This window comes from Triturus cristatus, chromosome 11 (assembly GCF_964204655.1).
Source record: "Triturus cristatus chromosome 11, aTriCri1.1, whole genome shotgun sequence".
Lineage (NCBI taxonomy): Eukaryota > Metazoa > Chordata > Amphibia > Caudata > Salamandridae > Triturus > Triturus cristatus.
Window position 1 is genome coordinate 956478752 of NC_140594.1, and position 60948 is coordinate 956539699.

Genomic DNA, 60948 nt, shown 5'->3' on the forward strand with positions numbered 1-60948 from the left:
TCTGAATCTTGTCCTACAACGAATCTGAAGAGCACACACACAGGTAAGCCCTTAAGTACTCAAAGGAAAGGGATGGGACAATTCAGGGGTCACTCCCCGAGGAGGGGCTGGAAAGAGCAGAGGATACTCCCATGTCCTTTGCTCAGTTTCCAGCCAGAGTGGGATCTAACTGCTCCCTAAACTGGTTCTAACTGGAGTATGCAAGAAGGGCATCAAATGTGCCCTTCAAAATAGTTTTGTGGCACTGGCAAGTGCCCCTAACCCAATTCAATACACTAAGTCCTGTCTGGGAGGTGGTCACACCTCCCTGTTACTGAAAACCTATTGTTCTGCCTTCCCCTGCTCGAGCCAGGCTCAGCAGCAGGAGGGAAGAATTCTGTCTTTGTTCGGCAGCAGCACTAGCTTGCTGTTAGACCCTGAAAGGCTGGTACCAGGAACACGGGGGGTCCCTACGTGAGCACCCCTATATATGGGATCCTACATCCAACATTGGAATCAGTGTTGGGGTAGGATTCCAACATATTTGATACCAAACATGACCGGTTTTGGTGCATCCACTATATAGTTAGACATCTTGTAATTGACTTGATGTCCACTATATATTTTAAATGGCTGACATCTCTTACAAAGCTGGGAGAATCGACTTCTAGGTTTGTAGGGGGTGTCCTGCTCATGCAGGGCACCCTCACACTTATAACCAAGCACCCTGCCTTCAGGATTGAAAGGCTTAGCTTAGGGATGACATTCTTTTTTAGTGCAGTGAACTCAGATATAAGGAAATGTATATCTGTTGTGAGTGGTGCTAGCACCAGCTCATAGAGGCTGCAATGGCAGGCCTGTAGTCACAGCTTGAGTAGTCTCTTATGGGTGAGATAAAACATGCTGCAGCCCATGGGAGACCCCTGGTGTACCTATACCCTAGGTACCTTAGTACCATGCACTTGGGACTTACAAGGGTACACCAATAGCCAATTAGGAAGGTACCACAGTACTTGCCATAGTCCAATTTAAAGAGAGAGCACAGTGACTCGTGTTCTGATTAGCAGGATCACAGACAGACTAGTCAGAAAACAAAATTACAGCAGCAAAAAGTGGGGGCGACCATGACAGCATATCCTACTTTCCTATGCCCGTATAGGCATTCTTCAGTGCAGCCTGTTTCAGGCCTAAGAAGGAGGCCTCTACTTGGTTTAATTCACAGTGGGGTGCACCCGACCCCCTAAGGTAGTTTGTTTGCAATGACCGTGTTCCACTGTTTTTAAAGCATCCCATTCCACTAGACAGAGAGTGACAGTGTTACTATTTTCAGCAAGGTAATGAATGATGGTTTCACAGGTTATTTTGCAGGACATGGGGTCCTTGACTGCTGTAGGCTGCACAGGCCAGGTGGGCCCAGGTGGGGCGTGCCAATCTCATTTAAGTCATATAATAAGTGGGTTATGATTTGACAAAGTCTTTATTAGGTACTTGGTGTCCTTTATTATGTGTAGTGTGGTGGTGTGCAGAGGATGCAGTCTGGTCTTGGATGCCGGTCATTTGTTGGTGAGGGACAAGTAAAAAGAGTTTTCTCATGTGGCTAAATGTATAGCTCACCAGCTGTCAGTGAAGGATCACTGGGTAAGCCAGTGTGATAGATATGTTTTGAGGCCCTCTCTGGGGAAGTATGGGAGAGGGGAATGCGATCTGTCCAGTAAAGGGTCAAAGACACATTTACAATTTTCCCCCTTAAAATCCAAGGGCGATGGGACCACCTAGTCAGGAGCGCTGATATGTTCAGTAGGAATTGTGTTTGTGCCATATTTGGTTACATATACACTCCCCAACAGCATGGCCATCACATCCAACTTTCCTAATACAACTACATAATGCGCCTCTGGGTCAATTTGAACAGTAGTACTACACAGGTGAGCTGTAGGCAGATCCAAATGAGTGCCCCCCCCCTGTGTAGCCCGAGTAATTGGTACTGAAGAATTTGTCCCTCCATCGTTTCAGAGTCCTAGATTTTTCCCCATGGCAAGATGAGTTTCTTGCAAAAAAGTCACATAGGTACCCTAGCAGTTGATGTACTGGCATATTAAGTGGTGATTTTTTTCAGTGCTTATGCTGCAGATGTTCCAAGTTATAAGTGTCAATATATTGAAGGGAGTAATCTGGGCAATGGAGTATCCGCAGGGGTACAAGTGTAGTCAAATGAGGAGGCAGATGTGTCGGTGATCTACAGGCATGCCACGTTATGTATTGGGATTTAGGCTCAATAAAGAAAACACTACAAATAACCCAAATCCCAGTCACATGCCTGCAGAGCAGCATCTGGCTGTCCAAACAGTTAGCATGTTTACGAGTCGGTACAGGTGTCCCAGCTTAGAGCGCTGGTGGCTTCACGAACCTCAGTGTGAACCTCAGTGTGAAGGAGAGAGGGGACAGCGGTGGGGTTTGATCTTGCTTTGAATTTACTGAAATGGGTTCCCTGTGGGAAACCATAGCTCAAAATATATACCAGATGACAGGCTCACCCTTCAGAGGCTCATGTCCCAGAGGAATCTTTATATGTAGTTCAGCATTGTGGCCCGGTTCGGGACAGGTCCTCCCAAGTACTGCGGGCATCCGCAGCACGGCCCAGGCACATGTCCCCAGCCAAAGAGGCATTCGATGACACGGCCTTGCTGGTGGTCTTTGCAGGCTATCTATTGTAGTTTTCTAAAGAGCTTGATGGTTTCTACACAGTTAAACAATGTCATCCAGCTGTCTGCCATGTAATGATGATAAGTAATATTGATGCCAAGCAAGCTGCAAGGAGAAGTTTCTGAACTCTGTTCAGAAGGGCCCCCCACTGGGTTGTCCGCTGCTTGTGCCTCACATTGTTCTTGAATAATTGGCAGCCAAGCCCAGGATCCAATTCAGTCTAATTTGCGCCAGCAGCAGTGCAGTGGCAGTAGATCTCGTCCCTCTCCAGGAACCGCATTTCGTGCATCTGATTTGGGTGTTCCTAAGACTCGGTGTGGGGTAGTTGATTCTAATTCCAGTTGATCGTAGAAGTGTTGTTGATTTTGTTAAGAAGTAGGTCGGAGTGATTTTAAGTTTTGCCGAGATCAGCACGGCACAGGTGAGGTTGGAATCCTGCAGTTTTCTAAAGTGCGACTTCTCACCTAGGGGTCTCCAGGTGCTGGGGATCTGTCAGCCTCTAAATGGTCTGGAAGTAATTCAGGAGCTGTTTGGTGGGTCTGATGCAGAGTGTGTTGCCTCTGTTGGAAATGAGGACCTGGAAAACTGTCTTCTTGGGTGTGACAGTGATCCATTGGAAGATCTTGTGGTGCATGCGGAGGGTGTGGAAGCAGACAGAGGAGACCACGTTGATCAGTTGCTTTATGGTCAGTTGGCTGTCCATGATGATTCCAAGATTGCATTAGTGGTCAATGTGGGTGAGTGAGGGGCCTTTTGCGGTGGACCACTGTATGTTGTCCAGGTGTGGCCTGGAGGATTGGTTCATTTCCCTGAAGTTCAGGAGTTTGGCCACTACTGGGCTCTGGGTGGAGGCCGCTGTACAGGCCCCCCATGGCCCTGTTCCACTGTGAACGTGATAGACCTGTGGGTGCTATGTGAATAGACAGCCAAGCCTCAAACATAGTTAAGGAGTGTACATTCTGTGCACTTTTTGAATGGCATTTATTCATAGGTTGTTGCGGCGGGACAGACCTTCAGCATCTTTGATTCTGCTTTCCAGGAAGTGGATCTTATGAGATAGCTCTGCGACCTAGCTGATGAGGAGTCTAGTTTGAGTCTTGAGAACTTGTATGATCAATTTGGTCAGCACAACTCTATCCAAGAGTTTACTTTGGTTGTCCAACAGCAGGCCCAGCTCAGCTGCCACTGCATCCACCTTGCTCCGAAGTATTGTCTGGTGGTCATAATGGCTGCCAGGAAGATGTCTAGTATTGTTGCTCTGGAGTCTGGTGAGTCCAAAGTTATTGCCATATGTACCATTAGAGTGGGGGGTATATCCGTAGAAGCGCCAACAGGTCACAAGGGTAAGGACACAATGTTGTGCCTGAGAGTTCTGTGACGTCCCATTGGTGAAGTTTACTAAGTTGAGCTACATTGGCTTGTTGAGATGCGCACGCTGGGGAAGAGTGGTAGTGGTGCCCATGGTGGCACTGTGGGGGTGACTTTCCATCCCCTTGGGCAAGTAGGTAGTGATATTCAGCTCAGGAAGGCACTTACAGTCCCTGTAGTCAACCTGGATTTCTGCGTGGATGATTTAGTACAATCATCAGGGTGACAATGTGCACAGGGATGGGTGTTTTTTGCCGCAGCATTCCACAACAGGAGACTGGCCTTATCCCCCTATGGATACGTTGAGGGTAGTCTGGTTAGAGGAGGTGTGAGCAGTGTCTGGCATGGTCGGCATTCCCATTCAGGAGGTGCAACTGGGGGGTGGTCAGCAACAGCATTTAGTGGTACAGGCCCCATGTAATTCTGAGAGAGTGGTGGTCTCTGCCTACCCTCATCCAAGGCGAATAATGTTAGTTTACCCTAGGGTACCCAGGTGGTCCAGACAGAACTTATGGTGGAAGGGGGAAAATGACGTCATCTTCACCATGTGCATCTAACTGCTCAAATTGTGGGTGAAGAGAGACACAATAGGTTTCCAACGCATACAGCTGCAGGCACTAACACTCATTGGCCAAAGCCAGCAAAACAACTTGTAGCTTACAGCCTGGCCTCATAGGCTGTGGTCGCACCCATTGCAATAGCCTGAGGCTCTGCAATCTCTGGGATGCCACTGTGAGCTCCCCTCTGTAGCGGCCTCAAGTAGTCTTATTGAATGGTGCCTACACCAGCCGCAGGTTGGTTGCTGTCAGCAGGTGGAGGAGGATCCATCCCAAGCGGGCTGTGTGTGACCACCAGCAGTACCAATAGCCTCCTCTGTGTGCCATCCTGGGCCGGGCTCAGAGGAAGCAATGTGACTGATTGCCTGCGCTCTCCACTCAGGCGGCTGATTGTTGCCCACTGTGCTTGCCCAGACAGCCACCAATCAGAGCTATCACATGCTCAAGCAGAGAGGTTCTGGACATCTCCGCTGCATCGCAGAGCATGTTGGATACCCGGGTCAGCTGCGCAACAGGATTTAACAGACGTCTACCATTTAGGGGCTTCAAGCAATGCCCCCATTCCCTAAGTAAATCATAATGACATCATTTAGACAGGTAATAGACTAAAATCTCCCGAATACTGGTCAGTAGCATCTACGAAAAACATTAGACCGCTAAATTCAGCATTGATGGGACCATCCTGTCCAGAATTCAAATACTGTGCCACTAGAGCATTTTTAATGTGCTTTTCTGTGGGTCATAGTTGCATTGGTTAGTGTATAGTTAATCCACCAGTCCTTTTTTCCCTAAACCTTTTCTGTTTTTTTTACTTTCTCTTTCCCCTTTGTAAGTTGTACTCTTTTCCAGTGCCTTTTTGGCCATTTGATCCTTGTATGTTGTTTGTTTGCCACCTGGATGCTGTTTCTCACACAGTTTCCTAGTCTATTTCATTCTGGGGATCAGCATCCGCGATCAATCTCAGGTACTCAACCCAATTTTTTGACATGTTCCACTATGCAAAATATTACTATGCATTGCATATTCCATGACTTTTTCATTCTTAGGTTCTCTCTCTCCAATACTCACTTCACCTCCTGGCTGAAAATCACGGAGTCTACTACTTTGCTAAGAAAGAAGAAAGGATACTGCATATTCCCAATGTTCCACAACACATCAAATGCTACAGTTTTTTATCTTTCCCTTCCCTCAACTGCTTGATACCTTCAGATATCCTTAGGAATCCTACTCCAATTTGGGGAACTGCTGAAGAAACTCCTTTTGATATTACACTACATCATAACAAAAATGTACTCCCCTTTTTTCAGAACCAATATCCCTTCATTTGTTGACAATATTTTTGCCTTTGATTTTACACTCTGCACGGCTGCCTTTAGGCAACATTGGAGCTACATAATTACTGTATGCATACATACACACAAGAGCAACAAAAATCACTGAATAGTACTAAATAAATAATATATTTATTAATTATCACTTATAACACATGCACACTCACTATTTCTTGAATCTGCTGCACAAAGCAAAATAAATATATTTACTGTAACATATACAAAATCACACATAGCAGTGTCTGTTGGAAAAAGCTAAATATATAATCTCTTCTTAAATACAAAGTTAAACATTGTGGTATCAAAAGTACAAAGGAATATACATACATAAATAATTGTTATAGCATATTGAAATTCACACTGGTTTACTTTATATAAACAAATATATATATTTCTTATTTTTTACAATATGTTCAACTTGACATATTCTGGTGTCTATAGTATAATGCAAAATAAATACTGCCATTTTCTTATAACATGTATACAATCACATATTCTGTTGTCTGTTAGTCAAAACTAAACATATTTAATATTTGCTTGTTAGAAAGCATTCTGGGCTTTGTTATAACATCTGTAACACAGGAAAGTTAAATTCTTTTCATCGACTGGCACTTGATGTTTATCAATACAGGCCAAGTAGAACTTAAGTTTGCAAACATCACAAGCAATCTGAAACGAAAAAAAACAAATTGGAATGAAACATTCATTTCTTTCACTGATGCATGCTTACATTTTAATAGTGTCCACAGACGTTTAAAATGGTAATTCAAGAAATGAAGCACACACACTATCTCTCTCTCTGTGCTAGGAATTTCCCACATATGAATAACTACATTGAAAAATAATGCTACTTATACTCAAAATCTTAATTGGCTTGAAAAATAATTTCCAAAGGCCACAAGATATGCTAGCAGTCTTTCAATGCCAACTGGTGATGTCACCACAAGAGGATATTGTGATGTAGCATCCCTCATTGGCAAAATTACTTTTTACGTCTGTTTTAAGTATTAATCATGGCATACGGACATCAGGTTGTTAATAAAATTTAGTCTATGTGTTAAGAGAATGAATGCTACAGGTGAGTACTACTCTCGGGTCCCCAAGCGATAGCTTGCCTTCAGACTAGGCTATGTAAGACTCGGGAGCAGAGCAATGCTTCAAATCAGCTGCAATGGATAATTAAAAAGGCTTCATTACATTAGATTCTGAAATAGACTTCAATCAACTCTTCAGAAGTATTTATATCTAAACTAGAGCTAATCTTATTTGCAGAAAGCCTGGCGAATAACCTATACAGATACTCAATAAAGCTATGTAAACCAAATGTGGTTTTCTAAACCAAATATATTGATTTACCTCTCATAATGAGAAAAGGCTTTCTGCAAAACTAATAGAAGCAAATAATACAAGATAAACTGGAGCAACTATCTGTGAGCCTGTTAGATAGGTACATCTAATTATGTCTTCAAAAGGTTTACAGATAGTTATGTGAAAATGCTAATAATTCCTGTACCAAAGTTAAAATATTGATTTTGAAGAGCTCTGTTCTGCCTCAGATACATCAAACTGGAGGAGACTGGCTAAAGGTTATACCCCTTTTTCAAGTCTACTCAAGCTGTCTGTAAATAGATTGACCTGAGGAACAAATAGAGGTGTGATACTGGGTACTACTGACTGAACAAGAGACAATAACCACACTGCATCAGGAAGGAACTATATTGGTATGTGTCATAGATTGATACCCCTACGGTTCTTCTCTAGTCCTCCACAGTTCATTAGTGTCCCATTTATTTTTTTAACATTTATATCATGATTCGGTCTTGATAATATTTTTATCTATTTTGATTAGTATGTCACTTGAAAAACCCAGGGAGTGAATCCAAGTGCAGCCTTGAAGCACCACACTTATTCTGACTACCCTACCAAACAATTGGTGGTGTCCATGGCCAAGCAGATGACTATTTTTTCTGCTTTCTAGCCACCATTTATAAATCACAGTAGGTTTGTTCAAAGATCACATGGTACTGCTGGCAGAATTTGATCAAACATTCCCCACAAAGCATGTGAATATCTTCCTAGGAGTCAACTGGAGATAACGGACCTGTGAGCCAGGCTGGGCTGAGGAGAATATATGCCTGGCAATCGTCTCCATACATTTAGATTCCTTCGACCCCGTAGTGGGAAACAGGTTTCGATTAAATCCACCAGTGGAGGCCTGAACAACCAGGCTCTCCAGTGTCTGATGCTGTAGGAGAAGAGTGGGTTTCCTGGAGCAGTCCTTTGTCTCCCAGCTATCTGCCTAGTGGCTGATGGGCAAGATCCTGGTTTCACCCAGGTAAAAAGTAGTGTTTCAGTTAGGGCCACTTTAAATGGAAGACAGTTTCTTGCGAGGTCCGGCCTGGTTGCAGGAACTCAGTTAGGACATCTGTTGTGACCTTAGTGGAAAGTAGTTGGAGGTTGAGAACTTCTGCTGCTTTACGGACAACAATGGCAAAGGAGTTAGACTTCTATGTGGATAGGCCAGGTGTGGGAGAGTGGAGGTTAATATATGGAGAAGTGTGAAGACTACTGGCCTCTTGTAGGCCTAAGAACAGGTTTGTTGTCATAGACATGACAATCATTATTATTGTTTCTTGTAGTCCAGAGTTTTTAGAAAGTGTTTCTGAATCTGAGTAAGTAAGGGAACAATATTGGTTCAACTTCGGTGGATCCTGTGGAATAATCTATTCTGAGTCCAAAAGTACTATCAGCTCACCCTTCGGCATCAGTGGTGTTGCTGGTGGCGTCAACGCTCGGGCCCACTGTTGGCTGTGGTGCCGTATGGGGTATAGAAATAGGGAATAAAGCTGGGATTGTTCCTAGACAGAAACTTATACATACCTTTGGGGTCAAGTGACTCCTCGTGATTGCAAGGAGAAGAAGCCGTTCCTCCATTTCTTATAGCTTTTTCTAAAACTTGTCTGATGACTTTCATCTGGAAAAGCGCTTATGGAATTGGCTTCGGGAAAGACAGTGCATTCACATCCTCCTCTTTGAGGGGGATTAGGCCTTAAGTGCATTTCGGTGTCACTCAATGACATACAGCTTGGATTCACGGTCCTGCATGCCCTTCAGATTAATACAAGCTTATTTGTCACCCAACACTAAGAGCCTAATTACGATGTTGGTCCGAAAGGCTCCGAACGGCATTTGAAATCTCCAAAAGCGTTTCAGAACCTATGTTTCTGACCGACTCGGAAACATCTCCGACTGACTGATTATGATGGAAAGGTAAAAGTTAGGTTAGTCCAACTCGGTTCTGAATGGCATTTGGAGACTCCGAGTCAGTCGAAGCCGAATCGTACAGCTCCATGGACTGCGTTTCAGACTGACGTATTACCATGTCGGATTCGGACAGCCTTTCAGAAACGGGTTGTATGACACAAAACAGCTGTTGGAATCTGACTTTGGGGGTCCGTAGAAGGCCCCCTTCACCCTGAGGCCTCCGGTTGGGGCCTGTGGGGGTACCCACGGGACCCTCCTTTACAACCATGCACAGTGTGGCAGGCAGAATGGGTCAATAGACTTTCTGTAGAAAAGTAGAATCTGCTTCTATGGTTACCCCCACGTTATGCCTGGTGCTATGCTGTTATTGACTAGTCTGACTGGAATCCTGCTACTCAGGACCCCAGTCTATCAACTTTTTCCCTAAATGGTTATGTTCAGTACTTAGGTACATCCCAGATTGGATACTGGGGTACCCTTATAAGTCCCTAGTACATGGTACTAAGGTACCCAGAGGACCCCCATGAGCTCAAGCCAACCATGGGAGACCATTCAAAACGGAACTACTGGCCTGCCATCGCAGCCTGTGTAGGTTGGTGTTAGCACCACTTACTTTAGCTATAGGTTTCCGATACATAGGGTCACAGCCTTCAGAGTACAATCTCCCAGGTTGTCAGGGATGCAGACATGTACCATATATAGAGGCACTGTGTAATTACGCAATGACCATCTCGAAACTGGCTGCAACTAATACGATCATGTTTTGTATCAAACATGTTGGAATCATACCACCACACCGGGAGGTATCATTACGAAGCACTGGAAGATCCCTCCAGGTGCCAACCTTCTAGACCCAGGCAGCACAATGGTTGCTGCCAACCAGAGACACATTTCTGCTCTCCTGCTGCTGAGCCAAGCCCTTCTAGTCTGCCGCATTGTCTGTGCCTGTGCACCATACAGGAACCTTCCAAGGCCTGTGGGAATCAAAGATATCTGAGGGAATCTACCTTGAAGTGAAAAAGTCACATCCCTGCAATCACAGGCCCCGCAACTACGTTGACCGGTCTGCTGAACTTGAGCTCCTCTGGACTCTAAAAGGTTCTGAAACACAGGTGGTGGTTTTCCTAAGCTCCCGAGGCCTGTACTGCCCTCTTACCTGCTGGACACCGACCCCTCAGCACTCGACATCCTTTATGAGACAGCTCATGCACAGCTCCTGGTCTTCCTCAGTATCGCCTGGTCCTCACAGCTGCAGAGCCAAGGTCATCGTAATTTTTCTGCAACATCCGACATGGGAGGGCATTCGTCTTCCAAGTCTCCTGGTCACTCCTGAGTGACATAGACTCTGTCCCCTCTGCTTGCAGGTACCTCTCAACTAGAATCCAATTTTGGATTCCACCGGACACTTTCTCTTCCTTCAGCAGTGGCACTTTCCTGAAGTCCTCCATTGGGTTTCGACTGCTGTTTCTGACACCACTTCACACGTATGCACCCGGCTTCCCTGGTGTAGGTAACGTGGGTACTAGGGTATCCACCGGTGCAGTGGCTCTTCAAACTTCTGTCTTCCACAGGGTTTCTTCAGGGTTCACTGGGATGGGTCCTTAATCTTTAAAAATCCAATTGTGACTTACACGTAGACTTGTACGGAGAACACAGTCATGTTTCCACACTGTACACGACCTCCATTGGGCTCCTAGTCTCTCACCTTGGGTGGTCCCTTGTGTCCCCAGCCCTTGTACGTCATCTTGACATGGTCCTGACTTGAGTCGTGGTTCTTATACCACTTTCTTAGTATATGGTTTGGTCCCCCCTGGGGCCCGCTATGTATTCTGTGCCATTTACTGTGTTTCTTTGCAAAGTATTATCCATCATAATAGATGGTGCTAGGTGTACCTTATATAAAGTTTTCACAATTTTCCTAAAATTACATTGTTTTGTTGTTCAGTAAGGCTTATTTTTTTCTTGGAACACGTATATGGTAGACTCATACCAGTCCCAAGGTATTTCAGAGGGTGTAATGGCTGTGTTGGCCTGTATTAAGTGAGGGATTTTTCCCCAACAAGAACAATACTTGATGGCATGTGGCATGGACTCATCCTAGTTGATTCTCCTCCTAAAGTATGCCTCACACACCAAACCTTTCAGCAAATTTAAATTTGGTAAGAGATGTTGCCAACAGTGCCTTTTCGATATATGTACTATTATGCCACTACAGATACATTTCAATTTAGAAAATGAAACATCTCCAGTGATTCAACTTAATCATTTACTGGTCATTTTCTGAATTTGAAGTGAAAACATAGGAACCTCACAGCGCCCTTGAGTACTAATTGAATATAGTGCTTGATTAAAGTGGTTGATCTCCCAGCATTTACTTTGGACTTACCTCTATGACACAATCCATGAATATTAATGAAAACTAAAAATTCCACCAGCGACAACATAAAAACACTTTTGCAAATCTTTATTCTTTGCTAAGAAACCTCTTGTATAGCTCATTCATTTGCTATGGCACATAAACCATGTACTGACCCAGCAAAGTATGACTATTTGGCCAAGGTCTCACAACTGTTTGACCAACCAAAACCTAAGTATCGACCCTAATCTCTTATTTTTAGCACCACAGATGATCAATTATTACCTTCAGAAATGAAGTGAAATTGTCTCACAAGCAAATGACTGGACCAAAGCAGGGGAAGCTTCCACCTCTTGAAATTTTAGTGGCAATGTATAATCATTCATTAGTCAAAAGAGTGTGTTACCCCTTAAATTAAACTACAAAATGTAATTAGTAGGAACATTGGATTTGCCATGTAGAGCTTCTGAGGAGGTAGAGAAATATATTTTTAGAGGAATTACAGCACATTCTTCAAGTATAGCCAAACGGAAAAGTCTTGATTCCTGAAATGATTGATGAAATGAAGAAGACTGCTATTTTAGAATTTGTATGTAAAAGATAACTTATGCAGTAAGATCATTTTAAGCAATCTGGGGTGAGTTTTATTGCAATAATATCAAGTGATCTGATTTGTGATGAACTGGTTAATTGATTGCATTTATATAATGTCCACTATCAATTGTATTAGTTTAAGGACATTCGTTTGAGGATATTGCATGTATTTATGAAATCAAAGAGCTTAATATATCCCTCAGCCACAATTTGTAATGTTTTATAATGTTGTGTACCCTTTCTATATTAATAAAGTAAAACTAAACAAGTTGTTAAAAGCGAAAGAGAAATTATGTTAGAAATTCTATTAAGGATTAATAAACCTGAACTACAAAATCTATTTCCCATTTTTCAACAGCATCTTTTTTTTCCTTTTTCGAACTCTTTTACGCACAAACATGACACAGAGCACTTAAGCCATCTGTAAAAAGAAAAATATTAAAACAATGAAATATTTAAATTCTGGACATTGCAAAAATTACTCACTTTGAGCACTTAAACAGTGCACTTTCGTAACAAACATTATACAGTATACATGATGTATGTACAATAGATATCCCAACATTTAAATGTTTTATCTATAAGTTATGTAACATAATGGACTGTAGTAAATGCAACATAATTCTATTTTTTAAAAACGTTATTTAGCATTTATAAGAACGTCTGTTAAACAGAACTATTAATGATTTTCAGGAATGTCCTGTCGGGCTACGTGAACAACCTTTTTTTTAATAATAAACACCCTGCTTCTTTATCTACTTTCCAGTGGCTAACAGTTTGCACACCCTGGACAAACCCCGTTCTGTAAGGTTTCTACGTTCTACTGCACACTTTATGATACAAATCCAGTGGGAAGGCTTGTTCATGGGTGAAATCTCAGATAGGTTCCTATTCACAGAATTGCATTCAAAGAGTGTTTTCACTACAATTATAGGTTCATTTTAGTTTTCAGCCCCATTTAATCCACTTTCTTTAAACCAGTGCTGCTTGCAAACCTATACCTCCAGAGCCTCACTTACACCACCAGCGCTACATAAGGCATTCCAAGAGGCTGGCATATTTGTAATCACCCTTTCAAATGGTACAAGCAGTCTGTGATAGTAACACCAAGCAATACAGTTATCTAGGTCAGCTAATTTACTGCTTGAATTAATTAAGCATTCAGAGATATTCTAATATTGCATGGTAGGTTTAGTAATATACAGCAGGAGTTACACTTATTACATATTGGCAAATGAAGTTGATTAATATTCTCTGCCGCAAGATTAACTCCACCACTAGAGCACTCTCTAGAAATTCTAGTTATGCAATATTATCCATGGGGGAGGGAACTTCAGATAGCTATTGACGGATCACTGACATAATATCGATAAGCAAAATATCGACTACATAAAATATCGTTGCCAAATTATCGACTACAATATTATCGACTCACTATACTTAAAGAAAATACTAAAATATCGAGTACACAATATCGTCTTTACAAAATATCGTATATCATCGAAATTATAAATATCGTTAACGAAAATATCGTCTAACCTTTAATAACTTTCAAAATGACAAAATTATCGATTCCCGAAATATAGACTACCAAAATATAGAATATGTCACAATATCGACTATCTAAAAAACAATGAATAAAATATACTTTTAGCACAATAGAAACATTAGCATTGTAATACATAATATAACACTTAAATAACATAAAACATTTTTGTTCAAACACATACATTTAAAAATAAACATTCCATAAGCAATATTAATACATTTCACAACATAAATAATTTTATAATTATTATACATGCAATAAACCACATTACAAAATATATTTACAGCATTGCTAATTAGCGTTTCCCTTGCATGGAAACAAACAGCCAAAAAATAAAAAAACATCAAGGTGGTCCAATGAAATGGTCACATTTCAAATTCAACCAATGAAATGAAGCAACTAATTAATTTCACAGTATAAAAACACTACATTTCAACATCTTTTTCACACTACAAACTGAAAAGAACAAATAAGGTGAAACTCTACTCAACTGTTTCCTGAAAGAAGATTTACAGTCCAAAAGAAAATTTTACAACTACAGAAAGTAAGTTAAACTCTATTTAAAATACAACAATACTAGAATGCTACAGCTTAAACTATTTCTATAAATGAATTTACTACACTTTATTTAATTACATTCATATCTCCTCTACAGATACCTTGTAAACATACAGAAAAATTATCGACATCACCACAACTCTAATATGAATCAATGTAAGTATATTTAAAAAATTTCCAACCCACCTAGAACTATTAATTAAAAAAAAAATTGTAAAACATATTTTATGACTGATTTCTCTCCTCTACAGAAAACCACAAAACCATCCAAAACTACCTTCTACACAATCACCTACTGGACCTAAGAAATAAGTAAGTATATAAATCTCAATCATAAACAGCCTAAAATACGCAGCCAAAATTTTACTTTCCCCTTAAAACAGTATCACATTCCAAAAAATGTATCCAACTATTAACTACTTTTTTTCTCTTACCAACAGAAAATCTATCTCCAAGATTAAACTGAAAGCTTGAAATCAGCTAATGAACATCTTTCAACACATCAAACTAAACAAGTATATTCACTAAAATGTAAATATATTTAAAATATCTGTAACATTTTTATATTTATAATATATTTTTTCATCTCCCCTAGCATAATACAGAACAACATGAGTGAAGGTGCAGAATTTATAACATCTCAAAAAAATAAAATGTTGTTATGTTATATGGGTTATGTATATACACAAGAAAAGCAAAGTAGTCTGAAAATGTTTTGGAAATGTAGCAAATACTACTCAAACAAATGCTATGGGAGAGCTATTACAAAAGAAACCACTGTTCATTCTGTAAAATAACATAATCACCCCCAATATAACAGAGATAGAAGTTTAAATGCTCTTGAAAACATTAAGGAAGCAAGTACTAGCACTGGTAAACCCACCACCCAAATACTCAAAGAACAGTTATTAAAAATACCACACCATGCATCAGCACAATTACCCTCAATTGATTGTTTAAAAAGAACTATTGCTAGACAAAAAAAACAAACTACCCAAACTCTACCTACCCCTAAAACATTTGAAACAGTAATCATTCCCCCAGAATTAAGCATAACTCACACTAATGAACCATTTATTTTTTTTGATAACAAATCTCCTGAAAAAAGAATAATTATGCAAACAATTTAGTGAAATTACAACAATGTAACACTTGGATGATGGATGGAACTTTTAAAATTTGTCCAAAACCATTCTACCAGCTGTACACAGTGCATGGATTGTACCAACATTCTAACATTCCATTCATCTATGCCCTCTTACCAAATAAACAGAAAATGACATACGTAGAAATGTTAACCAAAATAAAAGAAGAAACCAATAATTATTTCCCACAAAAAATAATTATTGATTCCGAATTAGCCATGATCAATTCAATACTTATCCACACACAGCAATCCAAGGTTGCTATTATCATTTTAACCAGAGTCTATGGAGACATCTGCAAAAATCCACCCTACGTGTACAATACGCTACAGATAGTACTTTTGCCTACCAGGTTAAAAAACTAATAGCACTAGCATACATACCTGTAACAGATGTAGCAGAACACTATAATATTCTAATAGAAAGTCCCTATTACAAAAAGAACGAAGACAAATTAAGCCAACTCCTAGACTACTTTGAGGACACCTGGGTGGGAAGATTACACCGATCAGGACATAGAAGACAACCAAAGTTCCACATTCCATGGTGGAATGTATACCTAAGTACCTTAAATAAACAATCCCAAACAAACAATAGTGTTGAAGGATGGCATAATGCCTTCCAAGCAACTACAAGCAGAGTGAAACCTACCCTACAAAAACTCCTGGAATCTCTAAAAAAAGAACAAAGCTACCAAGAATTACGGATGCAACAATCTGTTTCTCAAATAGGTCCTAAATTAACTAAACAAACCAAACAAATGTTTGATCTACTACAAAGTCAAGTAACCCTATACCCATCAACAATTGGCCTAGACTACCCATCACTAATAGCCAAAAGCATTTTATAATGAACATACCCACAGCTAACAAACGAAAATGTCAATACAATAAACAATTGCAATTATATATTAATACTATATTTTCCTAAATAATATATAATTGTCATATACATTTCTTTTTCATATAGGAAATATATATGTACAATTAAATATTATTTATCTAAATATAATATATATAACAATAAACTATAATAACATTTCCCACCCAAATTATAAAAAAATTTAACTTACCATTGATGTAGCCATAGAAGATGAATTCCACCCAGTAATACTCCTTCCATTTGTATGTCAATCCATAGTAATAATACAAATTCAGCCCCCCAAAAAATTCAAAAATTCAACACATCCAATGTAAATCCATCCTCGACAAATCCAAAAACGTGAAACCCTCCAAAACCCGAAAAATAGAGCAAAATAGTAACAAACGCTCCTGGAAATCCCGGAAAAAAAAGTGTGATAACTTTATTAGTTTAATGAACTAAAACACACTTTTGTTAATAAAACAAAAACATCTCTCTTTACAGCATAATATCCAAACCCTAAAAAACCCGAAAATATGTGAAAAATCAAAATAAACGCTCCATGAAATCCCGTAAAAAGTTTAAAAGTGTGTTAACAATATGACTTAAATCAAGTAACACACACTTTAAAAAAACAAAACGCGTCTTCGACAAAACATCGATCAAAATTTACCTGTAAAAAGAACAAAACATACCCACCCACACAATCATACCCAAATAAATGAATTAAATACAATTACATCATTTGCAAACAATACATATTTAATCACAATATTTACTTCAAAAACTACGTCACAACCAGTAAACAACCACACGTAACTAACACCGCCAAAACACCCAAAACAATATAAATTATCAATAAATACACTCTAAACATCCAAACTACCCTAAACATAAGTATTGAATAACATATAATACTTAAAACACCACTTACCTTGCTCAACGCGACGCAGCTTCCAACCGCGAGTCCAAAATGACCCAAAATAACATAAAGCGGTTACAAAATAAACCCATTAAAATGAAAATACCTACTTAAATCAGTGTAAACACATGAAAACAATAAAAGACATCATTATAATCATATATAAATATAACATTATTTATCTTCATTTATTAAAAGGAATTTGTAATAAACAAACCCTTTAAAACTTATATTCATATTTATTTTAAATACATTATTATTATGATTATAATAAAATAATGTATTTTCACAACTGTAAAAACTATTAAAACTTTTTTTTTATATATTTTTTTTTTTACCAAACCTACAAGTTGAAAAATATTTTTTTTCATATAATTATAAAAGAGAAAAATTAATAATATTAATATATCCTAGAATAATATTATTAATCAACATTAAAAATACATACCATAAAAATATAATTTTTGTCATGTACTAATTATGTACAACAACAACATAAAAATAACAATATTCTCCAAAAATTAAATATGCAATGATTTTTTTATGTATATATCCAACAAAACATTATTATATCAATACTGTAAGAATATGTTTATTTGAAAACAATGTAAAAAAGTTATAAATGTAATGTATGTTTTTTTAATTATCAATACTTCTGTTATAAAATGTGATGATATCAACAAATTTTATTTTGCTTAAAACCTTGCAAAAATACATAAATGTATGGATATTTTCTGTATCTCTACTAATGTATACTCCATTCTGTAAATAAAAAAAGCAAAAATCTCTCTACTTTCTTCCACAAAAATAAAGCTTATTTAAAAATATAAAATGTGTCATTTAATTTCATAATTTATTACTATCAAATGTATAATTTTGCTAATTTATTTGTTTAGAAATGTTAATAATCACATTTTTTCCAACATTACATAAAAAACATACTTCATTAACACAATACATATACATTCTACACACTAACCCTATACAATTTACTATTCCCATTTAACCTACATTAAAGTCTGGGAATGTGCTGGACACTAACCCTATACAATTTACTATTGCCACATCAGTTAACATGAAGTCAGGGAAGATGCTGGACACTAACCCTATATAATTTACTATTCCCACTCCAGTTAACATAAACTCAGAGAAGGTAGTGGACACTAACCCTATATAATTTACTATTCCCACTCCAGTTAACATAAAGTCAAGGAAGGTGCTGGACAGTAACCCTATATAATTTACTATTCCCACTCCACTTAACATAAAGTCAGGGAAGCTGCTGGACAGTAACCCTATATAATTTACTATTCCCACTCAAGTTAACATAAAGTCAGGGAAGATGCTGGACAGTAACCCTATATAATTTACTATTCCCACTCCAGTTAACATAAACTCAGAGAAGGTGCTGGACACTAACCCTATATAACTTACTATTCCCACTCCAGTTAACATAAATTTAAGGAAGGTGGTGGACACTAAACCTATATAATTTACTATTCCCACTCCAGTTAACATAAAGTCAGAGAAGGTGCTGGACACTAACCCTATATAATTTACTCTTCCCACTCCACTTAACATAAAGTCAAGGAAGGTGCTGGACAGTAACCCTATATAATTTACTATTCCCACTCCAGTTAACATCAAGTCAGGGAAGGTGCTGGACAGTAACCCTATATAATTTACTATTCCCACTCCAATTACCATAAAGTCAGAGAAGGTGCTGGACACTAACCCTATATAATTTACTATTCCCAATACAGCCACATTAAATTCAGGAAATGTGCTGAACACTAACCCTATATAATTTACTATTCCCACTCCAGTTGACATAAAGTCAGGGAAGATGCTGGACAGTAACCCTATATAATTTACTATTCCCACTCCAGTTAACATAAAGTCAGGGAAGGTGCTGGACAGTAACCCTATATAATTTACTATTCCCACTCCAATTAACATAAAGTCAGAGAAGCTGCTGGACACTAACCCTATATAATTTACTATTCCCAATACAGCCACATTAAATTCAGGAAATGTGCTGAACACTAACCCTATATAATTTACTATTCCCACTCCAGTTAACATAAAGTCAGGGAAGATGCTGGACACTAACCCTATATAATTTACTATTCCCACTCCAGTTAACATAAACTCAGAGAAGGTAGTGGACACTAACCCTATATAACTTACTATTCCCACTCCAGTTAACATAAATTCAAGGAAGATGCTGGACACTAACCCTTACTATTCCCACTCCACTTAACATAAAGTCAAGGACGGTGCTGGACAGTAACCCTATATAATTTACTATTCCCAATACATCTACATTAAACTCAGGAAATATGCTGGACACTAACCCTATATAATTGACTATTCCCACTCCAATTAGGTTAAAGTCAGGGAAGGTGCTGCACACTAACCCTATACTATTTAGTATTCCCAATTCAGCTACATTAAAGTCAAAGAATCTGCTGGACACTAACCCTATATAATTTTATATTCCCACTCCAGTTCACATAAAGTCAGTAAAGGTGGTGGACACTAACCCTATATAATTTACTATTCCCACTCCAGTTAACATAAAATCAGGGAAGGTGCTGGACACTAACCCTACATAATTTAATATTCCCACTCCATTTCACATAAAGTCAGGGAAGGTGCTGAACACTAACCCTATAACATTTCATATTCCCACTCCAGAAAGATCAAAGTCAGAGAAGGTGCTTGTTATAACATCACTTAAAATATTAAATATATAAATTTATTAACTATGAAATATATTTTTAACAAAATTGATTTTAACAATAATATCTTTAAAACACTACCCACCCCTATCCCATATTAATCCTAATTCCATATACAATATTTTTCCCTAAAACTTGCAAATATACAATAATTTAATTATAATAGTTCTTTACAATTTTTAAATTCACAATATTTACTAATCCATTTAATTTTTTTAATATCTATTTTTATACTATTATTTTTAAAAATGACTCCCCTCCCTTCTCCCCTAATATCCCCACATCCCACCCATAAATTCAAAATTAAAATTAAAATTACAATTTCAAATAAAAAGTATATAATTAGGATTTTACATTACATTTTCACAAATTTAAATTATTTCCTATAAAAAATTTAGTAATTAATCTCTAATTTTTTAAAAAATAATTTAAATACACTCCACACGCTTACACCCTAATACCCCAACATCCCAACCATGAAACTAAATTATAATTTCTAAATTAATTGTAATTTTTTTTTCCTAAATAACATTCAAATGTATACATTTCTAATTATTTAATATTTAATTGTATAAATTTATTACCTGAATTTATATTAATATTTTAAATACACTCCCCACCCTTATACACTAGTAATAAACCTACATCCCACCCATAAACCTACAAAAAACCTTTCATTATAAATTTCTAATTTTAAAATATATAATTTAGAAATTTCTAAATCTTCAATATTAAATATTTTTACATTCTTATCTGATTTTACACTAATATTTTTAAAACACTCCCCACCCTTATCCCCTAATAACCCAACCTCCCGCTGCTAAAACAAAAATATATTTTCTACATTATTTTCAAAATTACAAATATATAATATCGAAATTACATTAAAATTTAGAAATTTTAATTTATTTAAAATTTAAAAATGTTACATTATCTGATTTTACACTAACATTATTAAAACACCCCCCACCCTTATCCCCTAATAACCCAACATCCCGCTCCTAAAATATAAATATAATTTCTAAATTATTTTCTAAATTAAAAATATTTTATTTCGAAATTTCATTACAATTTAAAAATCATAATTATTTAATATTTTTTTTTAATTATTATCTGATTTTACACTAATATTTTTAAAACACTCCCCACCCTTATCCCCTAATAACCCAACATCCCGCTCCTAAAACATATCATACAATAAATTACTTATCAATATTAATTATATTTTAAAAAATAATAAAGTAATTTTACATATAATTAAACAATTTACTCAATCAATATACACTAAATAGACATTTTAAACATTATATATATTATATTTCGATATTTATAACAAAACCAATAAATCGATATTATCTACAAACGATATTACTACATCGATATTTCATACTTCGATATTTTACTAAACAAAAAAAATACGATATTACTTACATCGATATTCTACACTTCGATATTAATGTTGTCGCGATATTTTTACTTCGATATTATTGTTATTCGATATTAAAATTTCGATATTATGTCTATTTACCAGCTATTGACCCAGGGTGTAGTCAGAGTTCATACGGCAAAGCTACCTGGGTGTGCTATTCTCTACTTATTATAAAATATTGCTGTTCTAAATCACATCCTTAAAATTAAGGGTGAAATTGATAACATTTCTAAATAGATGGTTTATTGTTCATGGCACTTCCCTGGATGAAGGTTAGATGAATTTTGAAGCATATGTGTGTGTTCTGGGGTTGACAGGGCTTTGACATTTTGCACTACTGAAATGCATTCTAATAAATGTCTAGTTTTCACAAAAATGAGCATATATTACTTCCACTATAAATAATTTTATCATGCTGTCAAATAAATTTGGAGATGTGGATTCACATGCTCTGCAAACTCCACCCAATTATGTTATCCTCTAACAAAGCACGATTGTTTATTAGAAGAAGTTGATTTGAGTAAAAAGGTACCCTTTGACATCTCCTTTAGCTGGAAATGTGCATGGGCACCACTGATATGTTAGATTGTTTTTGGCATTGTTGGTGAGTGTAAGTACAGAGTGGTGGTTTTGTAGAATTCGGTGACCATGAGAATAGTGTACAACAGTAGTAAATGTGAGTATTACAGAGGTGTGGTACTAGACACTGACACTGAGGAGGAGGGTGGGTGCATGTGCATCTACAGCAATACAAACTATGAACAGATGCGTCAGGGCCAGTAACATTTTATATTTATAGCATGTGATATTATAGATATATATGCTCTTAATAGACAAAGCAGTACTGACCAATCCACTGGCTAGTTACTGTATGATATAATGTCTCAAACAATGTTCTCAATACTCTTTGACCAACTTTAGCCTGTTGATCAGTGAGAGTACCCACACAGTAATGCTTAGTAGTGAGAACCTAGATGTCCCTTATATGCCTTAGTGAGGCTATAGCTGTGGGGAAGCTACTCTCCATGCGAGAAACTTCAAAGCACAGGAATGTAGTGGCTCGAATGGGAGGTGAAAAAATAGAACTCTGGGTGGGATAACCCTTTTAAGGCTTTCCATTAAGGCTTGCAGGACTGGATTTCTAAAAGGTGAGGAATGTTCCCTACTGTATGTATATGGCAATATCCCCAATTTGTGGGCTTCTGGAAGCATGTGCTAATTATGATTTTTTGAAAAAGCAAAGGAAATAACCAAAATAGTTTCAGGCCTCTGTTTTAAGGGGGTCCAATTAATCAGAATTATTGTGGTGGCCAAACCTTTTCACCTTTCTACACAGCAGTCTATTGTAGTAGGGCGGAGGGGTTGGCACTGCACCGTAAGGACCTACTTGGCATGCGTACATTTCCTCTGGCGACTCATTGCGACGCTATGGTGTCGAACCTCAAGGGCATGGCCACTACCACTGGGGAACCTCAAAACGGCGAACAAGACTAGTACCCAGCGCTTAGCGCTTGTAAGTACACATGCATAGATTAGGCCCCATTCACATTAACATATGAGCCTACTTCATGGAGCTACTGCCCTTAGGCTCTTACAGGGCTGCCCCTTTCCAACACACATGGCAACAGGTCCCAGGCGACTACCCTACCCCTCTTTTGGTTATGTTGTCCTAATTATGTTGTACACCATGTCCACAGTCTGTTTATGTAATGCACCATGTCTAGAATGCCTAATGAGTGTCATACCGTAAGGTCTATTTCACATTGCCACGGGTAGTGTAATGGCAATACTCCAATTATTATTACAGTAATATGCTCGCTAGCTTACCTGGTAATGTAATGGTTTGTAACACGAACTGCATTACTTTGAAGTTGTCAAGCATGGTGTCACTACACTGTTCATGTTTTATAAAAATAAGAAAATGCCAAGAAAAAGATTTAAACAAACAAAAATAGCAGCCTCTTGCAGTGGGTCTGCAAATATTTTTTTAGGATGTCCATACATTCTTCTGGGAGACTTAGGTATCCAAACTCTTAAGACCTCAGATGCTAAATTGCTAGATTGAATTGTTTGGGGTCTGGATGTCTGATCATGCCTTGTTCCTGAGTGAGAATGTCCGTTCTGTTGGGGGAGCCTCTCATGGGGAGTAACGGACATCTTGAGGTGGGTTTAGAACCATGGCTGTTTGGAATACGTGGTTGCCACCAGGATGAAGGTGGGGATGTTTTCCATAGCTTTCTTACCACGTACTGAAAAAGTGGGAGCGAAGGAAAAGCATAAGCAAATATTCCTGACCAGTTCATCCAACTAGCATTGCCCATGGACTGTCGAGTGGAAAGATGGAGGTGAAGTTTTATCATTTTGCATTTATGTGAGAGATTAATAAGTCTATTTGTTGTAACCTCTGACGTTGAAAGTGGGAGTAGGACTTCTGGTTAGAGTGCCCACTCATGTACTAGTTGATGCTTCCTGTTGAGAAGGTTTGCAAAGTTGTTGTTCACTAGGAGATGGACCTGTTGGTAAATTGCCTAATGCCACATCTTCGGCGCCAGTACTGACAGATGTGGTGAATGTGCTGCCTTGTTTCTATAAGTAATAAATATGGGTAACTTTGCCTGTTTTTAATATTATTACCTTGTCCGTAATGTTCAGGAAAAAGGTTTCGAGTACTCGGTGATGAGCAAGAAGCTGAAGGTAGTTGATATGAGATCCCTGCTTATGGAACAACCAAAAATCCCATTTACCTGGGGGCCAGAGAGATGCTCTCCATCAAAGGGTAGAATGCTGACGTCTTGTTGAAACTCTGTTTTAAAGCACAGGAAGCAAAACCATGAGTGATGGCTTAGTGTAATACAGGTTATAACCGCTCTAGCTGCTGCTCCAGCAGCATCCAGTATGCATCTTTTGGGGCACTGAAGTTGATTTTGCCGTCCAATGCATCTCCCACCCCTTCTTAATTGTTCAGGTAGGTTTTGAAAATGTGACTGGGTACAGCCTGGCAATTATCGAATAATTACCTTACAAGACTCTCATGCTAAATTATTTGCAGGAATCCTACTTTCAAAATTATCTGCATGGTCAAAGGAGAAACAGATAATTCCACCGAAATCAAACAGGGTTAATACAAAGAATTATGAACCACAGCAAATATATTAGTGCTATCAGTAATAATGGATAAAAATATTGGAAAAAAACAACTACTGTATTTGTGTTTTGTGGACTTTAAATTCGGATTTCGATAGTGTAGAAAGGCAACTACTTTGGCAAAATATGAAAGAGCAAGGAATTCAATCTTCCCTCTTAATATCGATCCAACTACTCTATTCAAAGACCTGGGCTACAGTTCGGATGGGTGATGGCTCATATGTATCGAAGAAAATTCCAACTTCCATGGGCCTAAACCAAGGGTGTGTTTTGGCCCCATTGCTTTTTAATCTGTTTCTAGCTGACCTAACACAAGCAATGGATGAAGTAAATGCCCACACACCGAAATTAGCTAGTACTCAGATATAAAATCTGTTATATGCAGATGATGTTTTCCTATTTAGCCAAACACAGGTTGGGCTACAGCACCTGATAAATAGGATATCAAGGTACTTCCAAGTGAATGATATAGTTATAAACCACACCAAGACAAAAATTATGGAGGTTAACAAAGACCTATGGTCAAAGTATAAGCATAAATGGTTCCTTCAAAACTTGCCATTAGTAAGATCATACCAATATCTGGGAGTAATATTCGAGGATAAAGGATCATTTTATCCACATTGTTGATATGCAAAGGATAGTTAACACCCTACTGACAGCCTTTTGAGCCTTGCAGAAGTCACTAAGAGGGCTGACTTACCAACCGCTATTAAAAGTAATAGCAGCAAAACAAGTGTCAATGTTAACATATAGAAGCGAAGCCCTGTGTGGAAAAGACTCTATAATCATCAATAATGCTGTGGCAAAAATCAGCAAATCACTTCTTCGTCTTCCATATAATGAATTGTGTGCACAGATTAGATTGGAATTTAGGCTAATTAAACAGCTAATTGCACGAAAAGGCCAATTCATAAAAGTATGGAAAAGAATTAAAATGGATAATGTAAATCAAATGTCCAATCGGTTATGACAGGAAATAAAAACAAATCAGAAGTTTCAATTCTGGAAGTATTTACAAGCTGCTTTAGATGAATGTTCAGGATACATGATCTGGGATATGCCAATAACTACAGATTCATTAAAAAAAATCGAACAATGAAATAGCAAAACCTCGATCACTATATATTGCGGATGTATGATGTTACCACGCGATCATTTTGATCACTGTACATTACATCGCTGTGTTTACAACGCAAGTCGTTACGACTTGCGCTGTAGGGTGCTGGACTTAGAAATGGTATGATTTACTATTCCAACTCCAGCCTACGTACAGTAGGGAAGGTGTTGGAATAGTAAATCACACTATTCCTGAGTCTAGAGCGCCGTCCAGTGCAAGTCGTGGTAACGACTTGCCTTGTAAAAGCAGCGATCTGAATGTATTGCACTGTTTTGACCACGTTGTTAAGGTTGTTTCCTGTATATTGATAAAGATTCTCTTGCAAAAAGAATGCATGCATGGTCATTAATGAATGGGTATACAAAAGCAAGAGTCCAAACATATTTAGAAACTCCTTGGTCTTTGAAGCAAAAAAATATTTTTATAAAAGCTCGTTTTGGCGTCTTCACATGCTTATGTCCCGTAATACCTTAACTTCAATCAATGGAATTGATGCCCTGTCACTTATGCAAAACGGGAGAAGAGAACATTATTCATTTGCTGTGTATTTATCCCAAACTTAAAGATGAAAGAAAATCTATACTTCAGTTGCATTTTAATTCCAAAGGAATATGGACCTGTAGACAGGCACTGATAGGATGTCTACATTCAGATGACATAGCACTGAACTCAGCTTTTGTAAAGTTTTATTAACAGTAAGAAGGGAATCAGACAAGCAAGAATAATTTCCAATTATTTTGAGATGTAATATAGGATGTATATAACATGTAAATTTGTATTATGAAGTCTGAACTATTAAGTGTTGCTATATTTAACTACAAGGAAGATTTTGATTAATCTATTAAATGTCTGTTTTTATTAATTTTTAAACCAGACTTTTATCAATAATATATTCATTAAAATCGGAATTATTGTCACGATATATTGTAAGATTTTAATTAATCAAACAATAAAAATTTAAATGAATACAGGGGCCGGTTACAGGAAGATAGTGTAGTTAAATGTGTCTACATATTGTAATTAGTGTTGTGTTAGATACTAGCTTTAAATCTCATAGGTATATGTCAACTATATAGAAGCCAATCAAAACTGAAAATGTTTGTATTGTACACCTGTCTTATTCACAATAATAATGATCGCCTAGTATATAACATTTTATTCAACACATAAACCATTTCTAAGTACTTTAATCAAAAGATATTTCAATTGCCCTTTTAAATCACATTTAATAAAAGCAGTCACAGATAAAGAAGCACATTTTTCTACTCTGACAAGGGAAGTATGGATTTATTCTGTAATCCAACTATTCATAATCAGAACAGATGAGCATCAATAAATACCAGTCAATGAGTGCATGCTGCACCTGTTTTATGAGATGGTTGCGCCGATAGTTCACTTGACTCTGTATACAAAATAGAAATGTACACCAAATGCACTATGCCAAATTGCTGAAGTGCAAAATACAAATCTTAGCCTATTTCATATTTCTCCCCCTTAAGTCAGTTTGTATTTACATAAATTCATCCTGTATTTAAAAATGTATTAAGGTCTTAAATACCTGATTCATTAATTAAAGTCTCTGCTATCTCCCTTCGAAAAACATTGATTGCATTGCTGCTAGTCTCGAAAACAAGTTGTTCCTTTTTTAAAATGCATTCTGCAAACTAAAATAATGACAAATAACTTTTAATACATTTTGTATATATGGACTACTTTAATAATATGTTAGCATTTCAATTTACAAATATTGAACAAAACAACAAGCAGCACAGAAACGGGACATAAAAGCTACATAATAAAATGGCTGTAGACACGTTACAGGGATGAAGTGATAGAGCAAGTGAAGTGAACTGCTTCCTATTTCTCGTAAGTGTCCTTACATTCTACGTCAACTTCTCCAGAAAGAATGGGGAAAATTTAAGGTATTTGTTTGCCTTCCTACGTATTTGTAATAAACGACAGATTTATGCAGATTCAGCAAAGAAGGAAATACTGTAAACAGACAAAATACTAACAATAATGGTACCAAAAGTGCTAGGTGTGTGTATCACTGTACTCATTACTGTACTCTGAGGTATTACCTATTTATCAGGGGACTTCTGAAGCTGTAGCAATCGGAGACGCATAGTAACCTAGAAATTCCATGTCAAGATTATTTTACTTTGCATAATGAGAGTATCTGTTTTTATAAGAAGCCATATAAACCAAATCTTAATTGCAGATACATTTCTTAGTTTGTGCTACTACTACATTATTCTCCTAATACCAATCATGGGGGTGTAACAAATATCCCTAATGTCAGATATTGGGCATTGATATCAATGGTATGGTGTCTTGCACAGGCACAACAACCTGTACATAATGAGATTGTTAGGGGAAAGACCATGTCATGCTAGAAAATATCACTATTAATTTAATGTGGAAATAAACAAGACACAAATCAGGATAGATCATTGTAACAAATTTGTACTTATGTTTTTACCAAAATTTACAATTCGAGCAAATATATTTAACACTAGGATATATTTTAACAGTCTGCCTACGAAACCTTGCAGAATCTCTCAAAAGCATGTATGCTAAACAGAATACTCAGTGGGTGTACGTCATACCCAGTCATACGGTGGGCTCAAAGGTTATGAAAACAGTAGTTATGAACTTTAAATAACAGGCCATCTTCATTTCCCAGTATTTGTCCTCATTTAAAATCTCAGCTGGAAATATGAGGTGATTGATGGTCTACAGTGGGACAACTGTAGAACCCTTAATATTCATCACATTTAAATGGTGTGTGTTGTCTGTTTTCGTATCAACAGAATGTTTGAGAATTTACAATCATGCTAAAAAGCTATCATAAGTTGAAGTTATTTGTTTACATTTCTGTTCAACTCTTCCAGGTACCTTGCTTTTTTGGCAGTAAGATGTAATTTGGTATAAATGCATATAAATATATACTTGTGGGATAATACTCAGGTGCAGCACTAGCAAATGTAAGTGTAACTTTTTGCATACAAAACTTGTCTTCCGTTATTGCTCTGCTTAAATGCCAGGAGGGACAGAGACATTCATGGATTGCTTACATAATGGGAAGTACTACACAAACATAACGACATAAAGGAACTGAATGCCAGTGATTTATAACCCTGTAATCTTCTACTGTACCCATGAATCTTATATACTGCTGAGGACCATTGCAAATGCATGCGCCTATTTACTGTTATCCTACTCTTCTTTAAAATGACAGATTTTAGATCTCTTTGTGACTCATCATTCGTTTTAAAAAAGCTAATAACTAAATTATATATTGTTTTCGGCAGTGATGCATAATGCATCCTCTTCCTTGGCGTTTGAAAGTTCATGATGCAGTAGAAAAAGAATATCTATTTCAACGTTAATCTGTACAAATAACATAAAGATGCCGATTCCGATCCTGGAAAAATTTTCCCCGTACGACTCGTATCCGGTCTTTTTACCGTACGAATCGTACAAGTAGCGTACAAACTGCCAAGTACGATTCGTATGGGAAAAATTCCATACGAATCGCATTTGGAAAATTTCCCCACACGTCCTCGGGTCGGAAAAAGTGTCCGACACATCCCCGGACGATTTTACGTACAAATGTGAAAAGTGAAGTCCGAGCACGCAAGTACGATCCATCCCGTGCGTCCGATGTTCCAACCGTATGGAAAATGCACCGTACGGACCGAACTCCCATAGCAACCATGGAGACATGTGCCTGCATACGTGCCAAACACCCCCCAGCCCCCGTGAGTACACGCTGTACCCCCCCAGCCCCTGTGAGTATGCGCCGAACACCCCCCCAGCCCCTGTGAGTACACGCTGTACCCCCCCAGCCCCCTTGAGTACACGCCGTACCCCCCGTGTATGTACACCCGTGTACGTACGAGTCGTACACCCGTGTACGTACGAGTCGTACCCCCCCCTGTATGTACACCTGTGTACGTACGAGCCATACCCCCCTCCTGTATGTACACCCGTGTACGTACGAGTCGTACCCCCCCTGTATGTACACCCGTGTCCGTATGAGTCGTACCCCCGTGTATGTACACCCGTGTACGTACGAGTCGTACCCCCCTGTATGTACACCCGTGTACGTACGAGTTGTACCCCCCCCGTGTATGTACACCCGTGTACGTATGAGTCGTACCCCCCCGTGTATGTACACCCGTGTACGTACGAGTCGTACCCCCCGTGTATGTACACCCGTGTACGACCGAGTCGTACCCCCCCCTGTATGTACACCCATGTACGTACGAGTCGTACCCCCACCCGTGTATGTACGGTGCGTACCCCCAGCGCGTAGCTTTTCCGGCACTTTTTGGGTGCCGTAAAAATATTGCCGTCCGGACTGCTGTCGGTTCGATTCGTACTTCCTGGGTCGTGAAACGCTGCCTGAAAGCGTCCCGACGTCACGTCGAAGCATTCCCGGATCACAGTCGTATGTATATTTTCGTCGGTCTGTGTTTTTTACGATTCGTACGGAAATGGTGTTTCCGTGCGAATCGTACTTCCATGTTTGTAATGTTTTTTTCCCGGGTACGAGTCGGACGGAGAAAACGCTCCGACCGACGGTTCGTACCCGGTTTTTCCAGGATCGGAATCGGCACCAAAATGTCACAATGATTTTAAAAAGGTTTCAGTGGAGCTCTCAGCTAATAAGAACACAATAAAATGTATGCGTCATAATGTTTCAAGCATCTAAAGGATTAGAATCGGGTGCAACTATATATTTGAACTAATACTGACTAGCTCACAATGAATGTATGTCATTGTAGTTATAATGAGTCGATAATCATTTAATATCTTGCACACGAAAACACCACAGGAAATGCTGTCAGCCTGCTTTGGATGATCAATAGTGGAACAAGTCCACCTGGAGATATTTAAACCTTTTCTTCTCAAGAATGCCCTTTCAAACAATAAACAAAAGTGTAAGCAAAAACAATATATTTCTTACCATGCTTTTCTTTATATTCACAATGCAGCAAGAAGCCTTTTATAAAAACCTTTCCTTGTGTTTCATATTTTACTCATTTTTGTACCAGGGTATAATAATGTGTTTAAATCTTCCACAAAGGTCACCATCACAATTTTTTTAATGAGATTAAACCCTGCATTTTAAGTTATGCCAGCACTTTTAATTTCCACATCCTGCCTAATAAGACATGTGGAGCAGTTGTAAAACAGACCAATACAAGGAATATTCACGGTGGTACATGCATGGAAACACACACTGATGCACAAATATGCAGTGTAAAAATACACAATGTGTTGTTAAGAAGAAACACTTTAATTGACAGTATTTATCGGCTAAAATCACACTACTAGTCAGTTGATCTTCTACCATTTTGGCGGAGCTAATTTTAAAAATGTTTTATAAAAAAATTGGGCGCTGATATGGCTTTTCAATAAGCAGACGAATTCTAGATAAGGCAGTTGTGCAGCAAAGAGCTGATAAAGAAGAAGACACTTTCACAGCAAAGTTTTCTTTGCTCTCCTTCTTAAAACAATGTTCATATTTTGGAACAAATTTGATAGTTAGACTATTCACAGATATGTTTCCATTATACAAAGAGCAAATAAAAATAAAAATAATTGATAAAACTTCCGAACTCATAAATGAGCATTCTTCTAAACCTAATAATCAAATGTAGAAAAAATGCAGGAAGCAACTGTTGCACCAATCAAGTTATCACTTGTGAGGACATGCATATTTCATACAAATGAAAGTGGGCCCTGCCATTTCAAGATGTAATCATTTCAAGCATTGATTAAAAAACATCTATGTGGAAACAGCAGAACATTTTAGATTATGTTATAAACTTTCTGGAAATTCCACAAAAAAGTAACATTAAAGCAAGTGTAAGATCGCCACATTTAGAATATAAATGTGTATGCCACATACATGTCATATGCAGTCAGCCGCGGCCTGTGGAGGGAGTTCCGTGGGGCGGTAAGGCGGGGCGGGGGAGGGGCAGGGTGGGGGGTTCTAAAAAATGGAATATGGATAATTGCAGGTAAGTAAACAATTAATCAATCAATCACTCAGAGCTTTTGTATAGCGCGCTACTCACCCTTAGGGTCTCAAGGTGCTGGGGGAAGGGGGTCCGCTACCGCTCGAACAGCCAGGTCTTGAGTTGCTTCCTGAAGGAGAGGTGATCTTGGGTCAGGCGGAGGTGGATGGGGAGGGAGTTCCACGTCTTGGCAGCCAGGTAGGAGAAGGATCTTCCTCCCGTTGTGACTCTTCAGATGCGGGGGACGGCGGCGAGGGCGTGGTTGGTCGATCGTAGCTGGCGGGTGGGAGCGTAGAAGGTCAGGCGGTCGTTGAGGTATCTTGGGCCTTGGTTGTGGAGAGCTTTGTGTGCGTGGGTGAGGAGTCGGAACGTGATTCTCTTGCTGACGGGGAGCCAGTGCAGGTCTCTCAGGTGTTCGGAGATGTGGCTGTGTCGGGGGATGTCCAGGATGAGGCGTGCCGAGGCGTTCTGGATGCGTTGGAGTCTCTTCTGAAGTTTTGCTGTGGTTCCGGCATAGAGGGAGTTGCCGTAGACCAGATGGCTGGTGACGAGGGCCTGGGTGACCGTCTTCCTGGTTTCGGTGGGGATCCACCGGAAGATCTTACGTAGCATGCGGAGGATGTTGAAGCATGACGAGGAGACGGCGCTGACTTGTCTGGTCATGGAGAGGGAGGAGTCCAGGATGAAGCCCAGGTTGCGTGCGTGGTCTGTCGGTTTGGGTGCGCTTCCCAAGGCAGGGGGCCACCAGGAGTCGTCCCAGGCGGAGGGCGAAGATCCTCCGCAAAATGCGATGCAGCGTGCGCTACGAAATTCGTTTTATTTATTTAATTGTTTACTTACCTGCAATTATCCATATTCCATTTTTTAGAACCCCCCGCTCCGCCTTACCGCCCCACGGGCCGCGGCTGTATGCAGTGACTTGAATTTCTTTAAATATTTGTATTGCATTTCTTGAAATTCTCAGCAAGTATGTATGGTTAATTTTGAAGGACAGATTATGGTTTAGATTAGGAGTTTCATCTAAAATGTACTCTACCACAAATGTAGCAGTGTATCCTGTAATCCAAAATGACTGTCCACTTACTCTATTTGGAGTCTATTTCTGATTCTGGGGCTGTCAGTGTAAGTGCATCAGATAGTTTGCCCTATTTACAGAAATTGAAAACTCTAGTCTTCCCAAACAGAAACAAAAAATAATCAACACATACGAATAGAAAAATGTAAAGTAGTCCCGGTGATTCTTTTTTTATTAAACAAACTCCTGCTTTTGAGGTTTTTATAAAAAACTAAAATGTGTGCTGAGTGGCTATCAGATATATGGGGGCCATGCAGAAACATATGTGCCTTTAAAGAAGCAATCATAACAGTGGCTCTTGTGAAGGCGCTAAGATCTAAATCGGGGCAGAGAAATTCTATAAATATGGCAGTCAATAGTGTGGCCTGGGTGGTGGAGTTAATTTCCACCACCAACCTGACTCCACACACGAATTCAGGCACTATGTGTTTTTACTGGCAGACAACTAAGTTCAGCATAAAATGTACTTATATTTCGTTAGCATGTTGCTAGAAAACATGAAAGCATCACACAAATATTGTTGATACTAAAATAAATTAGAGTGCGCAGCCCAGTACATTTTAAATATTGAACTTCTTACTTATTCAACTTCGCACAATTATATTGACTCAATAAAAAAGGTACAATGTTATGTTTGTCAGCATTTTAAATAATAAGCACATGCAATATATATGAGGATTGCTATTCAGCACACAGAACAGATAGTATGTGATCTGATCATTTACTTTATTTTGTAATAGACTACATTTAATTTACAAATAGAATAAAACAATCAACATTAAAAAATAAATACACTATTCAACCACAAGTATGCATCGCTTTGTAATAGTTATAATGCACTTTCATCAAACACTACCTTGTAACATCTCTGCAGTGTTGGATCTGTGTATCGATTTCTCCTAAAGAATTGAAGTATTCACACCTCTTCTCTGAAGGATACATAGCCTAAACATAAATGTATAATAAAATAACATTTAAATCCAAATGATTATAGACATCAACAAATCACTGTTGGAAAAAGGCTTTTAAAAGTTCCAAACTTACTGTGAAAAGGATCAATGGTGGGTTTCATTAAAGTAATCCGTCTAGAACCCAATACATAGTAGCTCACATTTTTAATATCATATGTGTGCTCGAAGCATTACTTTTAAGAGAATTAGTATTAGATTCTAGTGTTTTTAGATTAGCCCTTCTTATCTTGAGAACACACACACACACACACACACAGAAACCCACACCGGGCCCAATTCATAAAGGTAAAGTTAGACCAAACAGCTAAGCTTAGACCCTGAAGTCTGAGTTTATACCTTAAGCCTAAATTTATACCCGAAGGTTAACTTTACACCAGACACCTAAGTTTAGACCTGAAGTCTAAGTTTAGACTTAAAGTCCAAGTTTAGACCTAAAGTCCAACTTTACACCAGAAACCCAAGTTTAGACCACAAACCTAAGTTTAGACCTGAAGTCTAAATTTAGACTTAGGTGCCGATCACGATCCGGTAAAAAATGTCCCCGTACGACTCGTATCGGGTCTTTTTACCGTACGAATCGTACAAGTGCCGTACGAACTGGCAATCACGATTCGCATGGTAAAAAGTCCATGCGAACCGCACTGGGAATCATTCCCCACACGTCCTCGGGTCGGAAAATGTGTCCGACACGTCCTCGGACGATTTACCTTACAAACGTGAAAAGCCAAGTCCGACCGAGGAATCACGATCCATCCCGTGCGTCCGAGCGTACAACCGTATGGAAAAAACACCGTCCGCACCGAACTCCTATAGCAACCATGGAGACATGTGCCCGCATACGCGCCCAACACTCCCCCCAGCCCCCGTACGTCCGACACGTACCCCCCGTGTATGTATACCCCCACCCGTCTAGGTACACCCCAGTACGTTCAAGTCGTACCCCCACCCCAGTACGTGTCGTACCACCGTCTATGTACACCCCAGTACGTTCGAGCCCCACCCCCACCCCAGTACGTGTCATACCCCCCGTGTACCTACACCCCAGTACGTTCCAGTCGTAACCCCACCCCAGTACGTGTCGTACCACCCTCTATGTACACCCCAGTACGTTCGAGCCCCACCCCCACCCCAGTACGTGTCATACCCCCGTGTACCTACACCCCAGTACGTTCCAGTCGTACCCCCACCCCAGTACGTGTCTTACCACCGTGTACCTACACCCCAGTACGTTCGAGCCCCACCCCCACCCCAGTACGTGTCATACCCCCGTGTACCTACACCCCAGTACGTTCCAGTCGTACCCCCACCCCAGTACGTGTCGTACCACCGTGTACCTACACCCCAGTACGTTCGAGCCCCACCCCCACCCCAGTACGTGTCATACCCCCCGTGTACCTACACCCCAGTACGTTCCAGTCGTACCCCCACCCCAGTACGTGTCGTACCACCGTGTACCCCCACCCCAGTACGTTCGAGTCGTACCCCCACCCCTGTACGTGTCGTCCCACCGTGTACCCCCACCCCAGTACGTTCGAGTCCTACCCCCACCCCTGTATGTGTCATACCACTGTCCATGTACACCCCAGTACGTTCGAGTCCTACCCCCACCCCTGTACGTGTCCTACCCCCGTGTACCCCCACCCCAGTATGTTCCAGTCGTACCCCCACCCCTGTACGTGTCCTACCCCCGTGTACCCCCACCCCAGTACGTTCCAGTCGTACCCCCACCCCTGTACGTGTCGTCCCACCGTGTACCCCCACCCCAGTACGTTCCAGTCGTACCCCCACCCCTGTACGTGTCCTACCCCCATGTACCCCCACCCCAGTACGTTCCAGTCGTACCCCCACCCCTGTACGTGTCGTCCCACCGTGTACCCCCACCCCAGTACGTTCCAGTCGTACCCCCACCCCTGTACGTGTCCTACCACCGTGTACCACCACCCCAGTACGTTCCAGTCGTACCCCCACCCCTGTACGTGTCCTACCACCGTGTACCCCCACCCCAGTACGTTCGAGTCCTACCCCCACCCCTGTACGTGTCGTACCACCATGTACCCAGTACGTTCGAGTCCTACCCCCACCCCTGTACGTGTCGAACCACCGTGTATGTACATCCCAGTATGTTCGAGTCCTACCCCCACCCCTGTACGTGTCGTCCCACCGTGTACCCCCACCCCAGTATGTTCCAGTCGTACCCCCACCCCTGTATGTGTCCTACCACCGTGTACCCCCACCCCAGTACGTTCGAGTCCTACCCCCACCCCTGTACGTGTCATACCACCGTGTACACAGTACGTTCGAGTCCTACCCCCACCCCTGTACGTGTCGAACCACCGTGTATGTACATCCCAGTACGTTCGAGTCCTACCCCCAACACAACCTCCTAACTACGGAGCACACCCAAGGCCCCAACATCACAACCGCATCTACGAGTCGTACCAAGCCACACACAAGGACAGCACCGTACAACCAAATGGCCCATGTACACACCGTACACACGCTCAAAACGCACGGACACAACCAGGACAAAACAAAACAACACAACAATACACCATTCGAATGGCACAAAGCCACTAAACATGGCCAAAAAACACCAAAACAACACCTTCACTGACCTGCAACTGCCAAAAACAAACAGAGGCCCAATACACCACCACTCCTTATAACCAACCCACCCACAATTCAAACACAGCCACACCCACCAATGGACCAATAAAAAGGGCCCACACACACAAACCATGAGCCTTTGCAACAGACCCACTGCTGCCAGACCCCACAGACAACCCACAGCACCAGACCTCAACCTTTACTACACCTTACACTTGCACACCTTCACACAACCACCTTCACAAACACACCCTCATCACATTCACACACACACGCACCTGCACAACCACACCCACACACCCACAACCATCCACACACCACCCCCACCATCCACACCACCCCCACCATCCACACCCCCCCCACCATCCACACCCCTCATCATGCCCACTACCAAGAATCCAAAGTTCAGTAACCGAGAGTTGGAGGTTCTTGTTGATCAAATCCTCAGAGTCGAGCCACAGATCTTTGGAACATTGGTCAGAAACACCAGCCAGGCAGCAAAAACAGCCATGTGGCAGACCATCGTCGATGCTGTGAATGCTGTTGCGGACACCAGACGGACCAGGCAGGAATGCCAGAACAGGTGGTACGATCTGCGGAGGAGGGTCCGAGCCAAGAGGCAGGATGAACACGACCAGGCCAACGCCACCGGAGGAGGGCCCTCCCGCAGACCCGTACACTACCATCCCTGGGAGGAGAGGTGATGGCCATACTGCCGGTGGAGGCAGTCGAAGGATTAGAAGGACTCCGAGACCCGGGTGAGTACACAAACAACGCACCTCACATGGGGGGGAACGGCATCCACAACCAACATCACTAACAGGCACGCAACCACCACAAGCCATCGCATGACTCAACCACACTCCATGAGCACGCACATGCCACTGCTGCCACCATGCCCCATGCACCCAGCTGGACAATGTCAAGTCACAGGCCACAGAAGACAACAACACATGACACGGTAACCCGGATGGCGGGAGGCTGGGCCCAAAAAAGCACATAGTGCAACTCAGAAGCAGACAACAATTCACTCTACCCATATGGCCTAGGTCACAGCCAGACAAACAGTGTGTCCCAACACAGGAATGACTTGCCAGCAAATGGCGGACGCCTTGCATCAACACATGGGGGTGAAGGCACTGTTTTGCACATGACAGCAGCTAATGAACAACCAACATTGTGAAAGAGTGGCAGCACACACCACCACAGCAGCAGCGCACAGACACACATCACACCCAATGGGTGCCTGGAGATCAGAAACAAACTCACATCAACAAGCCAAGGGCCACTCAAAGATCTGCTAACAGTGTGTGCCCAGGAAGCTGGGCCGAGGTGACAGAGGGTGACACACGGAGGGAGGGAGAGGGGGACAGAGAGGGAGGGAGAGGGGGACAGAGAGGGAGGGAGAGGGGGACAGAGATGGAGGGAGAGGGGGACAGAGGGGGAGGGAGAGGGGGACAGAGAGGGAGGGAGAGGGGGACAGAGAGGGAGGGAGACGGACAGAGGGAGGAGGCTGACACACGGAGGGAGGGAGAGGGGGACACAGAGGGAGGGAGAAGGCGACAGAGAGGGAGGGAGAGAGGGACAGAGATGGAGGGAGAGGGGGACAGAGAGGGAGGGCGACGGACAGAGGGAGGAGGCTGACACACGGAGGGAGGGAGAGGGGGACACAGAGGGAGGGAGAAGGCGACAGAGAGGGAGGGAGAGGGGGACAGAGATGGAGGGAGAGGGGGACAGAGAGGGAGGGAGACGGACAGAGGGAGGAGGCTGACACACGGAGGGAAGGAGAGGGGGACACAGAGGGAGGGAGAAGGCGACAGAGAGGGAGGGAGAGGGGGACAGAGATGGAGGGAGAGGGGGACAGAGAGGGAGGGAGACGGACAGAGGGAGGAGGCTGACACACGGAGGGAGGGAGAGGGGGACACAGAGGGAGCGAGACACAGGGAGAGCTAATCAGCCATGTTGCGTGTGTGAATGTCTGCTCGTCAGCAGGTAGACTGCGTGCATGTAGACAAGGGTGGCCAGTGCCAGAACCCCCCCTCTTCACCATGGCAAAACACAGGGCCATGTCACAACCTGTACACGAGCACAAGGACAGCTACCTGGATCATATAAGTGTGTGGATCCACTCCATGTTTATTTTATTTTATTTATTTTGCGATTTGTAGAGCGCCTGGTGACCCGTAGGCATCCCCGCGCTATTAACCTGTAGAGATCCAGAAGGTGGAAAAGGGAGTGTCTTATTTGGGGAACAGGAAGGTTTTGAGTTTTTTACGGAAGACCATGTAGGAGGGTTCCAGGCGAAGACTGAGAGGGAGAGAGTTCCAAGCTGTAGCGGCTTTAACCGAAAATCGGCGACCGCCAGTGCGAGCCTTCCTGAATTTGGGCACCCTAGCGAGATGTTCGGAGTCAGAGCGAAGGGGTCTTGAGGCTTTGTAGGGGGTAACCATATTTTTAAGCACGGCGGGACCAGCTCCATTGATGAGCTTGTGGGTGGTGCATAGGGCCTTAAACTCTACACGTTGGCGGACCGGGAGCCAGTGTAGGGTTTTGAGGGCAGGCTTAGCTGACGCTCTAGGGGAGAGATTCATGATGGTCCTGGCAGCCGCATTCTGGGTGCGTTGAAGTTTGTTCAGGGTGTACTCCGGGGCCCCCAGATAGATGGCATTACTATAATCGAGCCGGGCCAGGACAAGACCCTGAACAAGTAGTTTCCTGGAAGGGAAGGGTAGAAGGGGCAATATCTTGCGTACGGACCGTAAGAGACCGAAGCAGGTGCCTGCTGTCTTAGCTGCCTGTGTTTTCATGGACAGGTCGGGTTCCAGCCAGACTCCTAGAGTTTTGATTTCCTTTCTAGGAGAGGGGATTTCGCCGAATGTATCGGGCCAAGATGTGGATGGAAAAGCAGTCCATTTATTACCCAGGAGCATGATCTCGGTCTTAGCGCCGTTAAGCTTCAGGGCCGAGTCACACATCCAGGTATGAATGTCCTGGAGGCAGAGCAGCAGGCTGTCAGGATGGTTGTCCAGGTGGGACAGGGAGACGACCAGTTGGGTGTCGTCAGCGTAGTTGATTATTTTTATATCGTAGGGGGCCACTACGTCTTCCAGGGGAGCCATATATACATTAAACAGGGTGGGGCTAAGCGAAGACCCCTGGGGAACTCCATTCTTCAGTGGGAGAGGATCTGACCTGGAGTTGCCGTCCCACACCTGAAAGGATCGATGGGAAAGAAAGGATTCGATCCACGCTCGCGCTGTACCCACAATTCCTGCCTTGGCCAGGCGGTGTAAAAGGACGCGGTGGTTCACCGTGTCAAAGGCGGCGCTCAGATCCAGGAGGATCACTGCCACTGATCCCCCTGAGTCTAAGATACACCTTGCCTCCTCGATAACAGAGAGGAGTGCAGTGCCCGTGCCATTGGCGCAAGATGTTGTTTGTCTCGAGGAATTGTGATAGTTGAAAATTAACTAATTTTTCAGCCATCTTGCTGATGCAAGGGAGTAGTGAGATCGGTCTATAGTTGGACATGTCGTCCGGGTTCAGTTGGGGCTTTTTCAGTAAAGCCTTTACGACTGCGTTCTTCCAGTTGGGTGGAACCGTTCCACCAGCAAGAGAGGAGTTGATAATGTCCCTTATGATAGGGGCTATGGTGGAGGAGGCCTGTTTGAGCAGTCTAACTGGGGCTGGGTCGAGGGGGGAACCGCTTTTCATTTTTCCTAGTGTGGATGTGACTTCGGTGAGGGAAACTGATCTAAAAGTCTTCAGCTGTGGGATGTTGTTTTCGTCCACTGAGGCCAGGGTGTGTGGGGGACTGACAGTAGGAAGGGAGTCCAGTATCCGCAGGACTTTGGACTCAAAATAGTTGGCCAGATCCTTGCTTCTGTCTGGGGGGGGGGAGAGAGTGGGAGGCGCTGTTGGGATGTTGAGTAGTTCTTTAACTATCTGATAGGACTCTTTGGCTGAGTTGGACGCGGTTTGTATTCTATTGTCGTAGAACGTGGATTTGGCTGATTTCAGGGCAGTTTTATATTGTCTTACCGCGTTGTGATATAAATCCTTGTTGCTGTGTAGCCAGTCTTTCCTCCATGCTCTTTCCGCCCTTTTACATACTTTACGGAGTGCTCTAAGTTCGGGATTATACCAGGGGGCGTTGCTCTTGATCTTGTTTTTCACCTCCCGATTCTTGATGGGTATGAGGCTGTCGAGGGATAAAGAAATCCAGTCTCTGAACTGGCTGTCCGCCATGGTGGGGTCGGCTGCGAGCCTGGGGATAGAAGCCTCCAGCGCCGAGACCCAGTTGTCCGTCGAGAGTCTGGCCCAGGATCTGTCCCTGGTAAAAATAGGGGGGTTGTGGGGTTTCTTAAAGGTCCCTGGGAGATGGGTTAAGACCAAGAAGTGGTCCGTCCACGGAAGGGGGAGGGAATTGGTGAACTGGAGTGAAGGGATATTCGAGAATACAGGATCGAGCAGATGACCTTTCACGTGCGTGGCTCCTGAGTTAGTCAAGGAGAGACCAAGGGCACCCAGTTCGCTGATGAGGTCAGATGAACCTGTATCAGTTAGATCGTCGAAATGGATGTTGAGGTCGCCTGTAATCAGGAAATTAGATGTTAAGTGGGCCAGAGATGAGACGGCTTCTAGAAAAGCTGCGGAGAAGGGGCCGAAGTGTCCAGGGGGTCTATAGACCAAAAGGCCTGATAGGGAATAGGTCGGCGAGAGTGACAATGTGAACATACAGCTCTCTGATTCCTTGCTCTCGATCTCGGTAGATCGGCAGGAGAAGTCGTCACGGTAAATGATGGCAATACCACTACCTCGACCTAGAGGGCGAGGTTGGGACATGATGAGAAAGCCCGGGGGGAGGGCCGAGACTATATCGGAATTGGAGTGGTCGGTGATCCAAGTTTCAGTTAAGAAAAGTATGTCCAGCTCGTGATCGACGATTAAGTGGTTTATGAGAAGGGCGTGTTTTGGCAGCGATCTACAGTTAAGGGTTGCTAATTTGAGGCCGGGGAGAGGGGCGGTGGTCCTGGAAAGAAGTAGGTTGCCAGGTTTGCAGATGATACACCCAGTGAAGGGGACATTAGGGTCATGTATGGCCTGACAGGAGGTACTTTTCGAGGTTCTGAGGCTGAGGAGGTCTCGTCGAGAGTAGGCTATCCTAATGGACGTTGGATCCGGCATGGGGGAAGGCCCTAGGCCCGGTCGTGCACGGACGGGCACAGACGGGCTTGACTTTGGCTCGACTTCGGCGCGATGCCGGCGCTCCCGCTGCGCTCGGCCGCTGCGCGTCCGAAAGTGGCACATTGGTAGAGGGCGGAGGGGCGTGTCCTCTCTGGGGGCGTGTCAGCAGTTGCGGCGCGCGCGAAGGGCTCAGCGCGTTCCTCGCTGTGACCACGCTGGGAATGGCAGAGTGGAGCTAGGCGAGTAGGTGCTCAGGGTGAGTGCACAATTTTAAAAGCTAAACCAACAAAGTAATTTTAAAATGTGCGCATGTACAGTGCTACACGGAAGGCGCCAATGCATGGCTCGCCACACCTGCCCACTCCACTGCTGACTGCAGTCACACTTGACGCAGCAAGTAAGACTGTGCCACACATAGTTAAAGGGGCCAAAGTGGTGGCCAAGGGACACACCCATGCACAAGTGCACTGTGAGTGGAATGCAAGACAGATCCTGATTCCAAGAGGAAATGTGCCAACTTTGAAACGGATGAAACATGGATGTTGCATGGACCAAAATTAACATTGTCTCTCTCACACACAGGTCAACGTCGTGGTGCACCCCCCAACACTGGGGGGGAACACTCACAGGACCCGGATCTGCAGGAGCCCGATCCCACCGGCAGCGACCACTCTCACCACTCTGTGGACGACCCCGACCGACCTGGCCCCTCTGGTGTCCAACCACCTGCAGCACCTGCGTCAGGTACAACTGTGCCAACCACCACCCCCACTCCTGCCACATCCCAGGAGACACCCAGGATCCCTGCCCCAACACCACAATGCAGCCAGGCTCGCCAGGAGGGACACGGTGTCCCGGGCACCCAGGAGGAGGCATGCGACAACGCCAATGCCACCCCTCAGGGGTCCCGGAGACCCCATGTGCCCACAAGTGCAGGCCAGGCGCAAGTGGGCAGGGGTGGTGGGAGTGGAGGACGGCGGAGGCGCGAGCCTGACCAGTTGGCTGGGGATCCGGTATTTTCCCATGTCCGTAACATCCTGGACTCATACCGGCAGGACACCACGGGCATGGCCCAGGTTGTGTCCGTCCTCGAGGGGATCAAGGCCCAGCAGGCCCAGCAACATGCGGAGCTAATTGCCTGTCTACTGGTACACCAACGGAGGATGGAGGACAGACAGGCTGAGCAAGTGACGGCATTCCAGGGGATTCACGCTACACTCCGTCGGATGGCCGACACCATGGCCGACCCTCCCTGTGCCAGAAGGCGGAGAACATCACCACCCACAGGGAGGGATCAGGAGGAGGAGGAGGAAACATCCGACGGAGCATCCCAGACGTCGTCACGGCCTGCTGGTGAGGTTCCCCGCAGGAGGCCGGGTCGTCCACGGAAAGGACCGTGAGGGTGGCTGCTACATCACCATCTCCCAGGACACCTGGCCTGGCACCTGGCCCACTGGAGCAACAGCATCACAGCATCAAGAGACATTCTCTGCCACATGGCCCTGCTGGTCACTGGCTGACCAATGTTGACAAAGACTGTGGCATGGACTCTGAGGATTTCCAATGGCAAGGACACCAACTCCCCTACTGAACTTTGGATTCCCTAATCCCGGAAAGCCCCTCACTTTGTCCCCCCCCCCCCCAATAATAAATCACACTATGAAGAGTAGATGCCTGCTGGTAGCATTATTACCTAACATGTGTCTTGTAAAGTCTAAACATGCCTGAGTCATCTTTTCTCTTCAACCATCCACACCCTGGGGCCTGAGTCTGGCACAGGACACATGGGTCACAGTTTATTAGGCAAGACAGACATGGAGCACCATACACACCCGTGATGGGCACAACCAGCTGAGGGGGTGGCCGAACAACCGTGCTGACACACACATTGAGTACACCAACAGTCATGCGCAGAGGTCAGGGATCCAGTCCAGTGTCCTGGGTGGCACCCAGGTATGTGTAGACAGGTGGCAGAACCATGTCCTGCAAGCTTGAGTCCGGTGGATGCAGAGAATGGGGGCCTGGCCAACGTTGGATGCATGGGGATGGCACATGTCACAATACCCATGCAGTCATGGACATCATGCCCAATACACAGTCTCAGCCCACACACACAGCTTGCATCTTGCGACTCGACACATTGACACATAGCCACAATCAGGGAATACCATGCCAGACATGCAGGATGCACCGTGCCAACACACCAGCATTGACTGAGAAGAGGCACCTTGGAGGCATAGGGACACCTTTATTAGTCATGTATTCGGGTTTGCAGAGGCAACTCGAAGTACAGATGAACACATCATGTGGAGTGACATGTGGGTCCAACACTGGCACCCCCCTTCTGCAGCACAAATGCGTGATAGCCATGGTACTGGCACACAAGCGTCGGCTAACAGCTAAATACCCACAGCTGCACACGGAGAGCCTGCCATACACCATAGATCCGCTGATGTGGAAGTCCCACACCATGTCAAGCCAATGCTAACCGTATGTGTCCGAGGGCAGTGTCACACACATTGATGCCATCATCACAATCCACTATCCCATCACTGATGACTGTCAACCAGGCAGACCATCTATTCAGGTGTACACAGCTGCATGTCGTGTCCCATGGGGATGCGACATGGCTGCAGAGGAACCAAACCCCGACAGGGGCAGTGTGCACACATCGTGAACAACTGCCACACCCAATACACCCCAGATGCATCCCTTACCCCATGGAGACTTCCAAACGTGTCCGTGCCTGTAACGCTGAGTCAGCCCACGATGTCATGTCCATGAGGAATAGCAGTGCCACAACAATGCAACCTTAGGAACAACCTTGGGTTTTGACTTTAAAGGCAGCAAGGCCAAGTTTTGCAGGGAACTCCAACCCACGCTAGCAGAAAGATACACGACAACGGCAGGCCGACAAGTGAGTCTTTTTTAAAGGGCTTTTTTGAAAAAGGTCTATATTTCATATTCGCAAGTCTCCCCTTGACTGGCATTGGCTGCGAGGTAAGATTCAAGCACAAGGTTTGCGTTGAGGAAATTTTAGTGTTCAAGGGTCAATTGGTCTAATTTAGTTTGTTTGTTCTCCCCTTTAGTGAGCATCTGGTCCTGATGAGAATCCCCACAGCTTGAGGGATTCGAAACGCGTAGACCGCTTCGCTGTGGGCTAATCGCACAATTAACAATCCATTTGTTTTCAAACTACCACCATTAGGCTGCAAACAAGTCGTCGATAGCCCCCCTCTTCTCAAAAAATTGTCAAACTGTCATTGTATATTTGTCTCAAATGTCCCACAGTATGATTGAGTAGTATGGATGTATGGTATGATTGATTTTTGTATGCCAGTAGCTGTGTCGTGTTTATTGATGTAGGTAATGTAAATATTAATGTTGTATTGTTTTTTTTCTACTATTTTTGCTAATTTGTTCTGTATAAATAAAACCGTGCTTAAAAATGAGGTAATGAAGCACTGAACCCTAATAAATTGTTGATTAATTCAAACGGAAAAAGTGGTTTATAGTGGAACTGTTTTGTTCAGTCCATGATTCAAAGTATTTTTTCATATCTAGTGCAGCATTGGCAGTACTTTTGTTGTGGTAACAACAATGCAACCAGCAAACGGCATGCGCAGGTACCTGGGGAAGAGAGACACACAAGAAGTCAGCCACAAAAAGCACAGCCACTTGCATGTGCATTTACTCGACACATGTATGGATGACAACATGCTAGGTCACAATTATGACTGGGGAAATACTACCATCACTGCCACCATCACTCCAGTGACACACCCCCACACACCTCTGACCCACGTGCCATACATGCAGGTGGAGACACACATCACAACGCATGCCACACGGGGACCAATGCGTGCACACTCAGACACTGGTACTCACCACTAAGCAAAGAAGTCACGTATGAGCCGAGTCCGGATGTCCTCTTGCGGCTCCACATCCTCCACATCACTAGCCCCATTGCCAAGCCCTTCGTCCTCCACGAGTGGATGGTCCTCGTCATGTTGATTCAGGATGAGTGGCACAGCTCTTTCAACTGCCATGTTGTGCAGCATGCAGCAGACCATGAAGATCTTGCAGACCTTCGCCGGGGCATAAGGGAGTGCACCGCCGGTCTTGTGGAGGCACCGGAATCGGCTCTTCAGCATGCCAAACGTCCTCTCTATCACTCGCCTTGTCCGGCCGTGGGCGGTGTTATAGCGGAGCTGGGCCGGCGTGATGGGGTTGCGGAGAGGTGTCAGCAGCCAAGGCATGTTGGGATAGCCAGCGTCCCCTACATGGGAAGCACATGGACATCGTTAGAACTGGTGAAGCGGTCGTGCTGGTCGGCTATACAGAATACAGGACAGACAGACTGTACCCACCAACAACACATGCCCGTTCGTTGCGCAGCTGCATCATCATATCAGGCATCCCGCTACGCCTCATGATGTAGGCATCGTGTGCTGATCCTGGGAAACGAGCACAGACATGTGAAATCACCATATTGGACAGACACACCACAAGGGCATTGATGGAGTGGTAGTGCTTCCGATTGCGGTACGCCACCTCCCGTGCGTGTGGTGGTACCAAACCTACATGTGTCCCATCTATGGACCCAATGACATGGGGCATCCCTCCCAGGGCATAGAATCCACGCTTGACCTCAGTCATCTGTTCAGGGGTTGGGAACTTGATGAAGTCATCCAGGTGAATCAACATGGCCTCCAAGAAATCATGCAGCACACCGCTGAACATGCTCTGGGACATGCCACCAACATGAGCTATGGTATTTTGGAAGGTACCCGTGGCAAGAAAATGTAGGGCAGCCATTACCTTCAGCTGGGGTGTCAGTGCCGTAGGATACCTGTGCTGCGGTTGCAGGTGTGGTGCCAGTCTCGCCGTCAGCTCCAGGATCAACGGTTGGGTGAAGCGGTAGAGCCGGATCCTGTCATTCTCCTGCATGGCAGCCAAGTCTGGAATTCTTCGGGCAAGAGGCGGCGCTCTGCAGTAATTTGGAAGTGACAAGGAAGAGTGAGTGCACTACGACAACAACTCATGTCTACTGAGCACATGTAAATCTGGCAATACACACATGCTACATAGGGAGTCAGGTATGTGCTACATGCCCAGGACACGTATGGATGCAAGGTGACACTCCTTCCAAGACCCAGCTACACACGGAGATTGAGAACCTCCCCATGCCACGCCATGGGAATAGCTGTGTCCCAGTGCAAGTGAACAGCCCGACGCAAGACAGGAGTGACATACACCCACACATCAGCAGAAGTGGGATGCCGATTGCAGAGACTGGTAGCGGAACACCGGAGCCACAGGTCACATGACATTACACTAGGCCTGCCCACACACCTTGCCATGAAGGTGCACATGTCATGACTCACCACACATTCCTTGTGAGGATGCTGACATGGCCTTGTCACGCTACTCCGTGTCCCATGCATACATGTGCACCTCACATCCGATAACACATGTGGCATGGTGTGCGGAACAGTGTGCAATGACAATCTACACACAGACACATGTTGGTTGCTGCAACGGCTGCAGCTTTTGAGGGTGCTACAACATCAACCTGATGAAAATCCCGGACACATAAATGACATAGTCACATTGTGCACTGTGGGTAGTGACAAGTCATGTGTCATGACCCCTGTACCGGGCATCATGGGACACTTCCGTGTGTTGGTGTCCGTGCCATGCCAGTGACGCTCACCCCAAGTGCGCAGTACGACATGCACACATGTCAAAGGAGTCAAGGGCATGCCTGGCACACATTGCACCGTCACACAGTACACCTATACACATCTCATCATACATCTGGTGCCTTCTCCACTCAGGAGGCATGTTCCACATCACAGCCTGTCACACCTGTGCCCCACACATGTAGTAATGCACAGACGATGCCTTGATGTCCATTCCTGGACAAGTATGTCCATCCATGGACAAGTATGTCCATCCATGGACAAGTATGTCCATCCATGGACAAGTATGTCCGCCCTATTCCTACCTGTGTGTCGCCTATCACCACTGTGATGTGTAAAAACCGCCGTACTGCTGCTAAGAGGGCCTGTGTATGTTCCCAAATCACTGTGGGAGTGCTGCCGTATGTGTACCCATCGTGATGGCGAGCGTACAGGCATTTGTACGGTCCGTACCACTACGGGTACGCATACGCGTGCAGACCCATAGTGATAGTGAGCGTAGATGCGTGTGTACGGTCCGTACCACTACGGGTACGCATACGCGTGCAGACCCATAGTGATAGTGAGCGTAGATGCGTGTGTACGGTCCGTACCACTACGGGTACGCATACGTGTGCAGACCCATAGTGATAGTGAGCGTAGATGCGTGTGTACGGCCCTATCACTATGGGTCTGCACGCGTATGCGTACCCGTAGTGGTACGGACCTTACACACGCATCTACGCTCACTATCACTATGGGTCTGCACGCGTATGCGTACTCGTAGTGGTACGGACCGTACACACGCATCTACGCTCACTATCACTATGGGTCTGCACGCGTATGCGTACTCGTAGTGGTACGGACCGTACACACGCATCTACGCTCACTATCACTATGGGTCTGCACGCGTATGCGTACTCATAGTGGTACGGACCGTACACACGCATCTACGCTCACTATCACTATGGGTCTGCACGCGTATGTGTACTCGTAGTGATAGTGAGCGTACATGCGAGTGTACGGCCCGTACCACTACGAGTACGCATACGCGTGCAGACCCATAGTGATAGTGAACGTAGGCATGCATGTACGGGCCGTTGCCATGCATTTGGGGTGCCCTAGGGCCCCGAAACGCACCGTACCTGTGTGTGATGCTCCAAATTACATAGGGGACAAGTATTAAGGCCTACATGCATGCTGGTTGTCATGGAGACCAAGTTCAAATTTCGAAATTGTTCTGGAAGGTGCACAGCAGAAGTCAGTTGGAATTCTTCTACTTTGTTGCAATGTGTTTGTGGGGCTGACATCATGCAGGAGAATGAAACCGATAGAGAACCCACAGACTGCTAGGTTTGAAGGGATTGGTGGAAACATAGGATGCAAATGTGAGTGACCAATCACTCTGTACTCATGTGCATGAGACTGGGCAGAAGGGCACATATAAGGCAGCCAGGTCCCATGAGGGAGTACTTGCCTGCACATCTTTGCATTCGTCGACCCAGCTGCTGCTACTGATTCCCTGGAACCATGTCAAGGGCTGTGGAGAGGACACAGCCATTCACCCTGGAGGAGAACATGGCTCTGCTGGATGTGATCCTCCCACAGTACTCCATGCTGTATGGGCGACCAGGGTATCAGGTGAGTGCATAGGCCACTGCCACAGACTGTCCCTATGTTGTGACTGTGACTTCAGGCATTGTGTCCTGGTGTGACACACATGCCATGTACTGTCGGGGGGGTCCCAGGGGGGGGGTGCCTGATGTCTCCCAGCAGTGCCCTGAGACAGGAGGGGTGGGGGCCTATCACTCACAGCAGTGCCCTGAGACAGGAGGGGTGGGGGCCTATCACTCACAGCAGTGCCCTGAGACAGGAGGGGTGGGGGCCTATCACTCACAGCAGTGCCCTGAGACAGGAGGGGTGGGGGCCTATCACTCACAGCAGTGCCCTGAGACAGGAGGGGTGGGGGCCTATCACTCACAGCAGTGCCCTGAGACAGGAGGGGTGGGGGCCTATCATTCACAGCAGTGCCCTGAGACAGGAGGGGTGGGGGCCTATCACTAACAGCAGTGCCCTGAGACAGGAGGGGTGGGTGTGATGCACAGTGTGAGCCTTGATCATTGATTGTGACATTGCCATCATTCCACCTGTGTACCCACTATGGCACGTACTGCTTTTTCCCTCACCAGGGGATGATGTCCCTATGACAAAGGTGCAATGCGTTGACTGCATGACATGCCTTGTTGTAACCAGCTAATTTGTACTCATATGTCTCTCTGTGACATGTGGCTGGTGTATTGATGTGGTGTCACTTGTTCCTCCTCACAGGTAGGCGCCACTGCCAAGGAGCAGATCTGGCTGACCGCCGTCAGTGCCGTGAGGGGTGTGGATGGTCGGAGGCGGAGCCTGCCCCAGGTGAGGAAACGCTGGCAGGATATCCAGTGCTGGACGCGGAGGATTGCACGGCTCCTGCTGGGGGACTCACCTGAGAGCCACAAGAACCGCGGCCGCCGCCGTCTGAGCCACCTCCACAGGCGTGTGCTGCCGGTGGTCTTTCCAGACCTGGAGAGGCGCTTACAGGCGATGCAGCAGCCGGAAGGGGGTAGGTACATGTGTGTTTGTTGTGTGTCACCGGCATTTGTAAGGGCACCGTAGCATGAATTCACTGGCAGGGTTTCAAGGTGCTGTGCAGATCCTGTTTGCCCCAGTATAGCGCTGCGCCCCTGCCACCCTTCCCCTCATTGCAATGTGTTCCCTGGTGTGTGTGTAGTCACTCCTTCACAAGGTAATGTAGGCTGGCGCTTTGTCCACGAGAACAATGACTGTAGCATCATGTGTGGGGGTGGTGTGTAACAGGTTGTGGGACCTTGCCTGTGCACTGTCAAGTTCACTGCATGTGGGTTCCATGTCAGTTGGCACTGATGCTGACTCCAGACATGGGAGTTGGTCTCTCATGTGTCATGCCTTACAGCGCGCATGTCCTATGTAGTGGCCTGTGACATGATGTGCATGAGTGTGCGATACGCATAGTGCAGGGATGGTGACGTGTGTTGCAGTCATTACCATTCAGTAGCATGTAGTTGCGTGCCCACTACTGTCCCCTGGGGCACCTTTTCCTCAGTGGTGTATGTGTCATCATAAACGTGGACACTCTCAGTGTCTACAGCGTAGGTTGTGCTCTGTGCCATTGTCCCCTGTCACCATGTATATAGACGTGCTATTTTGTACAGGTGTCCACTGTGCAGCCTGATTGTCCTTCTTCATACTCACAGTTGCCAGTGCCTGTGTGTCTTGTTATACTCATCTGAGGATGGGCACTGGTACCTCATTATTTGTACAGGCGCACCTTGGCTGTTTGGCGTCCAATCTTGCATTTTGCCTGCCCCTGTGTTTAAAACCCAGACTATGAGATGTTGGTGCCACCTGTGTCTCAACAATTTGCCTCGTGTAGGGTTTTGTTGGGGCGGGCAATGCCTATGTGTCAAATCCTGATTTCTACTTGCTGGGTCTGGGAAGTGTGTGATGTTTCTGGACACACACGCAATGTGCAGTGACCGAGTCATGTTGGGCATGTGTTCAGCATTACCTATGCAGCATGTGTCTCAAGTTCATGGATATGGTCCCTGGTCATCGGTATTTTCGCCAACGCTGTGTGGTGCAGATGCAGTGCTGGATTGTCCCCAGGGCCTGGGTGCTATGTCAGACTCCGTTTCCTGTCTTTAGCTATTGTCTCATGCTCTCCATGGTATTTCAGTGGCATGGTGGCTCAACCAACTGTGTGTTTCATGCCCTACATCGGTACCTTGTTTAGTAGATGTTAGGGATCTTCCTTTTCAGGCTATGCAGTGTTACCAGTCACATGAGTCGATTGGACTCATGTGACTGATGTGTACAGCTGTCTGATTAATTTCTGTCTCTCCACCCTGCCCACAGCATCGTTGGGGGACACAGAGGGAGACATGGACACAGGCAAGGCGGAGGGACCGAGCACCAGTGCCAGCCGTGACATCGGGGCTGGCACATCGAGTGGGACAGAGGTGGAGGATAGTGCGGCTGAGGACCTGTCGACTGGCACGTCAGAATACGAAGCTGACAGGTCCGAGGAGGATGTCTCCGAGTGGGCGGTGGCTGCACCAGCAGCTGACAGTGGAACAACACCTCGCACCGCCCCCTCAGTTCCCATCAGCCGCCTCCCACTTGCTCGTGTCCCTTCCCAGCGTGCCCGGTCACCGCATGTCTCCTTCCGGCCAGGCACCGCACCCCCTGCCCCTGTCTCCACTGCTGCCGCCAATGCTGAGTCTGTGGACATCCAGCGGCAACTGCAGGTTGGTCAGGCTGCGATCCTTAATGTTCTCCATGCCCACGGGAAAACCCTCACCAACATCGAGGCATTCTTGGAGGGCATTCATTCATCGCAGGCTGACCAACGCAACTTGCTGAGGTCCATAGACTCCACACTGACTGCAGCAGTGGGTCTCCTGCAGCGCGACCTCCCCCCACCTACCCCTGCCCCATCCACACTTCCCACTCCCATGCCTGTCCCACGTACACCCAGACGTCGGCATGCACCCACATCAACAGACACAGGCACCACACCAGCAGGGAAGGTCCACCGCACTCCTCCTGACACGCACACACAGGGTGAGGTAGGCACACCCACTGGGTCGGGGGGCAAACGTGTGACACGCAGCCATAGTGGGAGTCCGCATTCCACCCAGTCCACTCCCTCCAAATCCCCTCCCCTCAGCTCTCCTGGCCACATCTCCCCCAAGGACTCCTTCATGGCCGCTCTGTCCCTGAGCCCCACAGTTACACCACCACGCAAGCGGTCAAGGAAGTCCTCGGTCAGGGTGGTTGAGTCTCCCCCCCTGTCTCCACCCTCCCCCGGTGGCGCTGCGACCCATCCCTCTGACCCCCCCCCCTCCTTGGGGCCTGAGGTCCCTTCGGGTGCAGGGGAGTCCCTGGAGGACCTTGCTAAGGTGTGTAGTGCCATCCTGGCCTCCGCCTTTGGCCATGACACACCCCCTGTGGTTGAGTCCTCCATCCCTGCACCCACAACGCCGCCCCTTTGCCCTGATGTCCCTGCGGTGCCTGGTGCTTCCCCCCCCCCCTGATGCCCTCACCAGTATGGAAGACGATGCCATTTGACTGTGCAGGCAAGGTAGGGGACACGCATCCCACTGTGTCCCCCATCCAGCTGCGAATCATTGACTGCCCTATGGGCTTTGTGAATATTGAACTGCCTGCGATCCACGGACATTGTGCTCATGCTGAATAAAGCTTAATTTTGTTTTCATTATCACACTACTGCTATGGTGGTATTGGTGTTGGTGGGGCTGCTACATGGTTTTGGGTGGTGTTTAAGGGTTTGGGTGTGTGGGATATGTAGTAGTGTTCTGCTCATTGGGGGGACCCTGGGATCTGTGTGCCATCACAAGGTGTTGGCTAACTTCCTTTGGTCATGTAAGCAGTTACTGCATGGTGCAATTGTCCCAGGGTGTATTCCTTCCTCTGTGTACCCAGATTTCTTCCCTGCAGGGTGTTCCCAATGTTTAGCGCAGAGCAGTGTCTACATGAGCTGTGTGTGTGACGGAGCCCTTCTACTTTGGCCATGCATGCATGGCCATGTCTCCACCTGCAACAATCGTGGCATCCTTGGTGATCACTGTACTTGTGTGTGGAGTCTGTTGACATGAGTTCATGGGGACATGTTCCCTTGTAGGCAGTATGGATGTGGGTAATTCCGGCCTCACACACATGTGTTACACTCCTCCTGTCTCTGGGCACTGCTGGGAGGACTCCACACCCACCCCTCCTGTGTCTGGGCACTGCTGGGAGGACTCTGCACCCACCCCTCCTGCCTCTGGGCACTGCTGGGTGGACTCCACACCCACCCCTCCTGTCTCTGGGCACTGCTGGGAGGACTCTGCACCCACCCCTCCTGTGTCTGGGCACTGCTGGGAGGACTCTGCACACACACCTCCTGTCTCTGGGCACTGCTGGGAGTGATAGGCACACACCCCTCCTGTCTCTGGGCACTGCTGGGAGTGATAGGCACACACCCCTCCTGCCTCTGGGCACTGCTGGGTGGACTCTGCACACACACCTCCTGTCTCTGGGCACTGCTGGGAGTGATAGGCACACACCCCTCCTGTCTCTGGGCACTGCTGGGAGGACTCTGCACACACCCCTCCTGTCTCAGGGCACTGCTGGGAGTGATAGGCACACACCCCTCCTGCCTCTGGGCACTGCTGGGTGGACTCTGCACACACACCTCCTATTTCTGGATATGTACGCTTGGAACATACACGGTGGGGGTGCGCTCCATGCATTCGAGGTGAGGGTACGAGTCTAGTTACACTGTTGGCATGGGGGTACGGTCCGTGAGTCCGCGGGTGGGGGTACGGGTCGTACTTACACTGTTGGGGTGGGGGTACGCTCCTTGCATACGCGGGTGAGGGTTCGAGTCGTACTTACACTGTTGGCATGGGGGGTACGGTCCGTGAGTCCACGGGTGGGGGTACGGGTCGTACTTACACTGTTGGGGTGGGGGGTACGCTCCTTGCATATGCGGGTGAGGGTTCGAGTCGTACTTACACTGTTGGCATGGGGGTACGGTCCGTGAGTCCGCGGGTGGGGGTACGGGTCGTACTTACACTGTTGGGGTGGGGGGTATGCTCCTTGCATACGCGGGTGAGGGTTCGAGTCGTACTTACACTGTTGGCATGGGGGGTACGCTCCATGCATACGCGGGTGGGGGTACGGGTCGTACTTACACTGATGGGGTGGGGGGTACGCTCCTTGCATACGCGGGTGAGGGTTCGAGTCGTACTTACACTGTTGGCATGGGGGGTACGGTCCGTGAGTCCGCGGGTGGGGGTACGGGTCGTACTTACACTGTTGGGGTGGGGGGTACGCTCCTTGCATACGCGGGTGAGGGTTCGAGTCGTACTTACACTGTTGGCATGGGGGGTACGGTCCGTGAGTCCGCGGGTGGAGGTACGGGTCGTACTTACACTGTTGGGGTGGGGGGTACGCTCCTTGCATACGCGGGTGAGGGTTCGAGTCATACTTACACTGTTGGCATGGGGGTACGGTCCGTGAGTCCGCGGGTGGGGGTACGGGTCGTACTTACACTGTTGGGGTGGGGGGTACGCTCCTTGCATACGCGGGTGAGGGTTCGAGTCGTACTTACACTGTTGGCATGGGGGGTACGCTCCATGCATACGCGGGTGGGGGTACGGGTCGTACTTACACTGATGGGGTGGGGGTACGCTCCTTGCATACGCGGGTGAGGGTTTGAGTCGTACTTACACTGTTGGCATGGGGGTACGGTCCGTGAGTCCGCGGGTGGGGGTACGGGTCGTACTTACATTGTTGGGGTGGGGGTACGCTCCATGCATACGGGGTGGGGGTAGGGTCCGTACATATCCGTCCCCACGCTATGTGATGCTTGTGCGGGCCGTACCCAGGCCTTTGCCACGTGGTTACGATCCGTCCTGCCATTGTTGGGGTGACGTGTGTGTGGGCGTGGTACGACTCGTACCCACGCTCTTCAGGCGTGGGTACGGGACGTACCTGTCTGGTTGTGTTGCCGGTTCGCGTGGTGACGGACTTCCGTTGTGGCGGTCGCTGGCTTATCAGGACACGCCCCCACCCCCTCGTGGTGACCAGGGCATGGGAGTCAGGTATGTCCAGGCCATGTGTGGTGTGTGACTTATGTGGTTGTTTTGTGGCCTGCCCTGGTCGTGCCACCCCCACCCCACCCCACTTTCCCCCCTCCCTTAGTTATTCTGACCTTCTGCGGCGTCTGCGTCGTAACCTGTAGAGGAGGTGGACTGCTATGAGGGCAGGGATGACTCGTAGGTTCGGGTCCATGTCTGTCCGTCGCGTACTGGTACTCCTTGATCGCGTCGTCCTGTCGCGTACGGGTCCTCCTTGATCGCGTCGTCCTGTCGCGTAAGGGTCCTCCTTGGTCGCGTGGTCCTGCGTGTCCGTCGCGTACTGGTCCTCCTTGTTCGCGTCGTCGTCTGTCCGTCGCATACTGGTGGTCCTTGTTCGCGTCGTCCTGATTTCCCGGCAGTTTTTGGCTGCCGCAAAATATTCACCGTGCGGGGTGACGTCGGTGTGAATTGTGATTCCTGGGTCGTGAATGGCTGGCTGCGACCGTCCCGACGTCAGGTCGGTGCTTTTCCGGATCGCATTGGTAGGTTTTTTTTGGTCGATCGGGCTTTTTTACGATTCGTACGGTACTGGTGTACCCGTGCGAATCGTAATTCCTTGTTTGTAAAAATTGACGACCGGGTACGCGTCGGACGGAGATTATGCTCCGTCCGACGGTTCGTACCCGGTTTTTGCCGGATCGTGATCGGCACCTTAAAGTCTAACTTAAAAACAAAAGTCGAACTTCACTAGTAGTAACTTAACTTTGGGAATACAGAAAAGTAGTAATGTTAGATTTTTGGACTAAGTTAGACATTAGGTGTAAACTTAGACTTCGGGTCTAAATATAGGCTTCAGGTGTAAAGTCGGAGTCCAGGTGTAAACTTAAACTGTAGGTTAAAGTTCGACTACAGGTCTAAAGACAGACTTTCGGACTGACTTTAGCTTTGTGAATTGGGCCCACAGTTTTTACCACCATACAGCTTATAGAATCTTTACATTCACTTCTTCATTCATATCTAAACGGTCTAGGCAATGTGGTTAAAAGACCTTAATACTTTTCTACTTGTGTTTATAACAAATAGAAATGAAAGGTGTATATAACATAAACCGTACATGTAGATATGCAGAGTACTATATGCTAAACAAGAGCATTGCAGAGGGAGCTTAGGGGCAGTTTTACATCTCAGGAAACATGGCTCTTACACACATAAATAAAGACAAAAAATGTCATATTATACTCTGCCTAGTTGCAAAGTATCATGTGAACACGCCAGTTATGTTAAATGCTAACTTTAGATTAAGAAGCTAATTTTGTATTAGCTTGAAGGTTAGGTAGAATTTTGACAAGTCTACACAAAATGTTCCAATCAATAACGAGAAAAACAATCTGGGTGAGGACAAAAGGGGGAGGTAAAAAAAGATGGGTTTCACCTTTTAACTTCCATAGCTGTGTTTGTTACAGCCCCAAAAAAAGTGAATAGAATTACCAAAACTTGTCATGAAACTACAACTGTACTAAAAAGCATGGTTGTGCTTGGTTAGATGTAATTGGTTTATTTTTTAAATTATATTGACTGTACAAAAATGTTTAGGGTGGTCTTGGAATGGTAAAACTTAGAGGTATTGTGATTTTAAGTTGTTGATACACAGAGAATGTGCAATACACCTTTAATTCTATGATCCATTGTTTATTTGCATATCTGAGTTCAAATGTGAATGCCCCAATTAGCTGTGCATCACACATTTTTTTGGGGCATGGCTGCCAATATCAGACAGTGCCACAAGCGTCGGGAAAGCAAGCCAACATGCCTTGACAGCTAGAACCATGAAGTGACATCCCACAGTACGCCACCTCACTGAAACTGATATTAAAAAGACAGATTTCAGTGCTTTGGCATACAAAATGTGAAAGCCAAAATAAAAAGAAACAATGAAATAAAAGCTCCACACTTACACTGCTCATACCAGAATGCCTTCTGCAGGAGGGAATAGGTGTGTTTGGTACAGGGCCTTGTCTCAGAAGAGGTTCTACAACAAAGGGTCTACCACGCTTGGATGAAGGACATGTGCAGTGGAGGTTGGGAAATTAAGTGCAACAAAGTTATACTTAAAAACAAATATTTTATTACTGAGACCAACAAAAATACATTTAGGTAATGGTTCATTGTTAAAAGGTTTAGATATGGTTCAAAGAAAAACCTCAAAACCAATGCTGTCCCCCAACCCATTTATGGTTGAGCCATCATAAAATAAAGTGCACTATGGCCATGCAAACTATTAATTGCAGGCAAAATGCATGAATATATGCAAACATTATGTAGTCCAATAATTACCATAACAACATAATAGTATATACAACACACAATCCAAAGAAAAACCTACTACAGCCAAAGGTGCATTGCTGATAATGTTAATAGTAATGTGTTAAGTAATCTTAATTGTGTGACTATTTTTGTCATCTCTGATTGTATTATTCACATCCAAAATGAGGTCATTAGCAATGCTTATGGGCAGCGAATTTTGATTTTCTTTGGGGGTGGTGGGTGATTTGTTATGGGAGAATTAATGGCTCTTCCAGTTATAGTCTGTAACCACAACTAACTCTTTACTGTATTTTTTCAGTCTGGATATGTGCATGCATATTTATATTTTTAATGAACTTTAACTGTAGTACTATAGCACAATGTAAACTATCTATGAATAAAAGAATTATATTTTACAACAGTAGTTATAAAAACATACCACCAATGTCCAATGATTAGCCTCATTTACAGCTCCCAAAAGCAATTTGAAGTCTAGTGGCTCAATCTATGAGAAGAAAGTAGAGAGGTGCCTTTAAGCTATAGAAAACTTTAATGGCATTAACATACAGAAAACACAATAAACTAATTAGCAAAGTACAGTAATTGTGTTGAATGCAATATTCCTGAAGATATAATAAAAATAGTTGACAGAGGCATTCATGTTTGGAAGCAACAACTCGGTAAGTGAGTGTGTTGGATGGTGGTGACAATTATGAGTAATGATATAAGATACTTTATCATAGAATTGCTGATCTGATACTAATTGTAGAAACATATAAAGATTTACCCATTGACATGTTTCACTGTCCTTCCCCATAGCTATTCTTTTTCAGAGATGACTAAGATGATGCCTAAAATAACCCTTTATCACTTTTCGACAACATGACAACTTAATGCTAGAATTGGGTCACGAGGAGTTAAGGGATGCAAGAATCTGTATTTCATAATTTATAACTGTTCATGAGATAAAGTTTTCAATGTCAAACCAACAAATAATACTGAATTCATACAAAAGAATAATTGTGATTTCAGTACCCAAAGTTTTGATTGGTTAAGGCTTAAAAAAAGAATATATGTAGGTGCGACATAAATGTTTTTCACCTTGTATAAGTGGACAGAGTTGTGTCAGCAGATATTCAGAAATTATGGTATTTTTCCATGAATAGAAAGATTTTAAGTTATTTCACATCCATCACCAGTTATGTTTTCTTTAAATCACATAGTACGTCACACTCTAGAAAAAATCATTAGGAAAATATAACTCAATAGACACTTTGTTATGTCTGTTATTCAAAGCAAGAACATTTTACCAGCCCCACACTTCTCCGCACTGCATCCTCCAGGTTCCATACAATTTTTAGTCTGCAGACAGATACACAGCCATCAATCTAGCTTTTAATCATACACAACAGGAATGTGCACGATTTAGCTACACTCTTAGTAACAGCACTTAGATGTTCTAACCTTTTTTAATAAAGGTGGTTTTCCCTTCCAAACTTGGGTCATAGCGTAGCTGTCGATAAGAAGTGCCTTTTGAACTGCAGAGCAATTGTGTTTTTTGATGTGAGCTTTCAGGAATGCGTTGATTACCTGCAATATTCAATATTATTAATATAACATTGTGTAATACTTATCTAAGTCTCACCACAATCTGTGCACTGAGGATGTGTTCACAATCTAAAAAGGTTTAACTATATATTGTTCTCTTGTGATTATAATACACAGAGTTTCTGATCTATACCTGGGCCCATTCTCTCTCCCACCCTCCCATATCATTTAAATATGATGTACACCTCATAGTGTGTTATGTCAATGATCAACCCCTCCATTTTCCCACAATAATTTTTTCACCTCTGACGGCTTCCCTTCCTACAAACTTGAGATCATATTTCTATCCAAACAGTGTGGTCTTCACACACATTAACTATTGTAACAGATTCTATGTGGGCCTATCAGCCAAAACCTTAAATATATTGGAAATTTTGCAATGCTTTACTACCATTTCATCATTCATTTAAAGGGCTTTGATCACAGTACCCCAGGGTTAAGATTTCTCCTCTGTCAGTCTGGCAAAGTAATGATTTAACTTATAGTACACTGCCTTGTACATATGGCCCTGCACATTTCCACCTTTACCACCTTACATAAGGGTTTACCCTGTTTCTTTCACCCAGATGTGTAAGGTCAACCTACGTACACTTGCAACTTTATACTAACAGTCAAATTAATACCTTGGTTCTTCTGGTAAGCAATCAAGGTTAAGCCAGGTAAAGCTCACAAAAAAACTCATTATGCTTTTTAAGGACAAGATTGTTTGGGTATTGTGAACAGTGCATTATGGCTGCCATCAAGACTACTACTTTTCTACCCATCAGTGTAACTTTACTCTTTTATACAGAGACCCTGCAAACCTTTCCATCAGCATACATAACGTATTCGCCTACAGACATAAAGCAATGTTTAGAAACAATTTACATGTCATCCAGTTCAACATATATTATAAACTAATCCATGTTAAACAATGTACAACCAGAATCTTATTTAATGGTTTTTCTATTAAGAAAGTACCTGGCTTTCCAGATCCTGGTTGAAGACAAACTAAGTCGGAATCAAAGATGTTGTAATCTTCAATTATTGAAATTAATATGTGGCCTGTGATATTATTCCATGCATCATTAATCCCTGAAAAATAGATGGAGAGTAGTAGTATTGAAAATAAAATAACAAAAAATAGTCAAAATGGTTATAAACTTACACTCATACCGTTGAATTGCTTTCTTTGATACTGATGTTGACAATCTAGTAAACACTCTGCACTCTTTTTGGCTGTCCTCTCGCTTGCTGTCACTGAATTTAACATTTGAAGAGGTAGGTGTTTTTTGGCTGCCATCTGGTGCATGTTCAGTGGCATAAATCTTGGATGGTTAGGTTACATTTTCACTGCTTTCTTGCTTGAGGTCACTGGATTTATTACTGGAATCTTTAAAAATGTCTTTTAGATGGATCTGAAGTGTTCTATTGGATTTCTTAAAAGCTGAACTTGAATCAGGTTGATTAGACATCCCTCCAATCTCAGACTTTAATACATTTGATGGAATACGCTCTTCAAAATCTTTCATTGGCTGTAGGTGGTCAATGTTGACTTTTGGAATAATGTTTCCATATTTGTCTTGAATATCAGCCAATTTCCCTGAAATGTTTTCAACTATGAAAGGTCCAAGAAGCGAAGGATCTAATTTCCCTCCCTTTCTCTGCTCAGCCCGTTTATTTCGCCTCATGACCTTATCTCCAATTTTTATAGTAGGCTGCAGATCTTGTTGATTTTTTCTTTTTGTGCCTTAACTTTCTCAGCAGCCTTTTTAATATTCTTTCTTACAACATTTAATATTTTATCGTGTGATTGTATGCATTCCGCAATAGTTTCGCTTGATTTCACATTCTCAATGTCTTGTTGATTGAGCTGAAAGTGTAAAGTTAATAGCAAATATTAAACCATACACCAGGAAAGTTCCTTCAAATAACTGATTGTATATACATTGCAGAGTTTGTCTAATTGTATTCAGTGAAAACCTTGAAATGTTTGCAGCACAAATAATTTAAACATTTTAATTGAAAACCCATGTAATCTAATAAAATAAAATAATAAACCAAATAAATGAAATAAAATAACCTCAATTGCTTCTGGAACTTCTGAAGGGTATCTTGCCTTTCATCCAAACATAACGAAATAGGGACTGTATTTTGTTGTCATTTGTTTTTTGGTCCTGAGCCCAAACATAACTGCATCTAAGTACAAATCC

The 60948-nt window shown here is 44.0% G+C and overlaps 1 pseudogene; it reads right to left on the minus strand.

Moving 5' to 3' along the window:
• Positions 1–6478: 6478 nt before the first annotated feature.
• On the minus strand, positions 6479–60047 carry LOC146785742 (uncharacterized; annotated as a pseudogene).
• Positions 60048–60948: the final 901 nt, after the last annotated feature.